We start from the raw sequence: 71544 nt of genomic DNA, 5'->3' as shown, positions 1-71544 counted from the left end.
GCCCTTGATACCTTTGTTAATCCAAAACCTGTTAAACTTAGCCTTGAATCTATTCAATGACCCAGCCTCCATTGCTCCCAAAGGAAGAGAATTCAAAACCCCATCTGAGAAATGGAATTTCTCCTCATCTCCATCTTAAATGGGAAATCCCATATTTTGAAACTGTACCCCCTCGTTCTAGCTTCCCTCACAAGGGAAAACATTCTCTCAGCATCTACCCTGTCAAGCCCCCTCAGAACCTTACATGTTTCAATAGGATTACCTCTCATTCTTCTAAACTCCAATGAATATAGGCCCAACCTGCTCAACCTTTCCTCATAAGACAAACCCCTCATCCCAGGAATCAACTTCGTGAACCTTCTCTAAACTGCCTCCAATGCAATATGTCCCTCCTTAAGTAAGATGACCTAAACCGGTTAGTGCACTCTAGGGACAGTCTCACCAATGCCCTGGACAATTGTAGCAATACTTCCCCACTTTTATATTCCATATCCTTCGCAATAGAAATCAACATGCCATTTGCCTTCCCAATTATTTGCTGTACCTGCATGCTGACCTTTTGTGATTCCTGTACAAAGGATATCCAGGTCACTCTGTGCCACAACATTAGGCAGCCTCTCACCATTTAAATAATATTCTGCTTCCCTATTCTTCCTGCCAAAATGGTCAACCTCACATTTTCCCACATTACTCCATCTGCCAAATTTTTGCCCTTTCACTTAACCTATCGATACTCTTCGCAGACTCTTTGTATCCTCCCTACAACTTGCTAACATTTCTCATGTTCTTATGAGTTGAACCCAGGGCAACTAAGGATTGGATGAGGGTTCCAGCAGCAATTGTTTCAATGGATAGAGCTAAAGTTAATAGACGCGTTGCTGAAAGGTGACATTGACAGTAAAGATGTGAGATTTATCCAGAGCCTATATTGGGACCAAATAGCATTAGGATAGAAGAGAGGCAATCAGATATGTTTCAAGTAAAGATAGGAGTACGACAAGGCTGTGTACTGTTGCCAAAACTATTCAACCTATACACAGAACAAATACTCAAATAATTACATGGACTTTCAAGGGTAAAAATTGGAGGCAAAAAGAGAGCAACTTGCAGTATGCTGACAACCACAGCGCTACTTGCAGGATCAGAAGAGGCCCTACAAAACATTGTTGATCAAGTAAAATTTAGAAGCTTAGAATATGGATTGTATGAACACCAAAAAGACAAAAACAGTGGTAGTTAGAGGGACTACATTAGAAACTACGGTGAAAATGGAAGTGGATGGTGTCATACTCGAACAAGTAAATAAGTTTATCTATTTAGGGAAAATGATAATAGAAGATGGCAGAAGTGATGCAGAAGTTAGAAGAAGGATATAAATAGCCAGAAATAATTTGAACAAGATGAAGGATGTGTTAACAACAAGAAAACTCAAACCTGTAACAAGGAAAAAACTCATAAAGTGACTTGCGCAGCAACTCTTTGAATCAGCCATTCACCTCGTGCCATTCTATCCACTTTCCTGTCTGCCTCAGAAACCTCAACGATAAGTAAAGATCTGGGGAAGAAATGAGAGGCCTTTCAAATGTGGATACAAAGATGCACACTTAAAATTCCATATACAGACTATGAGACAAATGAAGAAGTGCTTGAATTTGCAGGAGCAAAAAGAACTCTTAAAAAGTGACATCCAGAAAAGAAAATGTCAGCATTTTGGCCATTTGATCAGAACTGAAAAGCTACAGAGATCTCTCCTAGCAAAGTGAAGGGCAGCAGAAAGAAGGGTTAACCTAGGCATAACTGGATGATGGACGTCACAGAGCAGTTGCAGACGAGCTAGTTATTGGTGTTGGCCCTTTGCCCCCTGAGGTGTGAGATCCTTATGGGTGTATAATGGGTTTGTGACTGTTTGAGCTGAGAGTGATGAGAAGAGTGAATTATCGTGGTGGAATGGATGAGACCATTCATTCTATAGCGGCACTGGGTGGCTGTCCTCTTTTGCAGGGCATTGGCAATGACCACCACTGCCACCACCTCTCAAGCTGGATTAGTGAGTTTGTTGCCCATCCTGCGGCCAGAGCAGGGGTAGAGGACTTTATGGCGAGCCTCCAAAAGGCACCCAAGGGAAGCGTCATTGGGGTATCCAGGTGTTTTTTTGCCTTTCAGAGCCATGTCTTTGCAGCAGTCATGGGCTGGAAGCTCTGAGAGGTGTGCGCACGTCTGGATTTTAAATATGGTGCCCAGCGTGCTGAAGCGGCGAGGTGATGGTGTGGTGGGCGAATGAGATCCCGCCTGCCATGGAAACGGTGTGTCTCTGGGGAACACATAATTAATGTGGTGGGTTTGGGTCGATAGCTACCGCACTTAGTGCAAATCTGGGACGATTCCGTCCATTGATTCTGTTGCTTCTGCTCAGATACTGAAGCAGTTCATGTCCAAATGGGCAAGACCTGGACAATATCCAGGCTTGGGCTGACAAGTGGCAAGTAACATTTGTGCCACACAAGTGCCAGGCAATGACCATCTCCAACAAAAGAGAATCTAACCATCACCCCCTGATGTTTAATGGCATTACCATCACTGAATCCCCCACTATCGACATCCTCGGAGTTACCATTGACCGAAAACTGATGCAGACTAGCCATATAAATACTGTGGTTACAAGAGCAGGTCAGAGACTTGAATCCTGCGGTGACTAATTCACCTCCTGATCCCCAAAGCCTGTCCACCATCTACAAGTCACAGGTCAGGAGTGCGATGGAATACTCTCTCTTTGCCTGAACAAGTGCAGCTCCAACAACACTCAAGATGCTCGACACTATCCAGAACAAAGCAGCCCAATTGATTGGCATCCCATCCACAAACATTCACTCCCTCCAGACGCACAGTAGCAGCAGCATGTACCATTCATAAGATGCACTGCAGGAACTCACCAAGGCTCCTTAGGCAGCACCTTCCAAACTCACGACCGCCACCATCTATAAGGACAAGGGTAGTTGTGCATGTGTATTTATTTTTTAAGTATGACATGTGATTTTGTTTTAGTTACATGAGTCACTCTGTAACATTACATCATGAATGAGTTGTAAGCAATGATAATTTAGTAGTCAATTTGGCTCTAACATTGTAGGGTTTTTGCTGAAATGGCAAGTTGCTTAAACAATAGTGAAGATTACTGACCTAGAGTGTTGGCCTCCAAATGCCATATTGAACAAAAGAGAATATTTGGGTTTAAGTTGGGACCGAGATAAAAGTGAATGACCATTGCCAATGTCTATTGTATTCTGGTGGTCTGGCTCCCAGAAGTGTTAACCCTGCAGTCATGTAACTAAAACTAACTGTCAGGGACTGCAATATAATATAACCTGAATGAAGCAATTCTGTGCGTGCGTGAAACATTTGAACCACCAAGAACCACCTATTACAGCTGAACCATCATAGCTGGAAGTCTTCTATTGCAGCCAAAGTGCTGTACTTGTTCCAGCTTCCAAGTCCACCAGAGAACCAACCTCCTGGCTATTTTCCTACAAGAGCCTTCACAGCTTCATGAGAACCCTTTGTTTCTAAAAGACCTTCACTCCAACTAAAATATCAACTCAGCCAAGAAGACACCAGATCTGCATCGGCATAAAGACTGAGTTATAAATACCATTTTTTATAATTACAGTTTTAACTCCATCTGTATATGGACTTTGCGTGTAATAGCGTGAGAGAGACAAGCGATTGAGACGTTGCATTTCAAAAATCCAGGGCACACGTGTGATAATAAATAATCTTCTTTACTATTAAAAATCACAAAAAAGCCTGCTCCTGGAATTTATATTAAATGAGGAAAAACCACTCTTGAGGGTAAGGAAAGACACACACCTCACACACAAACATCCTGATTATGGACTGGAAGGGACCACACAAAATCCTACTGGTAACACTTGGGCCTGAGTCTTCGGGTCGGCGCGCAGGGGAGGTGGACCCCGCTTGCCGACTCGTAAAATGACGCACGGTGACCTCAGGCATGCATCCTGACGCCACCGCACGTCATCCCAATCTTCAGTTCGGCGGGCGCGCACCGGAGTCGGCTGCACGCCCGCTAAACTGTCAAAGGCCTAATACCAATTGAAATAATTAGCAGGGCTGCCCATCCAACCTTAAGGTTGGCTGGGTGGGGGGGTGGGGCAGGCGAAGAGCCCAGGCGGCCTTCGCAATTTTCATGGAACCTCATCTACAGGCGGGGTGAGGTTTCATGAAGGGTTTATAAATGTAATGAAAATTTTTATTAAAAATCGTTGATATGTCCCAGCTCACGTGACACTGTCACATGAGGGGACTTGTCTGAATAATTAAAACATTTTTTTTCAAGTTTTCCAAATCAAATTAATCTCCCTGAGGCAACTCCATGCATCAGGGGGATTCCTGCGCTCCTTCATGCGCACGTGTGAAATTGCACAGGCCCCGAATCTCCCTCCTCCCCCCGCCCGTACAGGTAGCGCTAAGCGCTTCCGGGTGTGTGTCACGCTGGGCGGGCCTTAATTGGCAGCGCAGAGCTGATCGCGGGCAGTGATCGGCTATGTGTCCGCCCGCGCATGTTCCCGAACTGCCCGCCCGACAGGGAGAAAATTCTCCCCTTGGTAAAAAGAGATGCAATGTATTTATTTAGTACCTCAGCTATGCCCTCTGCCTCCATGCCTAATTCCCCTTTCTGGTCTCTAACAGCCCCACATCTCCTTTCACCACTGTTTTACAATTTATATGCCTGTAGAAAACTTTGTGATTCCCTTTTATGTTGGCTGCCAGTCTCTTTTCATACTCTCTCTTAGCTTCTCTTATTTGCTTTCTTACTTCCCTTGAAGGTTCCATATTCACTCTGATTCTGAGTTGTATTATCCACCTGACATCTCTCATAAGCACACTTTCTCTTCTTCATCTTTATCTCTTTCATCACCCAGGAGCTCTGGAATTATTTGCCCTACCTTTCCCTTTTATGGGAATATACCTTGACTGTGCTCGAGTGATCTCTTCTTTAAAAGTAGCCCATCGATCAGTGACCATTTTTCCTGCCAACCTTTGATTCCAATTTATCCATTTTTACTCCATTGAAATTGACTGTCCCCCCAGTTAATTATTCTTACTCTGGATCGTCTTTTGTCCCTTTTCCATAGTCAGCCTAAACCTTATGATACAATGATCATTGTCCCCTAAATGTTCTCCTACTGACACTTGATCCACTTCGCCCACCTCATTCCCAAGAATCAGTCTAGCAATGCCTCTTTCTTGTTGGACTTGAAACCATCTCCTGTGGAAAATTTTCCTGAACACGGTCTGGGAACTCTTGCCCCTCTCTATCCTTTACACTACCTGTACTATAATCCCAGTCTATAGTCGGATAATTAAAGTTCCTGATTATAACTACCCTATAATCTCGCAACTCTCTGTAATTTCCTTGCAAATTTGTCCCTCTACATCCTTCCCACTGGTTGGTGGTCTACAGGCCAAGCCAACCAATGAAATTGCAGCTTTTTTGTTTGTTAACTCTAGCCAAATTGATTCTGTCCATGAACCCTTTGGCACGTTCCTTCTCTCCAGCACTGCAAAGTTTTCCTTAATCAATATCACCACTGTTGCCCTTTTCTTCTTTTCCTATCTTTGCTGAACACCTTGTATCCAGGAATATTTAATACCCAATGCTGCCCTTCCTTGAGCAAGGTCTGTGCTAAAGCCACAACATCGTATTTCCACATGGCTATCTGTGTTGGTAACTCATCAATCTTATTCACCATACCCAAGTGCGTTCATATACATGCGCAGTAACCCTGATATAGACTTAATGGCACTAGTCCTAAAGTGTGAACAGGCACAGAGGGACCTGGGGGTGCATCTGCACATAGAGCTTTGATGGTGGCAGGACATATTGAGAGTGTGGTCAACAAGGCATATGGGATCTGGTCTGAGCACAAAAGCAGGGAAGTTACGCTGACCCTCTGTGAAGTTCTGGGGCAGAATTTCACAGTTGGCGTGCAGGGGCGGGCCCGACACGCATGTGTTTAAAATGACACGTGATGACGTCGGGCGTGCACCCCGATGTCACCGCGCGCCATCGTTATATTTTGGAAGGCAGGTGCACTGTGAGTTCAGAGGTGCACCTGCCATTAATTAACGGGCCAGTAAAGGACCTTGAGGCAGCAACTGAAGGCCATTTTTCGCAGCCCGTGCGATTTTCAGGGTGTCGCACTGGCGCAACGGGCAGGCCACATTTTTAAAAACCTCATCCACAGACGGGATAAGAGGGGTGAGTGGGCTGGCTAATGCGAATTGTTAGAGCTTTAATGCATTACTTGCTGCCACTTCCTTGTGTGAACAGGACAACTTCATTTCGCTTCAGAGTGGCTTTGACTGAAATAACAGGCTTCACTTCAGGACTCTGGAGGAATCAGAACACTTGGGGCCTTCCAGGTATCAGTCAACCTTCCCTTATCCTGGGAATGGAGATTGTGGTCTCTGCTGGAGGCACCTCCTCTGAGGAGGAAGAAAGGGTCAGGAGGGGGAGGAAGCCAGAAGTCCATATTCAGCCTCCAGGGGACCCACCTGTGAGAGGTCAGGTGCACAGGCACAAGGGGCGCAGGGCCAACAGGAAGTCCAAGGCGGAAGGGGCTGCAGAAGACGCACTATCCTGCTGCCAGGGTTTACAGGCAGTAATGCAACTACCTCAATATGTCTGAGGTGCATTACTGAAGGAGGCTCCATCTCTCAAGGGAGACAGTGACTTCCATCTGTCAGATGATTGGCCCTAGAGATCAGCTCCAACGCCAGTAGCTCTGAAGGTCACGGTTGCCCTCAACTTCTATGCCTCTGGCTCTTTCCAGGGGTCGGTGGGTGCTTTTAGTGGAGTCTCCCAATCAGCTGTCCACAACTGTGCCAAGCTGTTGACAGGCCCTCTGTTCAGGTGTACATTCACTTTCATTCACTACCGCACAGATGAGGAACAGCCAGGTACAGTGAGCCAGAGGCTTCATGGCCATTTCTGGCTTCCCTTGCGTCCAGGATGCTATAGACTGTACACATGTGGCTATCAAGGCTCCAGCAGGTAAGCCCGGTACCTTCGTCAACAGGAAGGGCTTCCACTCCATGAACGTGCAGATAGTGTGTGATCACAGGATGCAGATTCTACAAGTCTGTGCAAGGTACCCAGGCAGCTCCCAGATGCTTATATCCTGAGGCACTCCCAGGCGCCGAGGCTCTTCAGTGCTTCAGTCCGGCTGGATGGATGACTGGTGGGTGATAAGGGCTAACCCTCAAAAGGTGGCTCATGATGCCCTCCGCCATCCAAGAACAGAGGCTGAGCAGCGGTACAATAGGAGCCAGGGCACCATTAGGGCTGTGGTAGAGAGAACCATCGGTCTTCTCAAGATGCGTTTCCGATGCCTGGACTGTTCGGGGGCGCACTCCAGTACCCCCCAGATTGTGTGTCACTGATAGTGGTTGCATGCTGGGCTCTCCGCAACGTGGCGCTGGAAAGGGGGGGACTCAGTGAAGGAAAAAGATGTTGACCCAGCTGCCCTGGCAGCAGACGATAAGTCCAGTAGCGAGTCCGAGGACGAGCACGCTCAGAAGAACGCTGAGGGGATAGATGCCAACCTGGGCAACCTCCAGGGAGGCAGGGACACCTGGGAGGCTTTGATCCAACGCTCCCTCAGTTAGCTTACCAAAGATGAACCACCAACACATGCCAGGGCTGGAGGCTCCATTTCTGATACCTGAGAGCAACATTTGCCTGGTCAGGAATATTAACTATGTGCCATTTCAATAAAGCTCAATGACAAACAAGTCGCTCATAACATCATGGGTTCCCCTTCACCTGCACAACTAATGAAGCACCCAGAGGCTTGTTGAGAACCAACACATTTAATGATTTGCAGCTTGGCATATAGAAATTAAATTAAATGAAAAGGCGTTGAACAGCAGACACCAACTTAACGGTAACTTAAAAGTAAACCAGTAGCGATAAGCCTGTGTTGTGCCTAAGACGCTTTATGTTTATGCTTGCCGGTACTACGTCTAGGTGCTCCCCCCTCACTGCCACTGGCATTGAAGACAGCCTGCTCACTCTGCTGCCCTGTTAGCCTTGATGACCTTGATGGGTGTCCTCTGGCCTGTGGAGCCTGTGCTAACCCTGCCTGGGAGGGAGCAGCCAGTGGCTCAACTGGCATCTCCCCAGTCGCCGCAGCCTCATCAGATGCCATGGTCACTGGCAGAGGGGTGGAGGAGCTGCTGCCATCATCCAGAGTGCCCTGAGAGGAGCCCTCAGAGACAACAAGCAACTCGTGCACCAACATGATGTCGCTTTGGACCTCCCTGCTCACTATTGATGGATGGGCACCTAGCTGGAATAGTGGGTGCCCAATCCATCTCACACACTGGCACTGACCACCTGAGATCATTGCCGCAGGTCCAAGCACATCCCCAGGAAGCCCTGATTGTTCTCCTGGAGGAGCCTCTCCATGAGAGTCACCACTCTCTCCATGGAGGAGGCATTGTGCTCGGCCATGAGGGTCATTGCATTGCTCACGCTCTGCATGGACTCCTCCATCATGGAGACCATGTCACACATTCCCTCATGTATCTCGGCCAGATCCTCCCGCACATCCTGCTGGACTTCCAGCATCTGCTGCCTCAGAGACAACTCCAGAGGCACATCATCAGCCACCAACTGAGCATGTTCCTGATCCCCAGCAGTCTTCTGACTGCCAGCACCCTGGGCACTCTCTGTCTCCGACTGCACCTCAAGCAAGTGTGAAATGCCCTCACCACTGTGCACCGAGACACTAGCCAACGATCTTATCCCCACCGAGGTGCTGGTATCTGCGCTGGTTCCTGCCTGGCTAAGAGGGTGTGACGCTGGTGCATTTATATCTTCTGGGCCCTCAGGGGTCAGTGGCAGTCCCTCTGCCTCCTGAGTGTGAGTGAACTCCGGGGAGGCTGAAAGGAAGAACAAGGACATTGATTAGTTGAAGTTGTTACACCGGCACCCGAATCAGGATGTGTTCCTCTTTCCATTATCAATGGGGATCCCAAATTGGAGGCTGAAATCAATAAACAGTCAACAGTGAAATGGTTGCACTGACAGACATTGTGACCTCAGTGCACAGCACTCTTACCTCCCAGTGGCACCCCAACCTCACCGCGGCCGGTAGACCTGGGCACATGGCGCCTCTCCAGCTCGAGATCCTCCGGCTCGTACCTGGTGAGGATCAGAAGGTGGGCCTGCCCTCCGCCAGTCTGCAGCCGCTCGGCATTATTGTGTGTGGCCTTCTCCTGAAAGGAGAGAGGAGCATTGATTGGCCCACCCTGTACCTGCATTGCCATTGCAACCTGGCCACCCCCACCTGAGTGAAACCTTGCAGGGCTCATCCGATTCGTGACCCCAGAGCCTCCAAACACTCACTTCAAGCAGCCAGGGCTGACCCCCTTGCCCAGATGCTGCCTCCATGACATTTGCCACTCACACTCTAAGAACCTCCAAACCCACTATCACCTAGAAGGACAAAGGCAACAGATAGATGGGAGCATCGCCACCTGGAAGTTCACCTCCAAATCACTCACCATCCTGACTTGGAAATATATCGCCGTTCCTTCACTGTTGCTGGGTCAAAATCCTGGAACTCCCTCCCTAACAGCGCTGTGCACGTACCAACACCGCATGGACTGGAGCGGTTCAAGAAAGCAGCTCAACACCATCATCTCACGAGCAATTAGCGATGGGCAAGAAATGCTGACCCAGCCAGCGAAGCCCACATCCTGTGAATGAATGAATAGAAAAACAAATTCTGAGGTGTGTTGGGGGCAGCGGGGGTGGGGGGGCTGGTGGGTGGAGGGAGGCCAACCTAAACTACTGTGCTAAGTGACCAATGCCAACTTGGTACTCACCCTTCCTGATCACAGGAGGTCGTTGAATCGCTTGCGGCACTGCACCCCGGTGCGTCTCACCACATCAAGGGAGCTGACCAGTGATGCCATCTCCTCCCAGGCACGTTTTGTTAGGTTGGGGGGGGGGCCTCCTTCTCCCATCCCTTAGGACCAGGATATCGCGGTGTGCTGCCACCTCCTCAAGGAGGGCAGTGAGACACTCATCGGAGAACCTTGGCACCGACTGCCCCGCTGCCCTGCCCTCCCGCCCGGCCTGTTCTCCAAAGATGTTCTCCATTATATTGCAACTAACTGAAATCAGTGGCAGCCTTAGGACGGCTGCCTGCGGCTGTTTTTGAATAGGCCGATGGGTTGCCATTGTACCCAGCGGACACTGGCCTCCCACCACCGCCCACCCCTTCCTGCTGATGTCAGGAGTTGCAAGTTACGTTGGGTGAGCCTGAATTGGCCCGCCCACATAAAATCGCGGTGCGCGCCTGATCGCGACCAGGTTCCCGACCGCCCTCGCCCACTTCTGCTGAGCCCGCCCGCCAACTGAAAAACTCTGGCCCTGGTTAGGCCACAACTAGAGTATTACATCCAGTTCTGGTCACCACATTTTCGGAAGAACACGAGGGCCCTTGAGAGCGTCCAGGGAAGATTTACCAGTATGGTTCCGGGGGATGAGGGATTTTACCTGCAAGGTTAGGTTGGAGAAGCTGGGGCTGTTCTCCTTGGAGCAAAGGACGATGAGGGGAGATTGGATAGAGGTGTCCAAGTTTATGACAGGTTTAATTAAGGTGGACAAAGGAAAGCTGATGTTGCAAAGACTAAGGGGACACAGATTTAAGGTCTTGGGTAAGAGATACTGGGGGGAGGCTACAAGTGGTAATAGCCTGGAACTCAGTGTCTACTAGGGTGGTGGAAGTGGAGACAATCGATAGCTTCAAAAGGAAATTGCCTGGGCACTTGCGGGAAGTAAACTTGCAGTGCTACAGGGTAGAGCGGGGAAATCAAACTGACTGGATTGCTCTCAAGAGCCTGCATGGACTTCATGGTCCAAATGGATCCTTCTGTGCCGTAATGCTCTGTGACTAATCCAGAGGAATCAGTCTAGTTTTACAGGACATAAAAATTGGAGTACCGTCCTTTATTAATTGATGACACCCCCACTTCCCACTTCCAGCAGGAATTCACAGTGTGACTGATTCCTGGTGTCAGTGTCCAACACCCTGTTCTTCAAAAACCATCTAAAACTCCACTGTCTGCATCCTCACTTGCACCAAGTTTGGTTCATCCATCACCCCTGCGCTCGCTGACCTATAGTGGCTCCTGGTTAAGCCTCATCCGCCAGGTACCATGCCCTAAGGGGGCATTGCCAATCATGGACTTCCATTGGATTGATCCATGTTTATGCTTGGCAAAATACTGCAGTGGTTTGCTGTTGCCTTTTACAGTTTGGCTGACCAGGAAACTCTCCCACTTTTACTGCCTGCCATTGGTTCGTATCAGAAGGATTTATGGGCTGATGGTCAACCTGTTTGGCCATGTTACGCACCTTCCTTGGCCATCAAGTCCTGAAGTGGGACTTGAATTCAGAGGTAGGGACACTACCACTGCACCATACGACCTACTCCCTGGTTAAACAACGCCTCAAATTTAAAATTCTCATTCTTATTTTCAAATTCCTCCGTTTCTTCACCCCTACCTAGCTCTGTAACCTTCTTCAGCCCCACAACCCTCCTCAAATTCTGGCCTCTTGAGCATCCCTGATTGTAATCGCTTCACCATTGAAGACTGTGCCTTCAGTTATCTAGACCCGAAGCTGTGGAATTCCCTCTCTCCTCTCTGCTACTCCACCTCTCTTACTACCTTTAAAGATATCTCTTTGGCCAACCTTTTCCTCAAACATGTTCAAATCTGCCCAAGTATTCGCTTATTGACTCAGTGGTAAATTTTGTCTGATAATGCTCCTCTGAAACACGTTGGGATGTTTTGCTGCATGAAAAGTACTATATAAAATACAAGCTGTTGCTATACCCTTCTTTCTTTACATAGAGCCTGTGATTATCTGTTCGCCATGAACAGTTTAGCTGTCAGTGGTCAGGTTATTTCCGGATTACATCTGAAAGACAGAGGATGTGTCAGAAATGTTCGCAGGACATTAAAAGCAGAAGTCATACTGCAGTTTCTGCTGAGCTATAAAGAATCAGTTCAGTGATTTTCACAATGGGGGCTACATCTGATCAGTTCAGACCCAGTAACTGAGCAGACGATGTATCTGTACCTGGTCCTCCTCATGCTGCCTGTTTCCTGTGTGGCAGGTAGGAATGTAACTTTTACATGTTTAATCTTTCCTGCTTCTCGGTTCACTCAAATTTCCTTCCAGCACTGTCAGAATGATATGTCTCTCTGGCTCTGTGTGTGAGTGACAGTGCATTCTCTGGACAGACTGGAGAAGCTGGCGTTGTTCTCCTTGGCACAGAGAACGCTAAAGGGAGACTTTTAATAGAGATGTTCAAAGTCACGAAGGGGCTTTGAAAGGGCAAATAAGGGCTAAGTGTTTCCATGGGTCTAAGGTCAATAACCAGAGAATAAAGATTTAAAGGAATTGGAAAAATGTGAGATCATTTGTAAGGCAACTTGAGGAAATTTTCTTTTACACAGGGAGATTGTCATGATCGGGAATGCTCTGCCTGACAGGGTGTTGGAAGCAGGTTCAATAATAACTTTCAAAAGGGAATTGGATAAAGACTTGGAAATGAAAAGGTTACAGGAAGATGAGGAAAGAGCAGGGGAATGGGATTAGCTCCGGAGAGCTGGCACAGGCACAATTGACTGGATGGTCTCCTTTTCTGCTGTATCATCCTATGATTCACTCTGCAACTCTGCTACTGATAAACAGCCCATTACGGCTTAGCTCCTGACCATCTCCTCCTATCCCAGGTGCAATAGTTGCTTCAGGGTTTAACCCTGACTGTGCTTGGACTGAACATTCAGACCCTTCCTCTTGGCTCCTTATTCCCACCACTCCCCCACCTCCACCACCCCCACCCCAACTCCTCTACTACCCGCCACCATCATAGAATGCATTGTGTAACAAGATAGAACCATAGGATCTTACTGCATTCAACTTAGTCTGCCTCTCTCTGAAATAGTTCAGTCCCATTCTCCCTACCCTTTCCTTTCAGCTCTCCATTCCGGTGTTCCCTTTCTGATCAGCAGTTACACTCTGGATAAGGAAGTTTCCCCTGAATTCCCTATTGCATTTATCAGTGACTATCTTATATTTATGGACCCTTGATGAGATGCCCCCCCACAAGTGGAAGCATCTTTTCTATGTCCTCCCTATCAAGACCTTTCATAATTTTAAAGACCTCTATCAGGTCATCCCTCAGCTTTCTTTTTTCTAGAGAAATGTGCCCCAGACTTTCCTGATTAATATAACCTCACAGTTCTGGCATCGTCCAGTACTTCTACATCGTTTTTATGATATTCTATCATATTGCTCTGTTTTCTGCATTGATCTAATGATGGAAGTCCCAGTTTTCAAGTCTTTCTTTGTACTTCGATTCCTTCATATACATACAGGAACAGGAGGAGGCCAATCAGCTCTTGTAGCCTGTTCCGTCATTCAATGAGATCATGGCTGATCTACGACTTAACTCCATATACCCACTTTTGTCCCACCTTTTGTTAACAAAAATCTTTAAGCTCGGTTTTAAATACAAGGCAGAATCCCAGTGATTCTGTAAGGTACCCTCTCTAAAGCCTCAATATCCTTCCTATAGCATGGAGCCCAATACAGCACAGTACTCTGAATGAGGTCTAAAGGTTTTATAGGGGCTCATCATTGCCTCCTGACTTTTATATTCCATAACTAGTTTATGCATCTTGGGATACCAGGGGCTTTCACTGCATTTTTATCAATTTGCCCTTACAGTGTTAAAGGTATAGGACCCTCTCTGAATACTCTCTCTTTCCTACACTGAGTGCAGCTCCAACAGCACTCAAGATGATTGACACTATCCAGGACAAAGCTTGATTGGCACCCTATCCACAAACATTCAGTCCCTCCATCACCGAGGAACAGTGGCAGCAGTGTGTATTATCTACAAGATGCACTGCAGGAACTCAGCAAACCTCCTTAGACAGCACCTTCCAAACCCTTGACTGCTATGATCTAGAAGGACAAGAGCAGCGGACACATGGGAACATCACCACCCAGAAATTCCACTCCAAGCCACTCACCATCCTGACTTGGAACTATATCGCTGTTCCTTCACTGTCACTGGGTCAAAATCCTGGAACTCCTTTCCTAACAGCAGTGGGTAGCTACACCCACATGGACTGCAGCGGTTCAAAAAGGCAGCTCACCATCACCTTCTCAAGGGCAATTCAAGATAGGCTATATATGCTGGGCTAGCCAGCAACACCTATATTTCCTGAATGCATAAAAAGCACTCTTGTCAACAGATCCACGTGTGCACTTTCCAACAAACATCGCAGGGGAATGATCGGAACTGGCAGCGCTGGCTAATTTTCTCCTTTCACTAGTTCAGGGATACTCAGAGCAGAGCCATCATATTTATTCCTGGTGCCTGTCACTGAGGGAAGGAATATCAATAATAATAAAATTTATGAGGGGTTTGGATAGTTAAAAAGGAGAAATCAAGGGTTATAGAAGCAAAACATGTAGATGGATTAAGACACAGATCAGCTGTGCTCTAATGGAATGTTAGAAGAGGCTTGATGGGCTGAATGGCCTCCTCCTGTTCCTATATTCCCAGTTGAGGCGTTCTAAATTATAAGGGCTTTTGGTAGAACAGATAAGGAGAAACTGTTTCCACTGGCAGAGGAGACAGAGGCCACAAGGCACAGATTTATGAAAACTTACAAAATAAACAGGAGAAATGAGGAAACTTTTTCTTTATTCAGTGTGTTGTTACAATTGGAATGCGCTGCCTATAAGGGTTATAGCAGCAGATTCAATAGTAACTTTCAAAAGGGAAAAAGATTTTTAAAAATTACTTATCTGTTTATATGATGTGGACATTGCTGGTGAGGCCAGCATTTATTGCACATCCCAAATTCTCTTTGAGAAGGTGGTGGTGAGCTGCCTTCTGGAACCGCTGCAGTCCTTGTGGTGTAGCTACACCCACTGTGCGGTTAGGAAGAGAGTTCCAGGATTTTGTCCCAGGGACAGTGAAGGAATAGCGATATACTCCCAAGTCAGGATTGTGTGTGGTTTGGAAGGGAACTTGCAGCTGGTGGTGTTTTCTTGCATCTGCTGCGCTTGTCCTTCTTGGCAGTAGAGGTCGCAGGTTTGGAAGGTGCATTTAAAGTGGTTTGGAGAGTAGATTCAGTGCACCTTGTAGATGGTATACACTGCTGCCATTGTGAGCTTGCACTGGAGGGAGTAAATGCAGGCACAGCAGTTAATTAGGAAAGCTAATAGAATGTTATCATTTATTGTGAGGGGAATTGATTACAAAAGTAGGGAGGTTATGCTTCAGTTGTACAGGGCACTGGTGAGACCACACCTGGCATGTTGTGTACAGTACTGGTCTCCTTATTTAAAAAAAGGTGTAAATGCATTGGAAGCAGCTCAAAGAAGGTTTACTAGACTAATACGAGGGATGGGGGGATTTTCTTATAAGGAAAGGCTGGACAGGTTAGGCTTGTATCCACTGGAATTTAGAAGAGTAAGAGGCGACCTAATTGAAACCTTTAAGATCCTGAGCGGTCTTGACAGGGTGGATGTGGAGAGGATGTTTCCTCTTGTCGGAGAATCTAGAACAAGAGGTCACTGTTTAAAAATAAGGGGTCGCTCATTTAAGACAGAATCACAGTGCAGAAAAGGCCCTTCGGCCCATTGAGTCTGCACCGACAAGGGAGAAACACCTAACCTACCTACCTAATCCCATTTACCAGCACTTGGCCCATAGCCTTGAATGTTATGATGTGCCAAGTGCTCATCCAGGTACTTTTTAAAGGATGTGAGGCAACCCGCCTCCACCACCTTCCCAGGCAGCACATTCCAGACCATCACCACCCTCTGGGTAAAAAAGTTTTTCCTCACATCCCCCCTAAACCTCCTGCCCCTCACCTTGAACTTATGTCCCCTCATGACTGACCCTTCAACTAAGGGGAACAGCTGCTCCCTATCCACCCTGTCCATGCCCCTCATAATGAGGAGAAATTTTTTCTCTCAGAGGGTCGTGAGTCTTTGGAACTCTCTTCCTCAAAAGGCGATGGAAGCCGAATCTTTGAATATTTTTAAGGCAGAGCTGGTTAGCTTCTTAATTAACAAGGGGGTGAAAAGTTATTGGGTTAGGCAGGAATTGGGGCTGAGGTTACATTCAGATCAGCCATGATCTTATTGATAGGCAGAGCAGGCTCAAGGGGCCAAGTGTCCTTCTCCTGCTCCTAATTCGTATGTTCATATATATGTAAATGTTTAAGGTGATGGGTAGTGGGCAGGGTGCCAATCAAGAAAGCTGTTTTGTCCTGAGTGGTGTCTAGTTCCTTGAGTGTTGGAGCTGCCCTCATACAGGCAAGTGGAGAGTATTCCATCATATTCCTGACTTGTGCCTTGTAGGTGATGGAAAGATTTTGGGGAGTCACAAAGTGAGCTACTCACCAAGGAATTCCCAGTCTCTGATCTGATTTGTATTTAAATGGCTGATTCTGTTTAGCTTCTGGCGAACTGTAACGTCCAGGATTTTGATAATGGGGAATTCAGTGATGTTAATGCTATTGAATGTCATGATGAAATGGTTAGATTCTCTCTTGTAGATTATGTAGATAATCATTTCCTGGCACTTGTGTGGTGTGAATGTTACATGTCACTTATCAGCCCAAGCCTGAATGTTGTCCAGGTCTTGCTGCGTATGGACACAGACTGCTTCAGTATCTGAGAATAAAAGCAAAATACTGCGGATGTTAGAGATCTGAAATAAAAGCAGAAAATGCTGGGAAAACTCAGCAGGTCTGGCAACATTTGTGGAGATAGGAACAGAGTTAACATTTTGAGCTCAATGTGACTCTTCTTCGGAACTGAACTGATAGTAGCTTTTTTATTGTACAGATTTAACATCTCAACTGAAGGATGGTACCTCCAATAGTGCATTACTGACAATACTCCCACACAGAGTGCAGTGCTCCCTCTTTACATCCCCTTCGACAATGCAGTGCTCCCTCCCTCAGTATTGACCCTCTGACAGTGCAGTGCTCCCTCAATGCCGACCCTCCAAGAGTGCAGCGCTCCTTCAGTACTGCCCCTTCAACAGTGCGTTGCTCCCTCAGTACTTACCCTCTCACAGTACAATGACCCCTCCAAAAGCGTAGCACTCCCTAATAATTACTCCTCATCCAATCCCTCAATCATTCTGTATCTATTCAATTTCTCCTTTCCATGATGTGATGACCCTGACACATGCACCTTCTTTATGCCATTTTTCATCAGTTTCAGTTGCTTCTGATGGAGAGAAGGGAGTGACCCCATGGAAAGTCACCTTGATTCATTCTCGGCTGAGCTCATTATAATACCAGACATCTCTTTGTTTCTCTCAGTGACACCAAACCTTCTTTCCCTGTGTCACTGGGAGAAAGAATACTGGTGTGTCCTGAATTATAGCCTTGAATTTCCTGGGTCAGTAATCCCTAATGATGGCCATGTTAAAAGGAAAAAGACAAGCCAGAAAGTGTTTGGTCTGAGGGATTGGTTGTTGAACATTTGGTTGATCTGATTGCGCTCCAAGTGAGATTAGAGCCTTATATATCCCTCAGCGCCAACTTTCTCCACAGTGCTTGGTTGGAGTAACAATCTCATTTTCTAACTATTGACATATTTTGTAGATACTTCCAGTCGTCCCAGAGTTTAATAAAAAAACAGAAGTGAGAATTATAGGTTGTTGCTTGTATTTACCCCGTTGTAGCTTTTGCTTTCTAATCAAATTATGTTTCAAAATCAAAGCAAGTTGAAAGACGTTTTTTACAGCACAGTAAATGCTTGATTAAAATTAATAAATGCAAATCCTGTATTGATCCTATTTTACTGTCATACTTTAATGATCGCTGTATGAAGGAAGTATGGTTTTGGTTGCCTGGTGCATCATATTAGATTGTGAAAGTTTATTTTGGATCGTTACACACAATACTTTCCCTTTGGGGAATAGTGGGAAACTGTTGGAAGGATTAGCAGGCTGATCATCAACCTGTCGAACTATGTCCTGAACACTCCTTCCATGCCACAACAAGTCCTGGAGTGGGACTTGAACCTGGAATTTCTGGGTCAGAGGCAGGGGAGCCACCGACTGAGACATAAGGCTTCCGCTGTGCAAGTAAATTATATTAATGAATGGGCAGAATTTTTTCTAAATAAGTTGCTGACAGAGATGGGAGAGAAACTTGAGAAAGTCACACCAGAGTGCCAACTACTGGTCGAAGCCTGCAACTACATTATAGCAGGGAACTGTTTACATACAAGGGGTTGACTTGAAGCTCCCTCACCAGCAGGTTTGAAGGAGGGTAGCATGTTAATTCCAGTGGGTAGCTTGCCTGCCACCTACCCACCCTCCCCTGCCCCCATTGTAATTATACCGGTGGTGGGAGAATGTCAGGGGACCTGCCCGCCAATGGGCCAATTGATGTCATTAAGTGGGCAATTAATTCCCAGTTAAGGGCCTTACCCTGCTGGGATTTAACTGGTGGCAAGAGAGGCCCACACAAAGTGCCTAGCCCGGCAGGTTCCCCTGTGCTTGCTGGTAACAGGCAGGAGGAGGCTCCCTTCTTAACAGGCCCCCTGAACCCAATGGAGGACCCTCCCCAAGGTTTAACATCCCCCCATCCCAGGTTCCAGCCCCCCCTCCCCCCCACAACCACCCCAGCTTTACCCCCCACCCCTCTTGCTCGCCAGGCCATAGCCTGCCAGTTTGGCTGTAACGAGACCCTGGCCTCCTGCAGCACTGACAGTGACCACCTCTCCCAGTGGTGCTGTTGATACTAGTGTCAGTTGCATCGTTACCCAGGAGTTAGATTTGTTTTTTTCATGTCTAGCATTTCCTGGATAACTATCCAGGTAACTGAGTCAGAACCCTCCAAAGCCCCCACCTCTAACTCAGAGTTGGAGACTTTCCCGGAGGGTTCCAGATGCAGGGGAGTCGCTCATTGGAAGTTGAAACTTCCTGGGCAATTTCTGCAGAGTTTGCATTGGGATTTCCAAGGGGTCCCCAGCGCATCTTCCAGCATATGTCTGGGGTACAACCATCCAGAGACTGGAAGACCTGAGCCATTTTCTCTCCTCATCGTTCCTTCCAAGGTCAATCACTTTAAACTCCTCTGCATCAAAGTTCATCTGCCATGTATCTGCCCATTTCACCAGCCTGTCTATGTCCTCCTGAAGTCTGATACTATCTTCCTCACTGTTTACCATGTTTCTGAGTTTTGCCTCACCTGCAAAATTTGAAATTATTTCCTGTAGCGTATACCCAATCCAAGGTCATTAACATATATTAAAAAGAGCAATGATCCTAATACCTGGGGAACACCACTGTACAGCTTCCTCCAGTCTGAAAAACAACCAGTTACCACTACCCTCTATTTTCTGCCCCTTAGCCAATTTCATTTCCATGTCACCACTGCCCCTTCAATCCCATGAACTTTCATTTTGCCAACAAGTCTTGTGATGTGATGCTTTGACAAATGTTTTTTGAAAGCTCATACGCACATCAATCACACCAAACTTCTCCATGACGTCATCAAAAACTCAAATCAATTACGCTTTGGTCATAAGAATAAAAAAGAATTTTTTTTAAAGGCGAGAAACTTGCAAGTGTTGATGTTCAAGGAGACTTGGGTGTGCTGGTACTGGAAACACAGAAAGTTAGCACGCGGGTGCAGCAGGCAATTAGGTATGTTGGCATTTATTGTAAGGGGGTTGGAGTACAAGAATAAAGAAGTCTTGCTACAGTTGTATAGGGCTTTGGTGAGCCACACCTGGAATATTGTGTGTAGTGTTGATCTCTGTATTTAAGGAAGGATATATAATTGCATTGGAGGCGGTAGAGTAAAGGATCACTAAATTAGTCCCTGGGATGAGGGGATTGTGCTACAATGAGAAGCTGAGTAAATCGGTCTTATATTCTATGGAGTTTAGAAGAATGAGAGGTGATCTCATTGAAACCTATAAACTTCTGAAGAGTCTTAATAGGGCAGACGCTGAGAGATTATCTTCCTCTGGTCAGGGGAATCTAAAACACAGGGGCACATTCTCAGGATAAGGGGCCGATCATTTACGACTGAGATGAGGAGAAATGACTTCACTCAAAGGGTTATGGATCTTTGGAATTCTCTACCCCAGAGGGTTATAGATGTTCCATCCTTGAATACATTTAAAGCTGGGATAGACAGATTTTTGGTCTCTCAGGGAATCAAGGGCAGTGGGGAGTGGGCAGGAAAGTGGAGTTGAAGCCCAAGGTCGACCATGATCGTATTTAAAGGTGGAGCAGGCTCGATGGGCCATGTTGTCTACTGCTGCTCCTATTTCTTATGATCTTATGTTCAAATTTGTCCGACACTGTGTAACAAATCCATGTTTGGCTGTTATTTGTTAACAAAAGTTCTTCCAAATGCCAATTAGTTTCGTCTCAGGTTATTGTCTCTAAAAGCATTCCTGCCATCAGTGGTAGGTTGGCTGGCTTGCAACTGCCAGGTTTTTCCTTTCCCCCCTTTTTTGAATGGGATGTAAAATTTGCAAACCTCCAATCTCCTCACACCATCCCCATATTGACCAGAAACTGAACTGGACCAGCCATATAAAAACTGTGGCTAGAAGAACAGGTCAAAGGCTGGGAATTCTGCGATGAGTAACTCACCTTCTGAATCCCCAAAGCCTGACCACCATCTACAAGGCACAAGTCATGAGTATGCTGTAATAATTTCCACTTGCCTGGATGAGTGCAGCTTAAAATTCAAGAAACGCGACAGCATCCAGGACAAGGCAGCCCACTTGATTGGCACCCCTTCCACAACCTTAAACATCCATTCCCTCCACCACCGACAAACAGTAGCAGCAGTGTATATCATATACAAGATGCACTGCAGGAACTCACCTGGGCTCTTTCAGCAGCACCTTCCAAACCCGTGACCTCTACCACCTAGAAGGACAAGGGCAGCAGATGCATGAGACCATCACCATCTGCAAGTACCCCTCCAGGACACTCACCTTCCTGACTTGGAAATATATTGCCAAACCTTCACTATCTCTGAATCAAAATGTTGACACTCCCTTCCTAACAATACTGTGGGTGTACCTACGCTACATGGGCTTGCAGTTCATGAAGGCAGCTCCCTACCACCTTCTCAAGGGCAATTAGGGATGGGCAATAAATACTAGTCTAGCCAGCAATGCCCACACCCCGTGGAATAATACGTAATATAAAGAACAAGAAGTCATAGCATCTTTAAGGCACAGAGGAGGCCATTCAGCCCACTGCCTCCATGCCCACTCTCTGCAGTCAGTCCCACTATCCTCATCTAAGCTCGTAGCCCAGCAAGTTTATTTCCCTCAGATACCTGTCCACTTTCCTTGTGAAATCCTTGATTGTGTCCGCTTCCATCATCCTCATAGGCAGCAAATTACACCACTCATTGGGTGAACAAGTACTTTCTCACAAGTCTCATGTATTTCTGCCCCAAAACCTTAAATCTGAGTAGTCTTCTCCTTGTACTATCAACTCATGAGAACAAACTTTCTTTGTCTACTTTGTCTAAACCTGTCATTATCTTGAACACTATCAGATCTGGCCTCAAACTCCTTTGCTCCAAGGGGAACAACCCCACCTTTAAACTAAAATCCCCCATGCTTGGAACCATTCTGGTAAATTTTCTCTGCACCCTCTCAAGGACCCTTCCTCAAGTGTGGTGACCAGATCTGGACACAGTACCCCAGTTATGGCCTAACCAGAGATTTATAAAAGTTCAGCATAACTTCCCTGCATTTGTTCCCAAAACCTTGATATGAAACACAAGATTCCATAAGCTTTGCTACTCTCTCAATATGTCCTGCCACCTTCAAAGATTGATGCATATGCACACGAGGTCCCTCTATCCCTGCACATTATTTAGGAAGGAATAAGAATATTGTGACCAGAGCCTCCACAATTTCCACCCTCACTTCCCACAGTAACCTGGATGCAGCCCATCTGGCCCAGATAACCTATCTACTTTGAGAATGGCCAATGTTTTCTCCCACCCAATATCGCTTCTGCCTCCCCTTTTACTGTTACATTGGCAGCATCCTCTTCGCAAGTGAAGACAGATGCAAAGTACTTATTTAGCTGCTCACCCATACCCTCAGCCTGTACAAGAAGGTCTCCTTTTTGTCCATGATCAATCCCACCCTGTCTTTGACTACCCTTTCTTTATTTATCTGTTCATAAAAGATTTTTGGTTCCTTCTTATGTTACTTGTTAACTATTTTTATACTCTCTTTGGCCCTTTTATTTCCTTTGTCAGTTCTTCTCTGTACTTCCTGCAATTTGCTTGGTTCCCTGCTGAAATTATGAGCCTGATATTTATCATGTCTCATTTTGCTGTTTTAATCTAATCTCAATAATTTTAGTCATCCAGACAGCTCTAACTTTGATGCCCTTCCATTCCCACCACCAGTGCACAGTGGCAGCAGTGTATACCATCTACAAGATGCACTGCAGTAACTAACCAAAGCCTCTTTTGGCAGCACCCTCCAAACCCATGACCTCTACCACCTAGAAGGACAAAGGCAGCGGGCGCATGCGAACACCACCACTTGCAAGTTCCTTTCCCAGCAATACCATCCTGACTTGGAACTATATCCTCGTTCCTTCACTGTCGCTGGGTCAAAATCCTGAACTCCCCTCCTAACAAGACTGTCGGCGTACCTACACCACATGGACTGCAGTGGTTCAAGAAAGTGGCTCACCACCACCTTTTCAAGCACAGTTAGGGATGGGCAATAAATACTGGCCCAGCCAGTGATGTTCACATCCCATGAAACAATAAAAAAAGAAATGTTATGTTTTGCTCCAAATATCATTGACTCATTGACAGCAATTAGGCAGCTTCCATAAATAAGCCCATGTCTCAAATGAATTGAACCTTGCAATTTTTTTAAAATGTGGATTAAATGCTAACATATAGGGCACAGAATTTTGCTGTTTTGCAATATTACTGTGGAGTAAATGGGCTGCCTATACCCCTCTCCTATCCATTCTCATAAGTGATGAATGCCACACTGTCAGACTGCTATGTTAAAGGCTAAAACAAGGAGTAGAGGTTATTGGTAAAAATTTAATTACACAGAGGCAGAAACATGCACCACCCATTTACCAGCACAATATTAACTGAATAAACTGGCGCAACAACAAAAGCAACTGTGGGTTCTTTAGAAGTCCATTCCAAGCACTGTTGAACTCAACTCCTCAGAAAATATTAGCTGGAAAACTGACATCACAGAGATTTTCTCATCAACTCAATATGGAAATAGGAAATCAGAACAGGAATTAGCATTACAGGGGAAGCCAATACTTCTAGGTTTACAAATAACCAGCTTCCTCTGAAGATTAAATATGTTATTTCCGATTAATCTGAGCATATCAATTTTATCTTCCACTGATGGGGCTGATTTACAGTAATGAGTATGAAGGAGGTTCCTCCCCGGGTCATGTACTGCCAACCCTGTTGCATCTACTCTGGTCCAATTATTAAATATTCCCAGTGAGTTCTCAGAGTTGAATTCACCAGTAAGTGGGAGCTCACCATTTCAGGAGTAGGATATTCTATTTAAAGCATGAGGTGTTCATTCATTCTCAGAATGTGGACATGGCTGGCAAAGCCAGCATTTATTGCCCACCCCTAGTTACCCCTTGAGAAGGTAGTGATGAGCCACTGCAGTCCATGCAGTGAATACACTTTCATGATGCTGCTAGGTAGGGAGTTCCAGGATGTTGACCCAGTGACAGTGAAGGAATGGCAATATAGTTCCAGGTCAGGATGGTGTTTGACTTGGAGAAGAATTTGCAACTCCCACGTACCTGCTGCTGTTCTTCTAGGCAGTGGAAGTCACATGCTTGGGGTGTGTTTTCAAATGAGCATTAACAAGTTGGTGCAGTTATAGATGGTATTGCTGTCACTGTGCACCAATGGTGAAGTGAATGGATATTTAATCCAGTGGCAAGGTTGTTAATTGAATAAGCTTCTTTAGAGTTTCACCCAGCTGTGTGGAAAGTGCTTCATCAAGAGTTACATATGGTCATTTGGCAGTACAGAACTTGAATATTGCTGAAAAGAGAGACATGTTGTTGAAGTTTTTCATCTTGCACTCATCAGGACAAATGCAAGAATGCCAAATTTCAAATGATCACAACAATTTATACTACAGAAGAAAAGGGTGCTGATTAGTTGGCAAGTCAACTCTGAAGGATGAGGCATTGACAGAGAGAGAGCAATGGGTAACCATAGGCTCCTCAAGTTCTTGGGTAATTCAAAGAAGGCACAAGACTTGAGAAGGCACAAGCATAAATGAGCCACATTACAAACGCTACTAACTATCTTAAATTGGTTGTTAGTATAGCTATTAGCACACTCAGCAAGTGCTGCACAATCACAGATTCACATCTAACAGTAGATGTTTTATTTTGGGTTTTACAAGTGTGAGCTGGTTGAAAATGGTCTGTGCTCTGCCTATTATGAATGATTGAAGGAACATGCTGTATGATTCAATCAGCCAATCATTGGGACGCATGGTTTATGTACCTGGCATCGCACTGGCACTGAAATTCATACAAGATAGAAGAACGGCAAAATGAAGACCCTGGTCACTTTTATTGATGTCAGTCTAACACTCAGTCTAACAGTCTAACACTCAATGATCAATGCTGAATGGTAGTGGTCAGATCACAAGTTATTTACAATATCAAAACAGAAAGTACAAACCCTTCTTATATACTTGATTACGCTAATGGTACACACTGTGTACCTGAGTTGTGCATGAATGTTTTCTGTTATTATAGAGATATATATAGATGATTTGTTTAGATAAGGTTGCTAAGTATCTGCAACACAGGAGCAGACTATTCAGCCCAGTCAGTTCATGCCAGTACTTATGCTACACATGAGTGTCCTTCCACTTTACCTCATCTTATCCCACTAACATAACCTCTATTAAATCACCCCTCAGCTTTCTCTTTTGTAAAGTAAAGAGCTCCACCCTGTCCAATCTTGCTTGGCAGTTATATCCTCTCAGTTCTGATATCATTTGTAAATCTGTTTTACACTTGCCTTAGTACCTTTATTTACTTCTTGTAATGTACAGACCAGAAATGTTCAAGGTACTCCAAATGTGAACTAACCATACCAGTTTAAAATAACATTTCAATGTTTCTAATCTATCCTTCCGTAAATGAACCTCAATGCTTTTTTTCTTACCTTGTTAACCTGCATTGCTCCTTTTCATGATTTGTATCTATATCCTCAGATCCCTTGGCTCCACTGCCCCACTTTGACACTTACTTTGCAAACATTATGTGGTCTCTGTATTCCTACCATCAGACTTATTTATATTCCAAATCATTTGCCCTTTACATGTTCATTCTTTAACGACATCCTGGATTTAATTACCCCTCAAGTTTTTTTTTGTGTTTCATATTAATGTCGGCGATTATACTGATCCTCGACCGGGTATGGATGAGATGAAAGGCAGATCCTGTTAATGATCGGGGGACTTGGTAAATGAAAAAATAGGAGAGAAGGGACAAAATAATTAATATTAAAAGAATCAGGTATGATTTGAGCTAAGTACGCCAGGTCACATGTTTATCTGGGCTCATAACTAGTCACATCAGGGAATGCGACGCCATTATAGGAATCACCCAAAGACTCCATCTCCTCTCAGTTAAATCTCCCTAATATACACGTACCATCTTCCTAGGTTATCTTGGATCTGGATCAGGGCAGTGGCCTCTCAATTCTGGGCCTTCTTCGCCTCCTCCCTCAGTTCCTCCTTTGCCCCAAACCAAACCACTCCCAGGTCCTTGTCAGATTCTACTTAAGTTGCAAAAACAAAACCCTAAAAGTTGTGCTCCCCAGACATGGCCTCTCATATTTAAATCCCTCAGGGCTCCAGTCCTGGGCAGACTGGTGCAGATGTGGTAATGATGCACAGCCCAGCCTGTGGGCCCAGGAAGAGTTACGTAACTCTCAAGTCACAGTGCAGAAGCAGAAGTGGGACTGAGAAATGAGAATTGAAATTGCGATATTTTTCGGATGTGCCTTTCTGGTTCACATTTGTCTCAGCATCAGCTTCTTCCTGGCTTTTCTTTTGGATTGCAACTCTTGGCGCACTTTCATACATCTCCAGTTCACTCGGACACGGTTCCTTCTCAGGGTTAGTTTGATATAGAACGGCATTGGGTGTGTGTGTGTGTGTGCGTGTGAGTGTGTGTATGGGAGTGAGAGAGCTGGTCAGTGCCGAAACCAAATGAGTTCATTTTCTATTGCTCCAGCTAATCCTGCTTTGGAGCATCTGCTTGGATCATTGGCGAGGGTACTGCCCTGATCTCTGTTCACTGGATTCAGTTACTACGAATAGTAATACCACAGTTGGCCTCAGTACTATGACAGGCCCAAGGGGCTAAATTACCTCCTTCGGTTCCTATGACAGGCCCAAGGTGCTGAACAACCTCCTGTTCGTAATGTTTCTAATGACAGGTCCAAAGGGCTGAACGGGCTCTTCCTGTTCCTAATGTTCCTATGAAAGGCTTGAAAGGTTGAATGGCCTCTTCCTGTTCCTGGAACATGGAGCTGCTCCTGTCACGGAAAGCGTCTCACACACACTGTGTTTATTCTGATAGTTCCCAGAGCCTGAGGGGGAAATGTCACCAACACCACAAACGTTTAGAGTGACACTGCTGATACTGAGCTGTAATAATCCATTGAGAAAATGCACCGAAACAAAGCTCTCACTGTCCATTAACTCAATTAACTTGTCAAATCATTGAGATGAAAAGCATTCTTGTAAGTCCAAACAGGAATACTGGAAATTGGCAGAGGGACAGTTGTACTGGGAATGGTGATGCTGCAGTTAGCAAGGAGAAACTAGAGAGGTTTGCAGCTCTTGGTCGCTATCCCATGCTGCGTATTGGACACAACAAGAACAGACTCAATCGTGATGCCCCTCAGAGTGGAGCAATCTCATGCAGTCAGCTGTAGCTCAATGGGTGACAAACTCATCTATGAGTCAGAGGCTTCAACTGCACGGTTACACGGGCCAATACTGAGAGAGTGCTGCACTGTCAGAGGGTCAGTATTGAGGGAGTGCTGCACTGTCAGAGGGTCAGTATTGAGGGTGTGCTGCACTGTCAGAGGGTCAGTATTGAGGGTGTGGTGCACCACCAGAGAGTCAGTACTGAGGAAGCACTGCACTGTCAGAGGGTCAATACTGAGGGTGTGGTGCACCACCAGAGAGTCAGTACTGAGGAAGTGCTGCACTGTCAGAGGGTCAGTACGGAGGGAGCGCTGGATCATCAGAGGTTCAATCCTAAGAGAGCGGTACACTATCAGTGTCAGTTCTGAGGGAGTGCCACACTGTCAGAGAAGCTGTACTGAGGGATTGTTGTACTGTCAGTGGGTCAGTTCTAAGGAAGGCTGCACAATCAGAGGGTCAGTTCTGAGGGAGCACAGTAGTACCAGCAGGTCAGTACTGAGGGAGTGCTGCACCATCAGAGGTTGAGTTCTGAGGGAGTGCTGCAATGTCAGAGGGTCAGTACTGAGGGAGTGCTGCACTATCAGAGGTTGAGTTATGAGGGAGTGAGGGAGTGCCAATCTGTCAGAGAGGCTGTATTGAGAGAGCATTGTATTGTCAGTGCTGGGGAATGCTGCACTGTCGGATCAGAGGGTGTTGCATTGTCAGACTAGTGGTATGGAGGATGTGCTGCATTGTCAGAAAGACGGTGTTGTGGGGGCACTGTACTGTCAGTGGACCAGTACTGAGGGAGTGCTGAGCTGTCAGAGGTTCAGAACTGAGGGAGTATTATATTGTCAGAATGGCAATACTGAGGGAGTGCTGCACTGTCAGATGGCAGTACTGAGGGAGAGCTGTACTGTCAGTGGACCAGTACTGAGGGAGTGCTGCACTGTCGGAGGGTCAGTACTGCGGGAATGCTATATTGTCAGAATGCAGTACTGAGGGAGTGCGGCACTGTCAGAAGGTCAATATTGCAGGAACGTTATATTGTTGGAGTGGCAATATTGAGGGAGTGCTGCGCTGTCAGGGGTGCAGTACTGAGGGAGTGCTGCACTGTCAGAGGGGCAATACTGAGGGAGCACTGTACCATTAGAGGGTCAGTACTGAAGAAGTGATACACAATCAGAGAGACAGTACTGAAGGAAAACTGTACTGTCAGTGGGTCAGTACTGAGGGAGCACTGTATTGCCAGAGTAGCAATACTGAGGGAGTAAGGCAGTACTGAGGGAGTACTGCATTGTCAGAGCGCCAGAAATGAGGGAGTGCTGCACTGTCAGAGGATCAGTGCTGTCGGAATGCTGCACTGTTGGAGGATCAGTACTGCGGGAGTGCTGCACTGTCAGAGGTGCAGTACTGAGGGAATGCTGCACTGTCGGAGTGGCAATATTGAGGGAGTGCTGCACTGTCAGAGGGTCAGTACAGCAGGAATGCTATATTGTCAGAGTGGCAATATTGAGGGAGTGCTGCACTGTTAGAGGTGCAGTACTGAGAGAGTGCTGCACTGTCAGAGGGGCAATACTGAGGGAGCACTGTACCATTAGAAGGTCAGTACTGAGGGAGTGATGCAGTCAGAGAGACAGTACAGAAGGAGAGCTGTACTGTCAGTGGGTCAGTACTGAGGGAGTGCTGTATTGTCAGAGTAGCAGTACTGAGGGAGTACGGCAGTACTGAGGGAGTACTGCACTGTCAGAGGGTCAGAAATGAGGGAGCACTGCACTGTCAGAGGTGCCATCTTTCTAATGAGTCATTAAACTGAGGCCTCATCTGCCCTCTCAGGTGGCTGCAAATGATCCCATGGTGAGTGTTTCCAAGGACAACCGGGGAGTTCTCCTGGGTGTCCTGGAAAATATTTATCCCTCAGCAACATAAAATCACAAACAGTTCTGAATGAAGAATTAATTTACAAAAAAAAAGATTGGTTAACCACACAACAGGATGGAGCCTGGGTCTGTGTACCTACTGTGATCCTGTTAGCTTAAACAGCCAATATCCCATCACACCCGTCTCAGTCTGTGGATCTGAAATCCCATCAAGAGCCCCCAGTTTTGTTACAATCTTGTTAGGGACCATTAACATTCAAAGAAGAAATCCAAACACCCAGTAATTAACTGACGGAACTACGCCACAAGATTTCATATATTTAACCAAAAACAAACTTTGATGCATATCACACCCAACAGAAAATGCTGGAAAAACTCAGCAGGTCTGGCAGCATCTGTGGAGAGAGAAACAAAGTTAATGTTTCGAGTCCATATGACTCTTCTTCAGAGCTTCAGAGCTTATTATATGTCAAAGAGAATTAAACAAATTAAGCACCAATAACCTAACACTATAGTTTATAAAGCTTTATGCTATAAACTCAGTTCTATTTTTAACTTCTACCCAAGAGTTCCCTTATCTTCAGAAATCTTTTAAGGTTCGTTCACTTTTCTTAGGACCAACCCGCAGCCCTCCAGAATTTATTTTAATTCTCCTTAGTATTCCAGCTATTCCTCCAAGGCAAGCTTTCATTTGCTTCTTTGCTCTTCCATTTACTCTTTGGATGCACAACCCTCCACCTTTTCCTTTACCAAACTTATAACTCCTCAGCTCCTTGTTTGGGCTGATAGCGGATCCAATTGCCTTCCCACAGCTTCCCAAGCTAACTCTGCTGACTGCTTTCTGCCACAAGGCTCTATGAGGACCACTGTAGATTCCTTCCACAACTTACATGCTACAGCAAATCTTCCAGCTGCTTTCCCTCATGAAACATAAACTGAGATTGAGCCTCACCCATATTCCAAGTGGTGAACGATGAAGTTAACATTTTCTTCTGCTTGAAATGCAGGCCTAACTTTCACATCCTGTTTGCTCTCTTATTCCGATGAGATTCAGTCTTTACTAAAGCACAGCTACAACTGCCTCCATCTGTTCCCAAACTGAACTGTCTGCCTCTGTCAGCAAACACACAGGTAAATTAAACAAAAGAACGCTCTACCCAAAACTCCACCCTGAATCACTATCTCCATGGCAGCGTGACATGTTTTGGGATGATTCAACCAGAAATACAAACAAATTATTTTACCTTCAAGGCTACTTTTTAACTCTGCAACCCATATCAATACTTTCTATCTCTATTGGAGTTTTACAACTCTCTTGCTCAGAAATGCTAGATTTTGATTTATTTTATTGAGAAAACAATAGACACCCAGAATGGGTCGTTCATTGTTCAAGTATTTCCACCTCCCCCTCTGACTTTGTTAGATAAACATGGGGTAGCTTTTAACTGTAACTAATTCCCAGATTGTTTGAATTGAATTCACATCAGATTATTACCAGTTTCTCAATCTAGATTTTCCAATAATCTTACAGTTAACACTTTAATCTCCAACATAAAAGATATATTCCTGAAGCTAAAAGTTACATTCTACAACACATGAATCGTGAACAACAGTACTACACATAATCGTGCAATTATGTATGCTCCATATTTTTCACCAAATTGAACTGTTCTTATTGTGATTCCAATGTTTATAATCTTGCAAAACAGCTTCCTTGCGCAAGTCATGGCATTTTACACATTCTGAAAGCACTTTCATAAAACCATGCCCTTACGATTTATTTCACAAAGTTACAGATTTACCAACCAATCAGAGAAATTTGAGTCTTCCCAAGCAAATCATTGTTTGTTTGCTTCCAGCTCGCACACTGAAACAAACAGTAATAAACTCATTCAAACCTCAGGGACAGAGAATCAGATAAACTTGCGACACAGAAGGAAGCCATTCTGCCCATCCCGTCTGTGCTGGCTCTTTGAAAGAACGATCGTGTTTAGTCCCACGTCCCTGCTTCCTTAATTATGTAAGTTCCTCCTCCTCAAATACCTGTCCAACTCCCTTCGAAAATTATTCATAGAATCAGCGTTCACCACCTTTTCAGATAGGGTGTTCCAGATCCCAACACCTCCCTGAGAGGAAAATATTTATCTTTGTCGTCCTTATAATCTTCTGTCAATGATTTTGAATCAATGATCATTAGGGTTGGATTAAACACTGAGGGTGGGCTTCCCCTACCCCAGTGTAAATTTCAAAGGGTGATCCCACCTGTGGTTGGCTGACTCGCACTGCAGTGATTTTTCAGCCAATAGGCCTTTAATTAGCATGAGGCGAGACTTCTACCCATCTTCAGGAGGTGGTCCCGCCTCAACAAGCTGCCAGCCATTTGGAGACTGGCAGCACTGCAGTACTGGCAGTGCCACCAGGAGCTGTGACCACTGTCAGTACTGCAGGAGGCATGGGAGGAGGTGCTCAGAGATGCAATCAGTCCTTCAGGGATTTCTGGCAGACCCTGGCCATGGGCTGAGGGCTTGGGTTGCATATTGGACAGGGCAGGGGGGTTGGGGGGGGGGATGGTGGACATAGGGTGGGAAAACCATTGGGAGGTGCCTCTGATTGGCACTGGGGACCCAGGAAGGAGGCAATCCCACCTTGCACTGACCCGCACCCCTCTTTATCTGCCATCCTTACCAGGTGTAGCCTACATGTGACTCCAGACCCACAGCAATGTGGTTGACTTTTAACTGCCCCGAAATGGCCTAGCAAGCCATTCAGTTCAAGGGCAATTAGAGATGGGCAATAGATGATGTCCTTTCCAGCAATGTCCACATCCTATGAAAAAAATAAAGAAAAAAAAATCCTCCAGTTTGAAAAACACACATCCACTACCACCTTCAGTTTCCTGCCAATGAGTCAATTCTATATCCTTACTACCACTTGCCGCTTAAATCCATCTTCTTAACAAACCTCCTACAGCTAAATGCCTTTCCCTCATCAAGGAATTCAATCAAGTTAGTCAGGCGCGATTCTCCTTGAACAAGTCCAGGCTCTCTCCCATTGATTAACACATGAACTCCCAAAACTTTATTCTTCCCTGATAGTGATTTCCAATAATGCCCCTGCTATCAATGTTAGACTGTCTGGCTTGTAGTTCTCTGATTTATCCTCCCTTTTCTTGCATAATGTTGTAAACTAGCATTCTACTGCAATGTAACCTGTCAGAAAGCTGACTGACCGATGCATAAACTGGAATGTTCTTCCATGAGCAAATTTGGACAGAATTGGAACCCCCTCAGAGATAGTCAGGCTGTTGGCAAGAATCCTAGTCAAACAGAAAATGCACCCAGAAAACACCTTCAGAGGAATTATTTGCTGTTAGTGAGTTTGAATCACACCCAGATAAATTGGATAACGAAAAACGAGAGGTGATTGAGAGTCACATTGCTGCCCTTCAGCATTTCTACTCCAAGCACTTTGATTTTCCTGACCGGAAATTTTCCTAACTCTCCAGCCTTCCGATACTACTCCAATAAGGATTGAAAAATTGTGACCAATGCCTCTGCCATTTCTACATCTACTACTTTTAGCATCCTCGGATGTATTCCACCTGGGCTAGGTGGCTTACCAGCTTTCGGTAATGCTGCTGTTTCTAGTACGTCTTCTCCATCTGCCCATGACTTCCCTTTTCCTATGTAAGTGCAATCTTCATGTGATCAGCTTCATTACTATCACTAGATTAATCATTCTTTGCTGTCGGAGGCCTTAGGGCACAGTAGGTAGCCTCTGTGCATCTGAGCCTGAAGGCATTGCTGGGTTCAAGTCCCAACCAGGGGCTTGAGGGCCATGGAAGCTGTGTTCATAATGAGGCCAAACAGGTTGATTATCAATCTGGAAACCCTTACAATATGACTGTGGCAGGCAGGAAGAACGGGATAAAAACAAAAAACAAAAAACTGCGGATGCTGGAAATCCAAAACAAAAACAGAATTACCTGGAAAAACTCAGCAGGTCTGGCAGCATCGGCGGAGAAGAAAAGAGTTGACGTTTCGAGTCCACATGACCCTTCGACAGAACAGTTCTGTCGAAGGGTCATGAGGACTCGAAACGTCAACTCTTTTCTTCTCCGCCGATGCTGCCAGACCTGCTGAGTTTTATCAGGTAATTCTGTTTTTGTTTAGGAAGAACGGGAGAGTCTCCAGGCCAGCCAGAACTGTGCGGTAGCTGCAGTGCAGCAGCCTCCCAATGTTAAAAGTCCCTATGATCTGGTCCTTGCCAAGAGTTGCATTCAGTGGCAAGTGCCATCCTCATTTTGAGGGACTACCAGAGAAAGAATCCTTTGTTGTGGCAGTAATGATGGGGAAATCTGTGGACAATCTTTAAATGGAGCTCTGTTCATATTCAGGGTTTCAGCTTCAACTCGACACCAGGGAGCATGTGCGACTGCGAGGCGAGCCCTTCTCGATCACCTGCACTGGAATTGCTGCTACTTTAGCTCTATCTGTGAAATGGTTTCATCCACGAGGCTCTGTAAGTTAACGGTGTCCTTTACTTGTTTTTTTTTAGCGGTTCTATTTTATTTCATTCGAATCTTGTTTTCTTGTTGACTGCATCCAGTCGCTGGACTGGTTTCTGTAACTGGTTGACGTTGACGAGGGCCAACAATTTCATTCCCTCCACACCCCACCCGTCCCCTCCCCCTCCCCCTCCCCCTCCCACCATCTCAGTCTGTCTAGTTAGAGTACAGGTTCCGTGGCACAGTCTGGGGGCTGGGTTGGTCAACTGGAGGTGTAGTAGAGAGGACGGGAGGTCACCTGATACCTGAGGTAGGGTTATCAGGGGCCGGTGGCGGCAACCACAGAGACTGGCGGCCACGTAATCTCAGGCCGGCGGTCAGCGGGCTGGTTTGCTGCCGCCATCCTGCCCTGAGCCATTTTCAGGAAGGCCAGATCCGGGTGAGCTTGTTAAGGTAATTAAATAGCCAATTGATCAAAGGCTGACTGAAATATCCCTGTCAGCCTGCAAGCACACCCCAGCACCATAGTATCAGCAGCACAGAGGTTGCCTGGAAATGGCTCCCAGAAGCAGCCCAGGGGTTGTTGGGGGGGGGGGGGAGGTGGTGGTTGGTAGGGAGGGTGGCGTTGTGGGTGGGCAGCACTCCAGGGCTTTGATGGACCACCCCCCCCACCCTGACTCCAGCATAGCTGGCCACAGAATCACACAGTGCAGAAGAGGCCCTTCGGCCCATCGAGTCTGCACCAACATGTGAGAAACACCTGACCTACCTGCCTAACCCCATTTACCAGCACTCGGCCCATAACCATGAATGTTATGACGTGCCAAGTGCTCATCCAGGAAGCCCTGTGTTGGTGGCTTCCCCATCAACAATGGTGGTCCAGCCATTGTTTTGTTTCAAAGCTTTTAAAAGTTGCTGAGTGGGTGCTTCGGGATGGGAGGTGCCCTCTCTCCCCCTTACCTGCAATGGCAGGCAGCAGCTCCTTCAAAGCTGGAGGGCTTCCTATTGGCCGTTCAGCTTCAAGAGCCCGCCCACTATCCTCAATTGGACAGCAACATTGCCCTCTGGACACTAATTGGCCAATTCAGGCAAAATCGCTGTCGGGCTATTGCTCCTGACACCCGGTGGGGTCGGAGCCCACAGCTGATATCAACATTAGGGCTCTGACCCAAAATGTAATACTCTGCCTCTGGCCATTTTTGGAAGATTCTGTTTGGGACAATTTCTTCCCAGATTCTGCCAATCGGAAGACTGGGATCAAATCAAAATACTGCAGATGCTGGAAATCTGAAATAAAAGCAGAAAATGCTGGAAAAACTCAGCAGGTCTGACAGAATCTGTGGAGAGGGAAATAGGGTTAACATTTCGAGTCTGTATTACCTGAAGAAATCTCTGAAGAAGGGTCACACAGATCAAAACGTTAACTCTGTTTCTCTCTCCACAGGCGCTGTCAGACCTGCTGAGTTTTTCCAGCATTTTCTGTTTTTATTTCTGGGGTCAAATCCTGTCTTTAAATTGCTCCAAGTCCTCCCCACTCCAGGAAATGGCAGGAGTCGAAACTCTCATTGGCTACGCTGTTTCCTTAAAATGAAATTAGGTGGGTGGTTAAGTAATTCAGGATAAAGTGTACATGGGCAGTGAGAGAAGCTGGGTTAATAGGATGAATGCTGTTTCTCTGTCCTATCCTGTCCTGCCTAATGAATTTAGTCAACGTTTTAAAACCATTTACAATCTGTTGTTTTCTTCTCTGTCCAGCCTGTCCATTTTTCTGTGAACCGACGTTATGGCAACTTTTTCACAATGGGGGCGACGCTTCACATTAACGCTGTGGAAAGAACTGATTCAGGAAACTTCACCTGTGTTGCAGAGGAAGACGGGGAGAAACGATCAGCCGTGTCATTGTTGCATGTTGTTGGTAATAACCGCGCGCCCTAGTCATGGAAACTCTGGAGGGCAGGATGTGTAGATGCAGCCAGTGGTGGGACTGCCATGCAGTCTGCATGTACTGTGTCCCACCCCTCTCACTGTCACCTTTAATTGGATGTGAAAAGATCTGAATCTTCCCCACACCCACTCTCCGTGAAATGATAACATTGATGAGGGCCTTCAGTTATGCGGAGGGACTGGGATCGTTCTCCTTAGAGCAGAGATGGTCAGGTGGAGATTCGATAGGGATTCTCAAAATTAGGAAGGGTTTTCACAGAGCCCAGGAGAAGAAACTGTTTCCAACGGCAGAAGGGTTGGTAACCAGAGGACACAAATAAAGGTGATAATTGGCAACAGAACCAGAGGGGTTCATGAGGCAGTGAGATATTAGGATCTGGTTTGCACTACCTGAAAGGGCGGACGGGTCAGATTCAACAGTATTTTTAAAAAGGGAATTAGATAAATACTCGAAAAGGAAAAAAATATGCAGGGCTATGGGGAAAGAGCAGGGCAATGGGATGAAATAAATAGCTCATTCAAAGTTTGCAATAACTCAATAGACCAAATGGTCTCCTTCTGTTCAGCAAGATTCTATGAGTCCAAGATTGTGCAAATACTTTTTCCCTGTTGGAAATTCAACTTTGAGTCTCTTTTGTGTCCAACCCCACCCTCCACCACCCCACCCCAAACCCCACACCCCAGCCAATATACAAATCTGCCATTTGAAGACACTTTCACAACAGACTTGTATCAGTGCCAGCGAAGGCTTAGGGTTAAGAAGGGATCTGATGCTTCAGGGAGCAGTGTTCCATTCACCCAGAGCTGGAGTTTCTCAGAGCGGGTCTAGCCACTTCTATATAACTCACACTGTTTGTTCCTTGTAGTTTTTCTTGTCACTGTCTGGCTGTTCTAATCCCTGCTGAGGGTTATGGTCTTGTTTCGCTCAAGGACTGTGTTCCAGGCATGTTTTGGGGTAAGACCATAAGACATAGGAGCAGAAATTAGGCCAATCGGCCCATTGAGTCTGCTCCGCCATTCAATCATGGCTGATAAGTTTCTCAACCCCATTCTCCCACCTTCTCCCCGTAACCTTTGAATTAGATGTAACCCCGTAACCTTTGGTTAGATGTGCACCTACTTGAATTGAGGGTTATTATTAGGAGTTGGGGGTTTGAGCTGTATTCCAATCCAGGGGAAATGGAAAGGTTTAGGGTCAGGGCTTGGGCAGGAATGTTTAAGGCTCGAGGCAAAGCCTTAGAATATAAAATAACATTATAGTCTCAGATTCCTAATTAAGATTTTAGGATTTAGGTTTAAGGATTTGGTTCAGGGTTAGTGTTAGAATAGGGTAAGGCTCTCTAACCCTCTGTTGGGGGTCAGTGTTGGGATCAGGGTTGGGGTTGGGTCTGAGTCTTTATCCCTCCATAGAGTCAGGTTGAGCAGCCTCTGGAGTTGAGAAATAGCGATCCCTAATAGGTTTTTCACCATTGGGTTAACTGGGAATAGAGATGGAACAAACCAGACCGTGGGAAAGCATTTTATCAATTGATCATACCACCCCAATCCAACAGCTGCCTTTGGTTGCCTCTTCATCCAAGGTGAATTTGCAAAACTGCACTCAGATTTTCAGCATTGCCTTTTGATTGTACCATTGCCTAGGATGAAATTTATGTCACTCCATTAGGTGATAAGATCCTGCTATCTTAATGTCAGAGTGTGGACAATAAAGAATATTGTACACAAACATTTGTGGGTTTTTATGACAACCCTGACAGCTTTGTGGTCACTTTTGCTGAGGCCATATTTTTATATCTGGATTTTTTTTAAAAAAGTGAATCCAAATTTTCAAATTTCCCTGGTGGGATTGGGACGCTCATTCCCTGGATTATTAATCCATTTGTGGGCTGAGAGAACAGAACCCTGGAGATTTGCAGCTATGTGCCCAATTTATGCGCTGGTTAAATTTTGCTCACGAACTAGGGTGCAGGGCTGTTGATTCCAGGAAATCACCCAATTCCTTGTTGTGTGTCAACAGAGAGAGGTTACGTGCGAATCTCTACTGATCAGAAAACCAACCTGGAGGCAAACATCGGGGAAAGCCTCCAACTCCAAGTGAAAATTGAGGCCTATCCTAAACTGCAACAGACTCGATGGATCTATAAGAACAGGGAGAATGTCAGTGATCACAAGTCAACACTTACAGGGGAATACAATAGGTAACGTATCAAAGGCGCAGTAGCAAACAATGAAGGGACACATGGTTCCAGTTGGTCACGGCCATGGAAGGAGTTCACGTTAAGATCTGACAGCCTGTTAATTCTTCCACTGCCCCATCATGTTCTCCCAGGGTCAGGTGCGAAGATACCAAAACAATGACAGCCACATCATATGAGATTAGAGATATTTAGGCTGGGTCGAGATGGTATGTTTCCCTCCTTAAAGCACATCAGTAAACTAGTTGGGTTTTGTCAACAAGTTGATTGTTTTGTGGTCACTTTTATTGGTGGCAGGTTTATTGAATTCAATCTCATCCTTTCCCGTGGCTGGAGTTTGAGTGAGTTCAGAATTAGAATCAGTGCAGTAACACAACGAGTGGGTTCATGAGATTAGAGCTACACTGTACTCCTGGACTAGAGGATTAATACCAACGCAGATTGCTTTGCTTGAACCAATAGTTAACACAACAATGTAATATGTTGTAATATCCAAGAATTCAGGGTATTAGAGGATGTGCTCACTGCATGTAGGAGAACCTTCAAGTTCAATATAGCCTAAAGCACCTGCCTGTTGCAAATAAACTGCTAATTCGGAAAGAGAACAATTCTTTACATACCAGATCTCAAAGTTTATAACACTTCAAGGTGATCATGTAGGCAAAGATGGAGACATCTTGTACACAGATCCCACAACAGTAAATTAAGTGAATAATGCAGTCTCAGTAGAGAGAGAGATCTCATCGAGGACATATCAATGTTCAGCTTTGAATAAAGCCTCAGGATCATTTACATGTAGAAGAACCAGTGGAGCAGATTGGTGGGTTCTCGGCTTAATATCTCATCCAAAAGGTGGCACCTCCATTGTGTAGTGTGAAGCTCCCTCCATACAGCTCCACCAACAGTGCAGCACTCCCTCTGTACAGTCACTCTGATAGTGCAGCATTCCCTCAGTACCACTCCTCTGACAGTGCAGTGCTCCCTCAGTACTGCCCCTCTGCCTGTGCAGCACCTTATCACAGGCTGATAATTGGCAAGTAACATTCACGCCACACAAGTGCCAGGCAATGACCATCTCCAACAAGAGAGAATCCAACCATCTCCTCTTGATATTCAATGGCATTACCATTGCTGAATCTCCCACTATCAACATCCTGGGGGTTACCATTGACCAGAAACTGAAATGGACTAGCTATATAAACACTGGCTACAAGAGCAGGTCAGAGGCTGGGAATTCTGCAGAGAGTAACTCACCTCCTGGCTCCCCAAAGTCTGTCCACCACCTATAAGGCACAAGTCAAGAGTGTGTTGGAATACACTTTACCATCCAGGACAAAGCAGCCCACTTGATTGGCACCCCATCCACCACCTTCAACATCCACTACCTCCACCGACGTATAGTGGCTGCAGTGTCTACCAGCTACAAGATGCACTGTAACAATTCACCAAGGCTCCTTCAATAACACCTTCCAAACCTGTGACCTCAACCACTTAGAAGGACAAGGGCAGCAGGGGTATTGGAACACCACCACCTGCAAGTTCCCCTCCAAATCACTGACCATCCTGACTTGAAACTATATCACTGTTCCTTCCCTGTCACTGGGTTAAAATCCTGGATTCCCTTAACAGCACTGTAGGTCTACCTGCATCACACGACTGCAGCGATTCAAGAAGGCAGCTCACCAGCACCTTCTCCAGGGCAGTTAGGGATGGGCAATAAATGCTGCCCTAGCCAGCAAAGCCCACATCCCATGAAAGAATTTTTAAAAACTTTCTCAGTACAGCTCCTCTGACAATGCAGCACTCCCTCAATACTGTCCTTCCGGCAGTGCAGCACTCCCTCAGTATTGTCCCGTTGACAGTGTAGTTATCCCTCAGTATTGCACTCAGAGTACTGAGAGGGAAGTGTGCAATCAACTGAGCCAATCTGACACTAATCTAGATACAAAAGTTCTGTGTTAAACTGATCCTGAGCCAAGTAGTGACCTGATGGAATGATCGGCGGGATTTTCTGCAACTGCCCACCACTGCCATGGTCTTCCAGTCCCACCGCAAGTCCAAGGATTTCTGGCTGGGGCACCGCCTCGCCCGAGGCAGGTCCTGCCCACGATGGGGCCGTAAAATCCCGGCCATTGCGTCTGATACTGGTAACAATGCTTAAGGTAGGGTGACAAGGCCTTGGAGAGAGCGCAGGGGAGAGTTGCGTGAATGGTGCCAGCGATGAGGGGTTTCAGTTGTGTGGAGAGACTGGAGAAGCTGGAATTGTTCTCCTTAGAGCAGAGAAGGTTAAGAAGAGATTTAATAGAAGCGTTCGAAATCAAGGAGAGCATTGATAGAATAGTTACGGAGACAGCGTATCTATTGGCAGAGGTGTGGCGTTGGGCAGGGTGTCGATAACTAGAGGATACAAGTTTAAAGTAATTGGTAAAAGAAAGTTTGCTGCCAGTTATTATGATGTGGAATGCACTGCCTGGAAGGGTGATGGAAGCAATTTCAATAGTAAGTTTCAAAAAGAGAACTGGAGGTAAATAATTGAAAAGGAATAGTTGTAGGGCTTTTGGAAAAAGCACAGGACTAATTGGATGGCTCCCTTCAAAGAGCTGTCTCAGGCAAGATGGGTCGAATGGCCTCCTTTTCTGCTGTTATATAAATATACTGAGACGGATATTCAGTACCCAAAGGTTAAATGGTGTTGTGTCCCTGTTATTTAGAGGGTTAATGAACTGGCATGCCGTTGTGGCTCATTGCACAGGAGTATCCCAGCTCTTTCCTTGATCTATGCTGAGTTATCTGATCCCAGCTAGAATGGCTTGCCACAATTCGTCTGATTATTCCCAGGCTGGAGAAAGATTCAATCAGCCAGGGTCCCTGCCCTTGATCACTGTCCAGTGACTCCTGTTGAAATGTGAAATAGGATAGATGTTGTGATGCCTCTCACATTTGAATAGGAGGAGCTGGAAAGTAGAGGAGAGAGGGAGGAGGAGGAGGACAGAGGAATAGTGGATGGCAGAAGGGAAAGATCGAGTGCTGTGACTTTGTAGGTTTTTATTATCTTACAGTTATGAGAGTTCTCTCTCATTGTTGCGACTGAAGGAAACAGAGAATGGTGCATATACGTTCTTTGCATCCAATGGAGAAGCAAATTCATCGCTGACCTTCCATTTATTAGTATATCGTAAGTAACATCTCACTAAACCCTCTGATCCTGATTGAGAGAGTGGAGTGTTTTTCAGGCTCCAGTGGTCTGTCTCCACGTGGATTCTTCATCAGCCTCTTCCTGAACCCTCAAACCTGTCCCTCTTACTCCACCTCAATCCCCTCCCTCTTCCTGAAGACTCAATCCTCTCCCTCTAAGCCTCTTCACTTACCAATCCTTTGATCTCTCCATACTATCTTTCAGAACCTTTCCCAGTAACCAGGTTTTCCCAGGGGCCCCAGCTCTACCCAGCTTCTTCCAAACTCATCCAGTCTTGAGATTTCTCAAGCTGTGCAGCATTTTCCCTTTCTCAAACCCCTTCCTCCCACAACCTGAGGCTTTCACATAATAGCACGGGAACAGGCCACACAGCCCAAGCCAACGTTAATGCTTCACATGAGCCTTCCCCTACCCTTCTGCACCTCATGTGGTGGTTATCTAGCTTCCCTTTAAATCCATCTATCCTATTGGCCACAATGATTCCTTGTGACAGCAAGTTCCACATTCCTGCCACTCTCTGGGCCTCTGGGTCAAGAGGTTTCTCCCGAATTTATTAGTGAGCATCTTATCTTTGGGACCCCGAGTTTTGGTCTCCAGTACATTGGCACCAACAAACCCTTTCATAAACCTCCTTCACCCTCAGTCTTCCCTGAAATCTGTCATTTGGCCTATCTGGCTCATGCTGCACATAAGCCCCCTCCTGCCTACTTTACCTCACCCTGTGCACCAACCCTTCTATTCTTTTTCCTTCCCTCCCCACCCCAATGTTTATCCAGCTTCTCCCAATTTCAGCTTAACCAACGTATCCTCAATTCTTCTCATTGTCTTTTTAATCCAACCGGCTGCTACGGTGGGATTTGAACCCACATACCCAGAACGTTAGCCTGGGTGATCTGGAAAACTAGGCCAGTGACATTGCCATTCCACCACCATCTCCCCAACATGAGCAACTCAATATGAGGGAGTGATCTCTCTGCATCAGGTGCAAGTTCTCATCATTTTGGCTTTGCTCACATGTTTTTACGTGTCTTTTCTTTCCTTTTTCACTTTAAGCCTCAGTTACTGCTTGGAGTTTGTTTTTTTAGTATGAATGAACATTTTTTTTCTTTTTCTCCACCCAGAAAAGCCAATAGTGACCATCAGAAAGGATGATGTATTCCGCTGCCATGCCAGTGGGTATCCTGCTCCGGACATTCAATGGTACCAGTGCCCAGCTCACAGAGACAGGTAGGTGGCAAGTTCCAGGAGCAGCTGCCGGCTGACGCACTGACGGGACAAAAAGGGCACATCCCTAGAAATGGACCAGTGTCATGTGCATTTTTGCAGACGCAAGAAATGGACATCTAGGTCACCAATCAGGCGGGAGGTTTGAGTGCCCGCATTCCATGCCAGGGTTGTGCCGCCCACCCCATATTGGTAAAGGCCCCAGCTCCCAGCACACGTGCCTGAAGCGGGTGTTAAGACTGTCCCCACTTGCAATGACCCCTTCCCCAAATCGGGCTAACCCCGAACCCCTGCTGCATTTTGGAAAACCTAGTCTAAATGCAGCCTAGATAAAAATGAAAGAAGAAAGAAACATTTGCATTTGTATAGCATCCTTCATGACCTCTGAGTGTCCCAAAGTGCACCACAGCCCATGAGGTAATTTTGAAGTGCAGTCAACATTGTGATACAGCAAATGTAGCCAATTTGCACACAAGGTCCCACAAACAGCAATGTGATTTGGGTCACATAATCTGTTTTTAGTGATGTTGGTCCAAGGGTAAATATTGGCTCAGGACCCTGGGGATCTGCCACAGGACCTGTTACATCCAAGGTTTAAGAAAGGTATAAAGTCTCCTCTAAAAGACAGCACCAGGAAGTGCAGCATTGTCAGAGGAGCAGTTCTGAGGGAGTGCTGCACTGTTGGCTAGGGCAATACTGAGGGAGTGCTGCACTTTTGGAACAGCAGTTCTGAGGGAGTGCAGAACTGTCAGCGGGGCAGTTCTGAGGGAGCGCTGCACTGTCAGAGGGGTAGTACTGAGGGACTGCTGCACACTCAGAAGAGGCATGACTGAGGGAGTGCTGCACTATCAGAAAGGCAGTACTGAGGGACTGCTACAACGTCGGAGGGGCAGCAGTAAGGGAGAGCTGTACTATCGGAGAGGCAGTACTGATGGAGCACCTGTGTTGTCGGAGGGGCAGTACTGATGGACTGCTGCTCTGTCAAAGGGTCAGCACTGATGGAGCACGACACTGTCACAGGGCATTGAAACTAAGCCCTTTCAGATGGTTGTGTCTCGTAACAATTGAGGAAGAGCAAGGAAGTCCTCCCTGAGCTCCTGATCCTATGTGTAGTCCTCAGTCAACATGGTTCAATAAAATAATCTCATCGCTATCACATTGCTTTTTTTGGGATTTTGCTGTACAAAAATTGGCTGCCATTTTTCCTACCTCACAGCAGTGTCTACACTTTGTAAGTACTTCAATCATTGTAAAGTGCTTTGGGGCATCCTGCAGTTGTGAAAGACTCTGTACAAATGCAAATTCTTATCAATGTTTGTTTTGTGATTTATGATCTGGATCTAGACTGACTGGGAGAGTCTTTCTTGCAACTCACTCAGGTTGTCACCTCTGTCATGTGTTCACCGTTTATTGTATATTTTACATGTTTGATTTACCTCAGAGCAACGTAGAGATGATACTAGTTTCTAAGTGTGCAATAGGTTTATTTACAAGTGTTTTTTTAAAAAAATATCTTTGCAAAATGTCTGTACCCTGCTAGGTCTTCCTGTTTACTTCAGCTGAGTCAACACCCGGGCTTAACCAATCTAGCACACTGAGCATAGATCTCCTCCAGACTCACATAATCAAACCAGAACAATTGAACCATTGAACACTACATATTCCTGGCAGTTTCATCAATTGACCTCACACCTTGCATTGCCCTGCCCCCAACCCACACTCTCCACAGCATTGATATTTTAAAAACATTTGTAAATAAACCTGATAAATTAAAATGCTGAAAGAAATTGAGAAAAACACACTTTTTTTTAATGTGCCTCTGATTTTCCCCAAGTTTTTTGCTCTAATTAGTGTCCTGGAGATTAATCTTCAATTCACCAAGACTCCAGGAGAGTCCTGGAGGGTAGTGACCCCTACAGGTAGCAGACAACCCAATGTAAACATTCAAAATCTTCTTCCAACATAGGTGTGTGGAAAATGGAACCATCGACCCCAACTACCTGATCCCCCAGCCGCACTCATCCATTCTTCCCGAGAGACTGTATGGAAGGAAGGAGGTGGAGAGTGTGATGTTGGTACGGGAGGTGAAGATCGGCTCCCGGTTGGAATGTTACGCTTCCAATAAAGCTGGAGAAAGTTCCTATGCCATCACAATCCCAGGTGAGTGTCCATTTCCATGAGGCAGTGTCACCCTTTGATGGATAGATTGCTTTCTAAATGGCCCTTTGGTAATACAGAACTTGAGTATTGCTGGAAAAGAGACACGCTGTCGAAGCTTTTCATCTTGCACTCATCAGGACAGATGCAAGAATGCCAAATTTCAAAGGGAGCAACAATCTATACTGCATGAGAAAAGGATGCTGATTGGTCGGCAAGTTGACTCTGATTAGTTGAGGCATTGCCATGGAGAATGCATCAGGGAACTATGTGCCGTGCTTTTGTTTAATTCAAAAAAGGTGCAATGCCTGGGCATGTTCCTTTTGCCTGCAAGAGTAGACTTCCCAACCAATCAGCACCCTTTCCTCGTGCAGTATAAATTGTTGCTTCCTTTGGAATTTAGCATTCTTGCATTTGGCCTGATGAGTGCAAGACAAAATGCTTTGACAGCATATTTCATTTTCAGCAATATTTTCTAAATGGTGAGAAGCTCGGAGCTGTGGATGAGCAGAGACACATAGGGATCTAATTACACAGCTCACTAAAAACTTGCAGAGTCACAAAAAATAATTGGCGAGACTATGGAATGTTGGCCTTTATTTCCAGAGGGCCGGACTATAAAGGGATAGAAGTTATGATAGTTATACAGAGCTGCGTTATATCCCATCTGGACTAATTGTGTTCAGTTCTGGGTATCACATCTTAGGAAGGATATATTGGCCCTGTGCGTGCAGTACAGATTCACCAGAATGCTACGTGGGCTTAAAGGGTTTATTTGTGAAACTAGGCTTGCATTCCAATGAGTCTAGGTTAAGAGGTGATAACTGAAGTGCTTAAGATGACCAAAATAGTTGCTGGTTACTATCTAATTTATTTCCTCTGGTACCACTCTAGTAAATCTCCTTTACACCCTCTCCAAGGCCTTGGCATCCTTCCTAAAATGTGGTGCCCTACAATTACAATTCTCCAGCTGAGGCCGAACCATTGTACTCAATGCCTCTATTTCTAGTGTCAAGGATCCTTTATGCCTGTTTTAACAGATTTATGTTCTGTGTTTCCACAGGTCACCCTGTCACAAATGCCTTGTTCACCCCCTTACTCTCAGGCTCAGTGGCCATAGCAGTTCTACTGCTCTTCCTCCTTGTTCTGCTGCTCTACAAGTACAAACAGGTCAGACCCACATCCCTTATTCTTCATTTCCACTGGCAAAATACTCCTGTGATCCTCCAACTCTTCTTGATCATCAAAACTCTTGTGATCCTAGAGACCCACTTACGAGGTCCGCTGGAAGATTATCGAGGCAGTCAATGGGAACGACTATATCTTCATTGATCCCACCCAGCTTCCGTACAATGAGAAATGGGAGTTCCCCAGGGAGAAGCTCCGCTTGGGTAAGGATAGGATCTCCTCCAAGTGCTTTTCATCAACAATCGTATATGTGGTTTTTTTTTTGGTTTCCACTTCTCCTGTCACCAAGTACCACAATTGAAACACTGTGTACAGTTCTCATCTCCAGAGCTCAGTCAGACCACACAAAGCACTGGACACAGTTCTCATTTCCATATGCTTGGTTAGGCCACACTTGGAGCACTGTGTACAGTTATGGTCTCTATTTTACAAAAGAGATATGAAGATACTCAAGAAGGTACAAAAAAATTGTACAAGCTTGTTACCAGAACTGAGAGACACCACCTATCAGAAAAGACCAAACAGACTGGGGCTCTTTTTTCTAGAAAAGAGAAGACTAAGGGGTGTTCTAATAGAGGTCTTTAAAATTAAGAAAAGGTTCGATAGAGTCAACGTTGAGTAGATGTTTATACTTATGTGGAAGACCAGAACTAGGAAGCACTGATTTTAGACAGTCACTAATAAATCCAACAGGGAAAAGAACTTCTTCACCCAGAGTGGTGCAAATATGGAACAGGATACCATAGGGAGATGTTGAGGTAAATAGTATAGATACATTTAAGAGGCATCTGAATAATCACATGAAGGAGAAGGGAACCGAAGGATATGTTTATGGGGGTGAGATGAAGAGGAGTAGGATGAGGCTCAGGTAGAGCACACAGAGCAGCGTGGGCCCTGATGAGATGAATGGCCAGTTTCTGCGCGGGAATTTTTGTAAAGGGTGCGGGTTCAGTGGGGGCCAGGCAGTCTCCAAAGTGTCTATCCTTCGCCTGTACATGCAGGCAGAGAGTGTCTTTTTGGGGGGGTTGGAGTGCAGTGGTGGTGCTAGAGCAAGAAGGATTAAAAGGACAAGGGCAGTAGATGCATGGGAACAGCACCACCTGCAAATTCCCCTCCAAGCCATTCGTCATCCTGACTTGGAATATATCACCGTTCCATCACTGTCGCTGGGTCAAAATCTTCGAACTCCCTCTCTAACAGCACTGTGGGTGTACCTACACCATAATGGATTCCAACGGTTCAAGAAGGCGCCACCACCACCTTCTCAAGGGCAACTAGGGGATGGGCAATAAATTCTGGTCTATCCAGCGATGCCCCACATCTCATGAACAGATAAATGAAAAAAAGGGGAGAGATGTGAATCTCATGATGGGCATGTTTGGTGAAGGAGGGTCAGTGCAGCTGGTCATTGTCCATCTCCTTGCGGCGTGAGACTGCGGGTGGGGGGGTGGTGCCACTAGAGTCTGGTGTTAAAATTGCATTCGGTAACATCTAGCCCAATTTTAACTCTGTGTGAGTGAATGGGTTTTGAGTGAGTTAAAATCTTGCCATCATCTTTAAGCAACTAAGGACCCCAACGGCAAGGGGTCAGTTCTCTTGGCATCTGTAATTTAAAATTGCAGTTGGAGAGACAGGGGCGGAGGTGAGTGGGTAAGTTTCCCAAACTCCATTTTAACTGCCCACCTGTCATTCCCAATTTCCACCAGTCAGGTGGAAGCCTACATTCCCCCATGACAGCACAAAAAATTTGCACTTGGTGTAGTAAAATGCCCCAAAGTGTTTCATAGGAGTTTTATCAAACAAAATTTGACACCGAGCCATGTAAGACAGATGATCAAAACCTTGGTCAAAGAGGTAGGTTTTAAGGAGCATCTTAAGGGGAAAGGGGGAGATGGAGAGGCGGAGAGGGTTAAAAAGGGAATTCCAGAACTCAGGGCCCAGGCAGCTGAAGTATGTGACCAAAGCAAAATACTGCAGATGCTGGAAATCTGAAATAAAAAACTGAAAATGCTGTAAAAACTCAGGCCAGGCAGGATCTGTGGAGAGAGAAACAGAGTTAATGTTTCGAGTCTCCAGAGTTGAAGAAGAGTCATATTGGACTCGAAATGTTAACTCTTTTCCTCTCTCCACAGATCCTGCCAGGCCTGCTGAGATACTCCAGCATTTCCTGTTTTTATTACTGAAGTATGTGACCCTGGGTATCACCCTGAACCCTCTTGATATAATACTGTCCAAACTACACCCCTGGAACTAACTATCTGAAACCTTTTCTTTCAGGCAAGACGCTCGGAGCCGGGGCATTTGGGAAGGTTGTCGAGGCCACTGCCTACGGACTGGGCAAAGAGGACTCAGCTACCAAGGTGGCAGTGAAGATGCTGAAACGTAAGAGGTTTGACTGACCCCTGTCTGACCCACAATTCACTTCCATCACTGAGGGTCATGACCTTCCTTCCACTAACAATGGGGAGGGGGTTCGTGATCCTCTCTCCACATCCATCGCTGGGGGTCATGACCCTCTCTGTAGTAATACTGATGTGGGGAAAATGATTGAAATTAAACCCTGTTTACAATCACCTGAGAAAACCCTACAATATCCTAATTCTGTAGAAAACCATTGAACCTCACTGAGATATGTAAGACACAGACAGTTTGCAATTTTGTTCAATTTCAGAAACTTGTCCAGCTGAATTTTGGCCGGATCTTGGAATGGCTGTACTCCACTTTCCCCCAGGGTTCATTTAATAAAGACGCCTCCTTCACCCTCTCGATAAAGGCAAAACGCTGCAGATGCCGGAAATCTGAAACGGAAACAGAAAATGCTGGAAAAGCCCAGCAGGTCTAACAGCTTCTGTGGAGAGAGAAGCAGAGTTAATGTCTCGCTCCTGGCGGTGCCAGCTGGGACTGCAGAGCTGCCTGCCAATCAGATTGGCCAACAGCTCGTTTCAGAGCTCTGAAGAAGAGTCATACGCACTTGAGACCTGCTGAGTTTTTCCGGCATTTTGTGTTTTTGTTCCTTTGCCCCTCCCCTACCCCCCCCAACCTCCCCCCCCCCCCCCCCCCACTGCTCTCAGTTGTCCGCGTGACCCAGAAGCCCAGGCCCTGCAGTGTTGCCAATAATCTGCCAATGGGCCAGGAACATCTCGCAGGAAAGCTGAAAAATGAGCCCCAGTAATTTGGAGTACGTGAAAAACTTCCATTACCGTTGAATCATACTGTGTCACTCACGTCTGTCACACATTCCATTACACTGAAACGTGGTCATGGTTATTACGTTGGGAAATATAGCAGCCATATCATAATCTAGAAAGAGTGATCATGCCAATGACCAGTTCATGTTAAGCATTGAGCATTGGAGGGAATCACATCTGAACCCAACCTAGTCCTCATCTGTACACCCACTGTGATCAGGACTGGAAACCTATCTTGGCATGTAGGTATCACTGGCATTATTGCCCATCCCTAGTTGCCCGGAGGAGAGGGTGGTACAACTCACTGCTGGACCACTGCAGAGGGCGACTAAAGGCAGAATTTAATGAGTGGCAGGATTTCCCATCCCAACCTCACACAGGCTCCCACTGCCTTCTCCAAAGAGAGTTAATTGGCCAGAACAGGGACTTCTGTACCCATCTGGGGAGGAAGTCCCACCTCCAAAAGCTGTCAGCCAATCTGATTGGCAGTCAGCTCTCTGATCCCAGTAGCACCACCTGGAGCGATGGTCACTGCTGGAACTGCATCCAGTCCTGGATATTAAGGGGGTCGGGGGCGAGGGGTGGGGGGGGTGGGTGTGTGTGTGCTGGTGGGAGCTCTCAGCAGGGTCAGGCCAGGTCCCAGAGGTGACCAGGGAATGGGGGTGGGGGTGAAAATGGGGTGCAAGGCCAGGAGGGGGTTAGGACACCCAGGATGGGGGCATTGTGGGGCAGATCTTGATGGAGAGGGCCCCCAATCACAAAAGGAGGCCTGTGAAGGAGGCACCCCCACCTTCCTGTCAGACCCAAGCAGGCTAACCTGCTAGGGATTCCCCTCCACCCTCAATCTCCTTCTATCAGCTGCAAAATTGTGGTGGCCATTAATAATCCCAGGATAGGCTACCCTAGGCTCCTCCCGCCACTCATAAAATGTGTCAAGGTCGGGGGCAGGCCGGTAGTTGGATAAAAAGTCACCCACAGAATGTTACAGACCCTCCCCCCAACTAAATGCAAACCCCCCCAGTGGGGAACAATAAAATTCTGTCCATTTATAGACCAGACTGGGCAAGGAAAGGCAGTTTCCCTTTCCTAAAAGACTTCAATAAACCAGTTTCCAGCGGCAGGAAGCTAGAAGACACTGGTTTAATGCAATTGGCAAAATACCCAGAAGGGAAATGAGAAAAATTTCTTTTTTGCACAGCGAGTAATTATAAGCTTGACTGCACTATCTGAAAGCATTGTGGAAACAGATCCAATACTAACTTTGAAAAGGGAATTGGATAAATACTTGAAATTTGCAGGGTTACAGAGAAAGAGCAGAGCGAGTAGGGTCATTTGGATCACTCTGTCAATGAGCCAGTACAGACATAATGGGCCAACTGGCCTCCATCTGTGCTGTAAGATTCTATGGAGTTGGCCTTTTACAGTGTGGAACCTTCACGATCTCTCTTACTGATGTCGCCCTTCTGGTCTGCATGACTCAGTGTCTCGCCTGTTTGGCTCATCCACCAGGAAATCGCCTTGGCCTGTTCTTGTGGAGTGAGTTGGGCAGGGTCAGTCTGGACAATAGATGTAACGACACTCCATCTTAAACAGGGAAAGGAAAAACTGACAGCAACAAGCAGAATCTCGGGGTCACAAACTCCACACAGCCAGTGTGAGGGGCACCACTGACATTGGCTGTGAGATTCTAGCTTCATGTTATCTGTTTCTCTTCCCGTCCCCAACTACACCTGCCTGAGAGAGGGAGTTAGAGTTGGGTGATGGGGTTGGGTGGTGGGGGGGAGACATGCGTGGTGGGGTGGAATCTAGTGGGACATACATTTAAGGCCAAACATTCTTGCAGCACTGGAGCCCCAACTCCAACCAATCTAATGGAGGGTCTGAGCTGCCAATCTCTCCCACCCCCGTGTTTTCTCAAAATCAACCGTCCAAGGTGGGCGCAAGACACCATGGCAATTTGTTGACTCTCTCATTTTTGGCTTTCAGCCAGTGCCCATTCCACTGAGAAAGAGGCCTTGATGTCAGAGCTGAAGATCCTGAGTCACCTCGGGCAGCACACGCATGTTGTCAACCTTCTGGGAGCTTGCACACTCGGAGGTGAGAGATGACCATCAGTGTTTGTACCACTGAGGTTTGCATATGACAACAACTTGCATTTATGTAGCACCTGTAAATGTCGTTTTAAAAAAAAAAGTCCCAGAAGCGATATCAAACAGAATTTGGCACCGGGTAACTTAAGGATCATATTGACTATTGTGAATTATCATGACAGGTGACCAAAAGCTTGGTCAGAGAGGTAGTTTTTAAGGGAGAACTTAAAGGAGGGAGAGAGAGAGAGGTGGAGAAATTTGGGGAAGGAATCCCAGAGCTTTGGGATTGACAACTGAAGGCATGGCCACCATTGTCGAAGAGATGAAAACTGGAGATGTGCAAGAGGCTAGAATAGGAGGAACACAGATGTCTTGGAGAGTTAAGATAAAAGCAAATTACTGCGGATGCTGGAAATCTGAAACAAAAAGAGGAAGTGCTGGATAAACCCAGCAGGTCGAGCAGCATCTGTGGAGAGAGAAACAGAGTTAATGTTTCGAGTCCATATGACTCTCATACAGACTCGAAAGGTTAACGTTTGTTTCTCTTTCCACAGATGCTGCTAGACCTGCTGAGTTTTTCCAGCATTTTCTGTTTTTGCATCTTGAACGGTTGTAGGGCTGAAGGAGGCTTCAGAGATATGGTGGGACAAGGCCATGGAGGGATTTGAAAACAAGGATGAGAATATTTAAATCGGGGCTTTGTGGTCTGGTTGCCAACCTAACTCGGCGAGCACAGGGATCATGGGTTGACAGGATTTGGTGCAATTTATGATATATAATACAGCAAGAATTTTGTATTACAAAATGAGCGATGGACTCTCCACAGACAATTCTGATCTTCGCTTTTAACATGATTTGCCTTTTAATTGTAGGCCCAGTTCTTGTCATCACGGAATACTGTTGCTATGGCGATTTATTGAACTTCCTGAAGAACAAGGCCCAGTACCTGAGTTGTAGCGATGCACTGAATAATTATAAGAACTTGTGCCACAACAAAAGGCCCCTAAGGTAGTGACTCATTGACATCTTCAAGGGGGAAGTTTTTGATCACAATGTCAGCCCATCTCACATAATCACAATCTTCTGTCTTGTACCAATTGCTCAATCATTCTTAAATCTCTGTAAGGCCCAAATCCATCCAAATCCTGACTTGCTTTGACCTTTCTAACCCCTTCCTCACACTCCTAAAGGAACTACAGGAGTAAGGTAATTGCCTGCCAAGCTCTCCCTCTCTTCAACATCTCATTCCTTCATAAGTTTCCTCTACTTTTGGTAATACCAAATTCCGAGCTTCTTGGGAATTCCTTTAATTGCTCTTCTTAGGCTCCAAATCAAATATCCTACACATTGTCACTAAGGCAGCTAACTCTCCAGGAGTTTCCAGGAATTGAAGTTTGACAACCAGGGCACAGCTGCGAGAAAAAGCCAGAAGAAAAATTAATAGAGTATTAAAGGAATAATATAATTATTCAAAAAATTGGAAATGGGCTGAGTGGGGAAGCAGGCTATTTGACTGAGAGTCAAGCATCATCCAATTGGGTTGCTTTCTGATTGACTGCAGGAAAGCGGAGCACCATGAGGATCTGTTGGGAACCAACGGGGGGAGAGTGTGGGGAGGGACAGTTGGAGTTAGTGACAAAACCTCCAGGAACATGTCCAACCAAAGTTGGTAACCAAACTCTTCCTCCTCCTGGCATCCTGTGGTCAAAGCTTACCTTCACTTATTCTTTCCTTTAGTCATCCATTCCCCTTTTGGTTAGGTAGGTAAATAGCCATAATCAATGAGAGAGACTATTAGAGATACACAATTGGTTAAATAGCCTGAGGGGGCACCACTCTGCATCAGGCATGGGGCAGGGTGAGGAGGTAGGGCTCAAGTCTACCTCAGCCAGTGCAGGAATTGAACCCATGCTGTTGGTGTTATTCTGAATCTCACATCTAGCCAACTGAGCTAATTGGCCCCCCCTCCTACAACCTACAGGCTGTTTGAAACCTAAAGTTGACATAATCTCTCTGCTCCACTTTCAACCAGGCAGTGTGCTGAGCTAAACTCATTTAACGGATTTCCTTGTCTTTCTCACAGCGACTGCACAGAAGGTTACCTTCCCATGAGGCCCAGACTGTCCAGTATGAGCCCAATGATTTCTCGAACAGATTCCCAAGCTGTTGAAGGTAAGCATGAAACTACTCAGATTATTGCCAGTCTTCTGGGGCTGTGAGTGTTGCCAACAAGGCCAGCATTTACCACCCAACCCTAGTTGCCCTGGGATGATGGTGGTGGGCCACCTTCTTGAACCTTGTGATAAGTTTGATACAATTGAGTGTCTAAACCACTTCAGAAGGAGATTAATAGCTAACCATACTGGGAGTCACATCTAGACCCAAAGTGAGTCAAGATAGACTGTCTGTCCTGACATAGCCCTATTCCACTCTGGACTTGTCCGTTTGAGGCCAATTGTTCATTCAGAATCTATTCCTTACTATGGCACTATGCACCACAACCATTCTATTTACATTGCAAAGGGAGTTTTTGTTATTTGTTCATGGGATGTGGGCATCAATGGGATGTTGCCCCATTCCTAATAGCCCATCAGCCAAAAAGTTAGGAAGAAAAATCGATCCCCCCGCCTCCCCCCCCCACCCCCCCCCCACCCCTCATTGACCCCCCCCCCCAACTCTAACTGGACCATGTTCTTCAAACAGAAGATGAAGACCCATTGCCATTGAACGTTGAGGACCTTCTGAGCTTCTCTTACCAAGTTGCTACTGGGATGGATTTCCTGTCCTCCAGAAACGTGAGTACAGATTGAACTTGGTAAGTGGATCCAGTGTGTTAGTGAGGCACAGACACCTTCAAGACCTCAGCCTCAATTCCCGGACCTTGAATGTGTTAGCTGGTCACATCCAGAGTGTCCCTGAGCTAGGAAGCAGGCAAAGTTGCTCAGGATTTCCATTTCTGTTCCTATCCAGCATTGCTATCTGACCTGTTCATTTCCCTTCTCTCTGGATGTTGAGGATATTTTATCTTATCTATTTGTTCATGGGATGTAGGCATCACTGGCGAGACCAGAATTTATTGTCCATCCCCAATTGCCCTTGAGAAGGTGGTGGTGAGCTGTCTTCTTGAACCGCTGCAGTCCATGTGGTGTTAGGGAGGGAGTTCCAGGATTTTGACTCAGTAACGGTGAAGGAATGGTGATATATTTCCAAGTCAGAATGGTGAGTGACTTCGAGGGGAAATTGCAGCTGGTAGTGGTCCCATCTATCTTGCCTTGCCTTAGGTGGGTTTGGAAAGTGCCATCGAAGAAAGCTTGGTGAGTTGCTGTAGTGCATCTTGTAGATGGTACACACTGCTGCCACTGTGCATTGGTGGTGGAGGGAATAGATATTGAAAATGGCGCAGATGGTGTGCCATTTGGTGAGATGCTGGGTAGGTGGGATTGAGGGATATGCAGGGGGAAGGTGGGTGGATGGGGTTGAGGGATATGTTTACGGTTGTCAGTCTGAAAGGGGCTGATCCCATTGAGTCTAATCTTTCTGATGCTAAACATCCTTTGGTATAATAATGGAAAATGAACTGTCTGATTCACTGGGATTAACTTGTGGAACTGATGGAATCATCAAGCATCAATAAGAGATTGTGGTACCAGGTTTGCAGAGTTTATCTCTTTGTGAGGGAATGAATGGTTTACGGGTTTTCATTGCAGTGCATTCATCGTGATCTGGCTGCGAGGAATATTTTACTGACGGAGGGACGGATTGCCAAGATATGCGACTTTGGTTTGGCGAGAGACATCATGAATGACTCGAACTACATAGTCAAAGGCAACGTAAGTTTAAAAACCACTGAAGGGTCCAATAGCAACAGGGTTCTATGGGTTAGTGTGTCTCTAAGTGTGGTGCTGAGTTACATACCCCAAACATCCCAAATTCCAGCCCTGATTCTTCTTCCTAATTTTCAGAGTATGATCATTGCTGGTAAGTGTGGCATTTATTGCGCATCCCTAGTTGCCCTTGAGAAGGTAGTAGTGAGCTGTTATCTTGAACGCTGCAGTCCATGTGGTGTGGGTACGCCCACAATGCTGTTAGGGAGGGAGTTCCAGGATTTTGACCCAGCGATAATGAAGGAATGGCAATGATATATTTTAAACTCAGGACGGTGTATGAATTGGAGGTGAACTTGCAGGCAGTGGTGTTCCCATGCATACGCTGCCCTTGTTCTACCAGCTGGTAGAGGTCACAGATTAGGGCTAGCTTGTCATGGAGGACAGTGGAAGGCATGTTACAATTAGTTTCAGTCCATCCGAATTAGAGAATGTGGGATGAAACATTAAGTTATTCTGATTATAAACTAGGTTATTCCTCTAAGATGCAGCTGTGGCTCAGTGGGTAGCATACTCGCTCCTGAGTCAGAAAGTCATGGATTCAAGTTACTTGAGCACATTATCCAGGCTGACATTCCCATTACAGTACTGAGGGAACGCTGCAATGTTGGAGGTGCCATCTTTCAGGTGACACTTTAAAGCGAGACCCTGCCCACCTCTCAAGTAGATAGGAAAGATCCCATGATGGTACTGGAAGAGTAGGGGAATCGTCCCCGTGTCCTGGCCCAATATTTATCCCACAACCGACATTGGCTAAAAAACAGACGACCTGGTCATTAGCATATTGTTGTTTTTGTGAGCCTGCCATGCGCAAATTGGCTGCCGTGCTTCCCACATTACAGAAGTGACTACTTTTCAAAAGCGCTTAATTGGCTGTAAAGCATTTGGGGTGTCTTGAGATCATGAAGGGCACATTAGAAATGAAATTTCCCCTTTTCCTCACCAGCCATTGACTTTTCCGTGGATGTACATAGGGCACGGGTTCAAAAGTGTCTGTTAGAAAATATAGTCATAGTTGGCGTAAAAATGTGGTTCGTCTGGGGTTAATGAGAGTGAGTTTATCCCGTACGCAGATTCAATGGATATACCTGAGAAAAACAACAGCTAAAAGAAAAAGTACAGCCTGATACTTCGAGATTGAGTTCTCAACACAGATTTTCATCTTTAAGGCCATCATCTATCCCCCAGAACTTGTTTACCCTGCTTTTTTGGTCTCTTGGGGAATCAAAGGATATGGGGAGGGGGCAGGAAAGTGGAGCTGAGGCAGAAGATCAGCCATGATAGTTTCGAATGGTGGAGCAGGCTCAACGAGCCGAATAGTCTACTCCTGTTCCTGTTTCTTATTCTTAGGTTCTTATTTCCTGCCTGTTCAGGTCTGATTATTCTGAGCTGAATTGACCTCCTACTCCATCTATTAGTGTTTGTCATGACCTGCTCTTTTGCTTCCAGGCTCGTCTCCCAGTGAAGTGGATGGCTCCAGAGAGTATCTTTGATTGTGTGTACACGGTGCAGAGTGACGTCTGGTCCTATGGGATCCTGCTCTGGGAGATTTTCTCACTAGGTAACCTGGCTATTCATTCCCTGATGAGCCAAAATTCAGCCCATTCTCCCACCAAAATGCAATGAATGAACTGTTTCCCATAACTGACAGCAATTGTTGAATTGGGACTCATCTAAACTCCAGGGACCCTCCGTAAATAGTGATACACTCCTGGTGATCTCTGTAAATACTGACACACACCAGGAGACTCTCTGTAAATACTGACAAACTCCCGGAGACGCCCGGTAAATGCTGACACATTCCCAGAGACCCCTATAAATGCTGACACACTCCCGGAGACCCATATAAATATTGACACACTCCCGGAGACACCCTGTAATAACTGACACACTCCTGGAGACCCCCTGTAAATACTGACACACACCAGCAGACTCTCTGTAAATACAAACACACACCCAGAGACAACTTGTAATAACTGACACGCTCCTGGAGACCCCCTGTAAATACTGACACACACCAGGAGACTCTCTGTAAAAACAGACACACTCCCAGAGACACCCTGTAATAACTGACACACTCCTGGAGACCCCCTGTAAATACTGACACACACCAGGAGACTCTCTGTAAAAACAGACACACTCCCAGAGACACCCTGTAATAACTGACACACTCCTGGAGACCCCCTGTAAATACTGACACACACCAGGAGACTCTCTGTAAAAACAGACACACTCCCAGAGACACCCTGTAATAACTGACACACTCCTGGAGACCCCCTGTAAATACTGACACACACCAGGAGACTCTCTGTAAATACAGACACACTCCCGGAGACACCCTGTAATAACTGACACACTCCCGAGACCCCCTGTAAATACTGACACACTCCCGGAGACACCCTGTAATAACTGAAACGCTCCTGGAGACCCCCTGTAAATACTGACACACACCAGGAGACTCTCTGTAAATACAGACACACTCCCGGAGACCCCCTGTAAATGCTGACACGCTCCCGAGACCCCCTGTAAATACTGACACACTCCCGGAGACACTCTGTAATAACTGACACACTCCCGAGACCCCCTGTAAATACATACGCACTCCTGGAGACACCCTGTAATAACTGACATGCTCCTGGAGACCCCCTGTAAATACTGACGCACTCCCGGGGACCCCCTGTAAATATTGACACATTCCCGGAGACACCCTGTTTAAAAGAAGAGACACGCTCCTGGGTACCCCTGTAAACACCGACACACTCCCAAGGATCCCCTGTAAATAATGACACACTCCCAAGGATCCCCTGTAAATACTGACACACCCCCTGTAAATAGTGACTGTACATTTTTTTATGCTGCAGGTTCGAGCCCTTATCCGGGAATCCCTGTGGATACCAGGTTCTACAAACTGATAAGAAGTGGATTCCAGATGGACAGACCCAGTTCTGCAACTCCAGGATTGTAAGAGGCTCTCCTCACTCTGCATTCCTTTCTAGAATAGGGAGAAAGAAATTGAGTTTATAATCTTTTTATGCAGCAAGTTGTTATAATCTTGAGTGCGCTGCCTGAAAGGGTGGTAGAAGCAGATTCAGTGGTAACTTTCAAAAAAGAATTAGGATAAATACTTAATAAGGAAATGCTTGCAGGACTATGGGGACAAAGCAAGAAGGGTGGAGTGGGAAGTGGGGCTAATTTGATAGCTCTATCAAAGAGCTAGCAAAGACACAATGGGTCAAATGGCCTCCTTCTATTTCATTCCTTGATTCTATGACTTTTTTTATTCTTTCACAGGATGTAGGCGTCGCTGGCTAGGCCAGCATTTGATGCCCATCCCTAATTTCCCTTGAGGAGGTGGTGATGAGTTACCTTCCTGAACCGCTGCAGTCATTATGGTGTAGGTACACCCACAGTGTTGTTAGGGAGGGAGTTCCAGGATTTTGACCCATTGAAAGAACGGCGATATATTTCCAAGACAGGATGGTGGGTGACTTGGAGGGGAACTTGCAGGTGGTGGTGTTCCCATACATCTGCTGCCCTTGTCCTTCTAGATGACAGTGGTTGTGTGGGTTTGGAAGATGCTGTCGAAGGAGCCTAGGTGAGTTGTTGCAGTGCATCTTGTAGATGATACACACTGCTACCCCTTGTGCATCGATGATGGAGGGAGTGAATGTTTCTGGTGGTGGATGATTGCTGGTTAAGTGGGCTGCTTTGTCCTGGATGATGTTGAGCTTCTTGAGTGTTGTTGGGAGTCCAGCTCATCCAGGCACATGGAGAGTATTCCATCACACTCCTTAGATTGTGGACAGGCTTTGGGGAGTCAGGAGATGAGGTATTTGCTGCAGGATTCCCAGCCTCTGACCTGCTTTTGTAGCCATAGTATTTATATAGCAAGTCCAGTTCAGTTTCTGGTCAATGGTAACCCCCAGGATGTTGATAGTGGGGGATTCAGTGATGGTAATGCAATTGAATGTGTTCCAACCAGGTGAGGGGGGGGGATAAACTGGCTTACCTCTCTCTATTCAACCTCCTCAGTTGGTCACAACAAAGCTTTAAGTTTCTTTTTCATGAGCACGCCTTTGTCAAATCACAATGTATTTAACTATTTAGGCTGTGAGCAACAAGGAGCCAACCAAACAAGAAAGAGCAATTTTATTAACCACTAAACCTGCACACACACATAGGTATCAGAGATAATAGGAGTTAGAGTCCAATATAAAGGAAGGTAAAAGAATATACAGTTAAGTGTCCTTTAATTGTCCTTAAGGTGTAGATTTTAATCGCTGTGGCCGATTTGGGTTAGCTGGTTTCTTGGATGCGGTCAGATATAGACGATGTTGCAATTATTACGAGATCTCGGTTCACTGGTAGGTTCCTGGTAGAGTTGGTTTCATGAACTGGGCAATGTTCTTATTCCAAAGAGGAGAGAGGGGGAGAGAGCTGTCCTCAGCCTGTTTCCTCTGCTGAAGACTTTCTTGACACTGCCTGTGTCACTTGCAATCTCTTTCAAGTGGCTGGGCAGCCTTGCCTTGAAATACTTCACCCATTGTGTATTTCTAAGAGGTTTTGGGTATGTCTACCTGTGGTAGCCATGGTTTCAATATCCAGTACTTTGCATTCTTAATGTCTCTTCCTTGGACAGTTACGAGTTTTGATGGGTGTCTGAATTATAGGAAATGTCTCTCGCTTCACACTTCCCTGAGGGTGATTTGTGTTTCTCCCTTTTACCTTGGGATGTGGCCTTGCATTTCTAAGCAGTTTGCTCTGTCTCAGATCAAATTACAAAATTTCCTGTCAGTTGAAAGTTTTCAAAAATAAAGGGGCATAGCCTTGTGACAAATGTTAAGGGTGATTTTTAGATTCTCCCTCGTTGAAGAAGGTCATTGCCTGGCATTTGTGTGGCACAAATGTTACTTGCAACCTATCACCCTGAACCTAAATATTGCTGCATATGGACACGGAGTGCTTCAGTATCTGAGGAGTTGCAAATGGTACTGAACGTCGTGTGAACATCAGTGAACATCCCCACTTCTGACCTTATGATGGAGGGAAGGTCATTGATGAAGCAGCTGAAGATGGTTGGGTTTAGGACACTACCCTGAGGAACTCCTGTAGCAATGTCGTGGAATTGAGATGATTGATATTACATATGGTCAAATCAGAGTCCTTGACTGATAAGAGAGCATGTGTTAAAATCTCACCAGGGCAGCTAGAAAATCTAATTGCAGTTTTAAAAATATCTGATAATAAAAACCTCGGGACGAATTTTCTCCCCGTTGGGGGTGCTGAGCGGGAGTGCGCTGCACACTGTTATTTTACGTGGGCCGGCCAATTAAGGCCCACTCAGTGTGACGCACACCCGGAAGCGCTGAGCACTCCCTGTGCGGGTGGGGGGAGGAGGCTGAGTCGGGACCTGTGCTCTTTTGTGCACAAAAGTCTCCCTGAGGCACAGAGCTGCCTTAAGGTTGGATGGGCAGCTCAGTTATTTACTGTAGTAGTTTCTCAGTGGCCTTAACAGGCCTTTGATAGGTCAGCGGGCGCGCAGCCAACTCCGGCACGGGCCCGCCAAACTGAAGATCTGAATGACGCGTGGTGACATTAGGACGCACACCCAACAGCACCACACGCGTCTTATGCGTCGGCGAGCAGGCCCGCTCCCGCACACTGACCCGAAGGTTCTGGCCCTTGTTTCTGATTGTCAATACATCCCACTGGTTCTCTAGGGAAGGAAACCTGCTGTAACTAGCCAGTTTGGACCTATATGTGACTCCAGCCCCACACCAACATTGTTGACTCTTAACTGCCCTCTGAAATGGCCCAGCAAGACAATCAGTTATATAAAACTGCTATAAGTAAAGGATTACTGTTCAGGTGCCACCAATAGTGGAATCTGTACATCCACCTGAAAGGACAGATGGGGCTACTTAACATCTCATCTTAAAGACAGCACCTCTGACAGAGTAGCACTCCTTCGGTACTACACTGGATTACCTGGCGAATTCTCTGGAGTGATATAGTACTAAGCCAATGTGACAGATAGCGTGAGCCAGCTGGGGTCATGAATCTTTAGTATAATGGAATTAGGTCATGAGCTGAGAGTGAAAGGGAGTTGGAATCATGAACCTCAGGGTGAGAGACTTGGGGTCATGACCCTGGGAAAAGGGAGCTGTAGAATTAACTCAGACTTGCACGTGACCTTTGAACTCTGTTTCCAATAGGTATGACATCATGACAAAATGCTGGAATCTTGAGCCTACAGATCGCCCAACCTTTGATCAGGTTGTGAAGTTGATCAATAAGCAGAGGGGTGAATTCAGTGAGCAGGTGAGTGAGATTTAACAATGTACTTACTGAGAAACTGGCAGGGAAGGGGTCTGATAGGAAAACGGATGGAATACAATCCCTAAAACTCCAGTAAATTCCCCAGGAAAATGAGAATGGGGCTCACTGAGCACTCGCCCCAGTACAGTCTGAGGTGCAGGAAGCAGACTGTGTGGGAGATAGAACATATACAGTGTCTATCACAACTTCAGGATATATGATTCAGATGTGCAGAGTACCACCCACCAAGCCGCGACTCCCACCTTGAGGAAGCAGTAACGCTGAGGTGCGGGCAAGAGTGGATTTCAAGCCCTTCCAACCAGTAACCGCGAGCCTGAGATCGAACAGATCCTCGATCTCAGCAGCGGGGATACAGCCGGGTTCCTATATTTACAGCAGTGTTTTGGGACGTTCGAGAATGTGAAAAGTGCCAGAGAAAGGCACGTTTCCTCCTTCGTCTCTCTCCTTCCTTTTGTTCTGCTCCAATCAAGCCCGGATCCTGTTGCTGATGCTGTGCGTCTCTCTCTCTGTTTTTAGGAATACGCAAACCTGCCCGTTGAACACACGGTCCCAGAATCTCCCACCTGCCAGTCTCCGGATCAGAGCTTCGAGGCAGTTGATGAGACTCTGTTATTGATCAATCCTTACAGCAAGATCTGAAGGCTCACCAGTAGCAGCGTGATGCAAAGGAAACCGGTTAAACTGTGCTTGTCTCTCACTTCTAAAGGAGGCCTCTTCACTGTTCTAGTTCCCAGGACTCAATACTTTTAAATCCCATTTGCCTCGATGCTTTTGACATTATTCACAGAATGAGTTGTTGCAGATTTATTTTTACAAGACCGAAGGGATTTAATTGATGGATATAATTGACGAATAATACACCAAAATCGAAGGGGGAATCGGACAGTTATTTGAGGGGGGGGAGATTTATTTTTGTAGCAGGGGAGGGTTGGGGCTGTGTGTTAGCTTTGCTCCTATACGATAGTCTCCCTACCACACTGAACATTAATAACCAGTAATAGCAAATAGCAAGAACATTATGGAACCTGGGGTCTAGGTGATATACATCAAATTTTATGTTGCATTAAAAGGAACAGGTGAGAGGGCCGTGGTCTGGCAACACAGGTGCTGTAGACCCACATGTGGAACTTACCTGGATCTTAACCCTTTCACTAACACTGCTTATGCAATTAAGTAATTTGAACTATGTTATTTACTTGTGTATTTTTCAACGGCTTTTAAAAAGCTCAGTACAATACAGTACAACTTATACTTAGTTTTATTTTAAACTGGGGAAGCTCAAAGTTGTATTCCTGTCTGTCATATCTAAACACAGTTATTATTTCCGTATATTTCAACTCTTTCTTGGACTCGAACGCAAGTTCTGTCGAAGGGTCATGAGGACTCGAAACGTCAACTCTTTTCTTCTCCGCCGATGCTGCCAGACCTGCTGAGTTTTTCCAGGTAATTCTGTTTTTGTTTTGGATTTCCAGCATCCGCAGTTTTTTTGTTTTTATCTCTGTGTTTAATTGACTGCCACTGCTCTTCAAGAAATGCCTACCTCCTTGAAGAAGTTCTGTTCCTCTCTGCGACAAGATTTCCGTATATTTCAACTCTTTCTTGGACTCGAACGCAAGTTCTGTCGAAGGGTCATGAGGACTCGAAACGTCAACTCTTTTCTTCTCCGCCGATGCTGCCAGACCTGCTGAGTTTTTCCAGGTAATTCTGTTTTTGTTTTGGATTTCCAGCATGCGCAGTTTTTTTGTTTTTATCTCTGTGTTTAATTGACTGCCACTGCTCTTCAAGAAATGCCTACCTCCTTGAAGAAGTTCTGTTCCTCTCTGCGACAACATTTCCGTATATTTCAACTCTTTCTTGGACTCGAACGCAAGTTCTGTCGAAGGGTCATGAGGACTCGAAACGTCAACTCTTTTCTTCTCCGCCGATGCTGCCAGACCTGCTGAGTTTTTCCAGGTAATTCTGTTTTTGTTTTGGATTTCCAGCATCCGCAGTTTTTTTGTTTTTATCTCTGTGTTTAATTGACTGCCACTGCTCTTCAAGAAATGCCTACCTCCTTGAAGAAGTTCTGTTCCTCTCTGCGACAAGATTTCCGTATATTTCAACTCTTTCTTGGACTCGAACGCAAGTTCTGTCGAAGGGTCATGAGGACTCGAAACGTCAACTCTTTTCTTCTCCGCCGATGCTGCCAGACCTGCTGAGTTTTTCCAGGTAATTCTGTTTTTGTTTTGGATTTCCAGCATCCGCAGTTTTTTTGTTTTTATCTCTGTGTTTAATTGACTGCCACTGCTCTTCAAGAAATGCCTACCTCCTTGAAGAAGTTCTGTTCCTCTCTGCGACAAGATTTCCGTATATTTCAACTCTTTCTTGGACTCGAACGCAAGTTCTGTCGAAGGGTCATGAGGACTCGAAACGTCAACTCTTTTCTTCTCCGCCGATGCTGCCAGACCTGCTGAGTTTTTCCAGGTAATTCTGTTTTTGTTTTGGATTTCCAGCATGCGCAGTTTTTTTGTTTTTATCTTACAGTTATTAATGTGTTTATTTCAGAGTACTAACACTTAACAGCCTCTGTAACAAGATGGAAGGTGTAGAGTGAAGTTAAGATGAGGAGGTAGCAGAGAATAAACTGGCAAATGTCCGAATTTAGAGGAATACAAGCTTTGGATACACAACTTGTCTTCATTAATTGAGACAAAAATAGAAAATGCTGGAAAAACTCAGCAGGTCTAACAGCATCTGTGGAGAGAAAAAGAGAGTTAATGTTTCGAGTCTGTATGACTCTTCTTCAAAATTTAAATATTTTAGCACCTGTAGTATTCTGGAGAATCTGCACTTACACCTCCTCTAAGGTCAGTATACTCTTCCTGATGTGCAGTGCTCAGAAATGAGTGCAGTTACTCCAGGTGGAAAGTGGCAAAGCTTCAAACCCAAAAGTAATATTTCCAGGGAGTTCAATTTGCCATTTTAGTGTTTGTGCAAATCTTAGGAGCAATCTTAAAGACTATCACAGTCAAACAGAACCTGGTACATGCTGTTGCGCTGCAAAATTCACACTTGTGCTTCTGCCTGATCAGACTGCACTGCTGCAGCGTTAGCAGTGTGGCTGATCCAATGGGATCTATTTGACCAAATATCAATAATATTATGACAGTGCAAGATGTTTTCATTGTTTCAAATTGCTTCCAAAATAAGTGCAATCATAGGATCGTTCAGCACAGCAGGAGACTATTCAGCTCGTCAAGCCTGTGCCAGCCCTTTAAATTCAATTAGTCCCAGTCTCCCTGCTCATTCCCCCTAATACTTGCAAAAAAAATCCAGGGTGAGAAATGAAGAGAATTGTTTTTACGCAGTCTTGCTATGATCTGGATTGCCCTATTTGAAAGGGTGATGGAAGCAGATTAGATAGTAACTTTCCAAAGGGAATTACATACATTCTTGAAAAAGGAAAACATTTAGCAGGGCTGTAGGAAAGAATAGGGCAGTGGGACTAATTGGATGGTTCTTTCACTGAGCCGGCACAGGCACGATGGGTTGAACGGCCTCCTTCTGTGCTGTGTGATTCCATGAAGTATCGTTGCACAAGCTTGATAATTAGATAATCAGCCACATTAATATTGAACAGTTGAAAGCACAGAGACTATTAACTGGCAATGAATTAATTAATGTAAAACTAAAGTGCTCACAATCTGCCCGTCAGTCACTTTCCCAGCAGAAATATTAATTGGTTAAATGGCAAATGAGTGTTGAGATTATTCGCTATTTTGGCACACCGGTGATTTGTCTGCTGTCTAACTCACTGAAGCACGGTTTCAGTAGTTATTATTATTCACTAACTGGTTCGTGTTTAAAAACTTCAAAACTCTTTCATTAAAGAAGCAAACAACATGAAGAGTAATTTTTAAAACCTTGTTTAGAGATAGTGATTTTTGTACAATGGTTTTGAACTCTTTGCTTATCGACAATCACTGTAAGCAATGTAACTAATTTAACCAATATAACCAACTGGTACATTTTACTATTGAAGCTCAACTTATACAATCTTTCTGATTAATTAAGCCTTGTAACTAAAATCTAACATCATTGCAATATTATTTTTTCTTATTTGGAATAAATATTCATTAACCTTTCTTGTTTCACTATTTTATTGTTCCAATTCTTCACTTTGTCCTCATTTTCCCTATTGATTTACCTATATCTATCTTAGCAGATAGGTCAGTGACTAGGGGGCACAGATTTATAGTGATTGGTAGAAGGATTAGAGATGAGGAAACATTTTTTCACCCAGGGGATGGTAGGGGTCTGGAACTCACTGCCTGAAAGGGTAGCAGAGGGAGAAACCTTCAACTCATTTAAAAAGCATCGGGATATGCACCTGAAGCCCCGTAACCTCCAGGGCTACGGACCAAGTGCTGGAAAATGGGATTAGGCTGGGTGAGTGGTCCAATTGGGATAGCTCGTTTTTCAGCTGGGACAGACACGATGGGCAGAGTGGCCTCCTATGTTGTAACATTTTCTACATTTTCTAAGCTTCCTGAATATCTGCAAAGGAGGAATGTGCAGGGGCGTGGGGGTGGTGGTGGTGGTGGTGTGGCAATATGTGAATTGCTCCTTAGGAGAGCCAGCTCAGACACAATGGGCCAAATGGCCGCCTTCTGTGCTGTAACAAGTCTATGAAGACGCTGGGTTAATGCTCGAGTCTTTCATGGGATGCGAGCGTCACTGGCAAGGCCAGCACTTGTTGCCCATCCCTCATCGCCCTCACAGCTGCCCAAAACCTTCATCCAGGCCCTTGATAAAGAAGGTGAAAAATGACAGCCCCAACACCGATCCCCGCTGGACTCCGCTCGCCACTCATGGTCCCTCATGGATTCCACTTGTCATCGAATTCTGTCAGGCTGCGCGCGTGAACCGAAGATGTTGCAAGCTACACAGATCCGAGCCGGCCTTTACCAACATTCCCTTTAAGATTCTGTTGATGGACGCGGCCAGTTTTTTCACCACACAGTACCCTTTGAATCCTTTGTACCGCTGGGCATACCCGGTATTTATCCAGAGTCAGGGCCGCACAACACCTTTCAGGCTGATGTGTGGCTTCACACTAACAGACACATTGGTCCTCACCTATTCTGCCAATCCCGTAGGACTTGATCTTGGCAGTTTTTGGTACAGCACGCTGTCAAAAGGATTTTTAAAACTTAAAATATACAATGTCGACCAGTGTTCCGACACTGGCTGATACAGAAATTTACTTCAAACGGTTCAACCAGTTTCGCAGTATCTTTCCAGTGGAGAAGGAGGCCATATGGTCCATCGATTGTACACGGGCTCTCTGAAAGAGCATTCCAACCAGTCCCACTCCCCTGCCTTATCCCCGTAACCTTGCACAGTGTCACAGGATCCAGTATCTGATTTAAAGTGGATAGGTGGGGGAAGGGGAGTTAACTGGTCTAAGATCATAGAGTCTTACAACACAGAGAGAGGCCATTTGGCCCTCACTGTGCCAGTTCTGTTTCTTTGAAAGAGCTATCAAATTAATCCCACTCCTCCTGCTTGTCCCCCATATTCCTGCAATTATCCCCCCCTTTCAAGTATTTATCCAATTCCCTTTTGAGAGTCACTATTGAATTCTGCTTCCACCACCCTTTCAGGCAGCATATTCCAAATCACAACAACTTGCTGTTATTGACCCTCCTGCCATTGGAAACAATTTCTCCATATCTACTCTATCGACACCCGTCATAATTTATGAACATTCTATTATGCTTCCCCTTAATCTTCTTTGTTCTAAGGAAAAGATACTTGTATTTATATAGCACTTTCATCACCACAGGACACCCCAAAAGCTCCTTACAGCCAAAGAATTACTTTTGTAGTGTTGGAATGCAGGAACTGAGGCAGCCAATAAGCACACAGCAAGTTCTCACAGTGACAATGATAATCTGTTTTTGTGATGTTGGTTGAGGGATAAATACTGGCCAGGACGTTGGGGAGAACTCCCCAGCTCTTCTTAAAAATAGTGCCCTTGGATTTTTTTTTAGGTGCCGCTGAGAGTGAAGACAGGACATCACTAACGCCTCATCCAGAAGACAGCATCCCCAGCAGTGCAGTACTGCCTCATTATTGCACTGGAGTGTCAGCTTTGCTTTTTGTGTTCAAGTATGGAACCCATAGCTTTCTAATTCAGAGGTGAGAGAGTGCTACCAACTGAGCTACAGCAGATGTCAGAGTGTCACAGTAGAAGATAGGAAAAGCATTCCAAGTCTGCACTGGAGCGCTGCTTTGGGATTCAGCAGAGTGTTTAAGTTGGAGTTTGGTGACTGAGGGAATTTAAGGGTTAATTTCTATCTAAAGTCCAGCCTTTCTTTAATTTAATAATTAACTAAAAGTTGCTGTTTGGGTTGGAAGAAGGTGAGTTTTAGGCAAGCTTTAAAACAGGGTTTATATAGGCTCTGCTTGCAGCTACAACTAGTTAATTAGATAACTGGCTTAAACAGGTTTTCAGAGACTAGATTCAAAGAGTATAAAAACAGGCCATCTTACAGTGCTGACTAAGCACTGGAGTGCTGCTCTGGGCTGCAGTAGAGTGCTTAAGTTGGAGTTTGGTGGCTGAGGGACTTCGGTGAGGAGGGAACGAAGTGATCCTTTGAGTACAGTCAGGTAAGTATTTACTACTTTTATTGCTTATAGTTTTAAAGGTCTTATTTTTTGGTTCATTGTTTGTAAGGGCTATATTCTGCACCAACGAGGAGCAGGGAAGAAGGACCCTAGAGTAATCGACATTATTTGATATTAAGTATCTTCCAAAAGGTTTAATTTAATGTAAAGGGGTAAGTCATGGCAGGAGAGCTCAAAGCCGTGGTGTGCTCCTCCTGCTCTATGTGGGAAGCCAGGAACATTTCCAGTTCCCGGGGCCAGCATGTGTGCGAGAAGTGTCTCCAGCTGCAGCTCCTGGAAGCCCGGGTTTCGGAGCTGGAGCGGCAGCTGGGGACACTGTGGAGCATCCGTGAGGCGGAAAGTATTGTGGATAGCACATATAGAGAAGTGGTCACACCTCAGGCTAAAAGTCCACAGGCAGGAAGGGAATGGGTGACCACCAGGCATAGCAAGAGGACTAGGCAGACGGTGCAGGAATCTCCTATGGCTAGTCCCCTGCAAAACAGATATACCGGTTTGGATATTGTTGAGGGGAATGGCCTCTCAGGGGAAAGCAGCATCAGCCAAATTCATTGCACCACGGTTGGCTCTACTGAACAGGGGAGGAGTAAAAAGTGTGGGAATGCAATAGTTATAGGGGATTCAATTTTAAGGGGAATAGGTAGGCATGTCTGTGGCCACAAACAAGACTTCAGGATGGTATGTTGCCTCCCTGGTGCTAAGGTCAAGGATGTCTCAGAGCAGCTACAGGACATTCTGAAGGGGGAGGGTGAACAGCCAGTGGTTGTGGTACACATTGGTACAAACAACATAGGTTAAAAAAAGGGATGAGGTCCTAAAAGCAGAACATAGAGAGTTAGGAAGTAAGTTGAAAAGTAAGACTTCAAAGGTAGTGATCTCAGGATTACTACCAGTGCCACATGCCAGTCAGAGCAGGAGTAGCAAGATATATCGGATGATTATGTGGCTGAAGTGATGGTGTGAGGGGGAGGGTTTCAGATTCCTGGGGCATTGGGACCGGTTCTGGGGGAGGTAGGACCAGTACAAACTGGACGGGTTACACCCAGGCAGGACCGGGACTGATGTCCCAAGGGGATTATTTGCTAGAATGGCTGGGAATGTTTTAAACTAAAATGACAGGGGGATGGGAACCTATGCAAGGAGTCAGAGGAGGGGGAATCAAGGGCAAGAACAAAAGACAGAAAGGGGAATAAGAAAAGTGAGAGGCAGATAAATCAAGGGCCAGAATCAAACAGGGCCTCAGTGAAAAAAGTGGGAACAGTACAAGTAATGTTAAAAAAACAAGCCTCAAGGCTTTGTTCCTTAATGCGAGAAGCATTCGCAATAAAGTGGATGAATTAACTGCGCAAATAGGTGTAAACAGGTATGATATAGTCAGGATTACGGAGAAATAGCTGCAGGGTGACCAGGGATGGGAACTGAACATCCAGGGATATTCAGATTTTAGGAAGGACAGACAAAAAGGAAAAGGCGGTGGAGTTGCATTGCTGGTTAAAGAGGAAATTAACGCAACAGTGAGGAACGATATTAGCTCCAACGATGTGGAATCTGTATTGGAAGAGCTGAGAAACAGACAAAAACTTTAGTGGGGGTTGTATATAGACCTCCAAACTGTAGTAAGATAAAAGCTTGCTGCATTGTTCCTGTGAAGCTCAACGCAAACTGGAGCACCTCATCTTCCGACTAGGCACTTTACAGACTTCCGAACTGAATATTGAGTTCAACAATTTTAGATCATGAACTCTCTCCTCCATCCTCACCCCCTTTCCAATTTTCCCCTCCTTTTTGTTTTTTTCCAATAATTTATATAGATTTTTCTTTTCCCACCTATTTTCATTATTTTTAAATGTATTTCCGTCCATTGTTTTATCTCTACCTTTTAGCCTTTTTCGATTCCTTCACCCCATCCCCAATAGGGCTATCTGTACCTTGCTTGTCCTGCTTTCTACCCTTAATTAGCACATTCCTTTAGATAATATCACCACCTTCAACACCTCTTTGTCCTTTTATCTGTGACATCTTTTGGTTATCTCCACCTATCACTGGCCCTCTATCCAACTCTTCTTGTCCCACCTTAAACCAACTTATATTTCACCCCTTTTCTATTTTTCCTTAGTTCTGCTGAAGAATCATATGGAGTCAAAACGTTAACTGTGTTCCTCTCCGCAGATGCTGCCAGACCTGCTGAGTTTTTCCAGGTATTTTTGTTTTTGTTTTCCAAACTGTAGTGGTGATGTTGGGAATGGCTTTAAAAAGGAAATTAGAGACACATGTAATAAAGGAACACCTGTAATTATGGGCGACTTTAATCTGCATATAGATTAGGCAAATCAGATTAGTAACAATACCGTAGAGAAGGAATTCCTGCAGTGTATATGGGATGGTTTTCTGGACCAATATGTTGAGGAACCAACTAGAGACAGGCCATCCTAGACTCGGTATTGTGTAATGAGAAAGAAATAATTGGCAATCTAGTTGTGTGAGGCCCCTTGGGGATGAGCGACCATAATATGCTGGAATTATTCATCAAGGTGGAGAGTGACGTAGTTGATTCTGAGACTAGGGACCTGAATCTTAATGAAGGAAACAACATTGGAATGAGGTGCAAATTGGCTATGATGGATTGGGAAATGTTACTTAAAGGGATGATGTTGGATAGGCAAAGGCAAATATTCAAAGAGTGCATTGGTGAACTGCAACAATTGTTTATTCCTGTCTGGTGCAAAAGTAAAACAGGAAAGGTGGGCAAACCCTGGCTTACCTGGGAAATTAGAGATAGTATTAGATCCAAGGAAGAGGCATACAAATTGGCCAGAAAAAACAACAGACCTGAGGATTGGAAGCAGTTTAGAATTCAGCAAAGCAGGACCAAGGGATTGATTAAGAAGGGGAAAATAGAGTACGAGAGTAAGTTGCAGGGAGGTATGTGAAGAGAAAAAGATTGGTGAAGACAAATGCAGGTCCCTTACAGTCAGAAACAAGGGAATTTATAATGGGGAACAAAGAAATGGCTGACTAACTAAATACATACTTTGGTTCTGTCTTCACAAAGAAGGACACAAATAACATACCAGAAGTGTTGAGGAACACAGGGTTTAGTGAGAGGGAGGAACTGAAAGAAATCAGTATTAGGAAGGAAATGGTGTTGGGGAAATTGATGGGATTGAAGGCCGATAAACCCCCAGGACCTGATAATCTACATCCCAGAGTACTTAAGGAAGTGGCCCTAAAAATTGTGGATGCATTGGTGGTCATCTTCCAAGATTCTATAGACTCTGGAACAGTTCCTACAGATTGGAGGGTAGCCCCACTATTTAAAAAGGGAGGCAGAGAGAAAACAGGGAGTTATAGTCCAGTCAGCCTGACGTTGGTAGTGGGGAAAATTCTAGAGTCCATTGTAAAAGATTTAATAGCTGGGCACTTGGAAAATAGTGGCAGAATTGGACAGAATCAGCATGGATTTATGAAAGGGAAATCATGTTTGACAAATCTACTGGAGTTTTTTCAGGATGTAACTCGTAGAGTTGAAGAGGGGGAGCCAGTGGATGTGGTTTATTTGGACTTTCAGAAGGCTTTCGACAAAGTCCCACGTAAGAGATTAGCATGTAAAATTAAAGCACATGTGATTGGGAATAGTGTATTGAGATGGATAGAAAACTGGTTGGCAGATAGGAAACAAAGAGTGGGAATAAATGAGTAATTTTCCAAATGGCAGACAGTGACTACTGGGGTACCGCAGGGATTGGTGCCGGGACCCCAGTTATTCACAATATATATTAATGATTTAGATGAGGGAACTAAATGTAATATCTCCAAATTTTCAGATGACACAAAGCTGGGCGGGAGGGTGAGCTGTGCGGAAGATGCAGAAATGCTTCAGTGTGATTTGGACAAGCTGAGTGAGTGGGCAAATGCATGGCAGATGCAGTATAATGTGGATAAATGTGAGGTTATCCACTTTG

The 71544-nt window shown here is 45.6% G+C and overlaps 1 protein-coding gene across 1 annotated transcript; it reads left to right on the top strand.

Annotated features, from left to right (window-relative positions):
• The first annotated feature begins 12116 nt into the window (after positions 1–12116).
• On the top strand, positions 12117–62331 carry LOC121280765 (mast/stem cell growth factor receptor Kit-like). The gene is made up of 19 exons (XM_041192933.1): positions 12117–12218; positions 33395–33519; positions 35261–35420; positions 37467–37647; positions 40704–40819; positions 41962–42067; positions 44031–44224; positions 45285–45391; positions 45486–45612; positions 47687–47791; positions 50584–50694; positions 51560–51695; positions 52771–52859; positions 53391–53482; positions 54395–54517; positions 56021–56132; positions 57433–57532; positions 60787–60892; positions 61427–62331. Exons 1-19 carry the CDS (start codon positions 12170–12172, stop codon positions 61547–61549), a joined length of 2262 nt encoding a protein of 753 aa, XP_041048867.1. The 5' UTR covers positions 12117–12169; the 3' UTR covers positions 61550–62331.
• The last annotated feature ends 9213 nt before the right edge of the window (positions 62332–71544 follow it).

The sequence above is a fragment of the Carcharodon carcharias genome, chromosome 8 (assembly GCF_017639515.1).
Source record: "Carcharodon carcharias isolate sCarCar2 chromosome 8, sCarCar2.pri, whole genome shotgun sequence".
In the NCBI taxonomy this organism is placed as follows: Eukaryota; Metazoa; Chordata; class Chondrichthyes; order Lamniformes; family Lamnidae; genus Carcharodon; species Carcharodon carcharias.
This window is presented reverse-complemented; position numbering and strand designations above follow the sequence as displayed.

Coding starts and splice junctions, on each gene's coding strand:
- LOC121280765 (XM_041192933.1), top strand. CDS start 12,170: ATGTATCTGTACCTGGTCCTCCTCATGCTGCCTGTTTCCTGTGTGGCA. Junction 33,520..35,260: donor GGTTTCATCCACGAGGCTCT/GTAAGTTAACGG, acceptor TTCTCTGTCCAG/CCTGTCCATTTTTCTGTGAA. Junction 52,860..53,390: donor AGATTCCCAAGCTGTTGAAG/GTAAGCATGAAA, acceptor TTCTTCAAACAG/AAGATGAAGACCCATTGCCA.